This window comes from Salvelinus alpinus, chromosome 26 (assembly GCF_045679555.1).
Source record: "Salvelinus alpinus chromosome 26, SLU_Salpinus.1, whole genome shotgun sequence".
NCBI classification, from domain to species: domain Eukaryota; kingdom Metazoa; phylum Chordata; class Actinopteri; order Salmoniformes; family Salmonidae; genus Salvelinus; species Salvelinus alpinus.
Window position 1 is genome coordinate 18,545,895 of NC_092111.1, and position 59,833 is coordinate 18,605,727.

Here is a 59,833-nt window from a genome sequence, read left to right on the forward strand (position 1 = left end):
TCATCAGAGGCTAGGAGAGTATTGGGGGAACTAGAGCGGTGTATTAGTGAGATGGAGGTAGAGATGGTGGGGCAAGGCAATGTAGGCCTCCAGGCTAATTTAGCCGAATTACGTAGGGACCTGGGCAGTTTTTTCCAGGTTAAAGCAAAGGGAGCACTTGTAAGAGCTAGGTTCTCCATGCTCAAGGAGATGGATGCTCCCAGCTCCTTCTTCTTTGGTTTGGAAATACAGAGCAGTGAAGCCAAGGGTATGCATTGTCTACGGCTGTCTGATGGGCGGGTGACCTCTGTGGTGGGGGAGATGCGGGAGCGGACTGTGGAGTTTTATACTGAATTGTATAGGGCAGAAATGTGTGATCCTATGTGTGCTCAGGTCTTGTTCGCAGGACTCCCTAAGCTCTCTCGGGCACAGAGGGATGAAATGGACATTCCTCTGTTGTCACATGAACTGGCAGAGGCCGTAACCCAGATGTCCCCCGGTCGTGCACCGGGGGTCGATGGACTCCCAGTGGAGTTTTACAAAAAATTCTGGGGAATAATTGGACAGGACTTCTTTTGCGTCTTGCGTGAATGCATCGGGGTAGGAGAGTTGCCGATGAGCTGCCGTCGGGCGGCTCTGACTCTCCTGCCCAAAAAAGGGGACTTGTGTGAACTTAAGAACTGGAGGCCTGTGGCATTACTCTGTGCGGACTACAAGATTTTTGCCAAGGTCCTCTCTAACAGACTGAAGTCCCATCTGGACTCTATAATACACAAGGACCAGACATATTGTGTACCGGGACGCTCAATCACGGACAACTTGTTCTTGATTAGGGACATGTTGGACTTGTCGAGAGGTTCTAATGTGAACTTTGGACTGGTCTCTTTAGATCAAGAGAAGGCTTTTGATAGAGTGGATCATGAGTATCTGTTTAATGTGATGTCTGTGTTTGGGTTTGGGAAGAGTTTTGTGACCTGTGTGAAGCTGTTGTATGCTGGGGTGTCATGTATGGTTAAGGTGGGAGGGGGGCTCAGTAGGCCAGTCTGGGTGAGACGGGGCATTAGACAAGGATGCCCTCTATCTGGGCAGCTATACACACTAGCCATTGAGCCTTTTTTAGGACTGCTACGCAGGAGACTGCAGGGAGTGTGCTGGACAGGCATGGGTGTGGTGACAGGAATAGCAGTCTCAGCATACGCAGATGATGTTTCTGTGATGGTCAGGGATGGGCAAGATATGCAGGAACTAGAGACCAGTCTGAAGGTGTACGAGGGAGCTTCATCAGCTAAGGTAAACTGGGGAAAGAGCAAAGCTCTGTTATGTGGGGCATGGGGGGATAGGGCTCCTCCTCTGCTTCCAGGGGGTTTGCAGTGGGGTTGTGAAGGGCTTAAAGTGTTGGGGGTGTACCTGGGCTCGGAGAGGTGGGTCAGGAAGAACTGGGAGGGGCTGTCACAGGCAGTGGTGTCAAGACTGGCCAGGTGGAGGTGGCTCCTATCCCAAGTGTCATATAGAGGGAGGGTGCTGATAACTAACAACCTGGTGGCATCTTCCTTGTGGCATAAACTGGCTGTCCTCAACCCCCCCGCCGGTCTGCTTGCAGACCTGCAACGCAAGCTGGTGGATTTCTTTTGGTCGGGACATCACTGGCTGAAGGCAGCAGTGTTGTACATGACCGTCCACGAAGGAGGACAGGGCCTGGTGGAACTGGAGAGCAGGATGGCTGCTTTCCGGCTAAAGGCGGTGCAGAGACTGCTGTATCATACCGATGTTGGCTGGAGGGAACCAGCATGCGCACTGCTGAGGAGAGCTGGTGGATTAGGGTTGGACCGGCAGCTGTTCCTCATGAAGCTGGAGAGGCTGAGTACAGCAGGTCTCTCAGAGTTTTACTCTGCGGTGCTGAGGGCCTGGCAGCTGCTAAGGCCCATACGAGAAGGGGGTGTGGAGCCTGGGCAGTGGGTGTGGGAGGAGCCTATTTTCCACAACCCAGCCATCCCTTTGAGATCGGTTCAGTCTGCCACCCTGCAGAGGCAACTGATGGCAGGGGGTTTACGAAGGCTAGGTGACCTGAGACTGCTGGGAGAGGAGGGGTGGAAAACCCCGGAGGTCTTGGCGCAACAAACAGGAATAACGTCTCTTAGACTGTTGGAGAGATTCCTGGAGGAGGTCCAGGAGGCACTGTCTGAGCAGGTAAGGGGGGTGTTTGAGAGGCCAAAGGGAGAGGGGCCACCAATGTTTCCGCCACTGCAGGTGACGGCAGAGACTGGAGACTGGCAAGGGGGTCTGGAGGACTTGTTAGATTTTAACACTCCGAGCCTGGGGGAATTTGAGGGGGTGGGAGGTAAAGCTCTCTACAACCTCTGCGTTAAGGTTAGGAACATTAGAAGTCTAACAGGAGTGAAGGCACATCAGTGGCAGGGGGTATGTGGGGCGGAGAGTATGGTGGGTTTTAGATGGAGGGCGCTCTACAAACCCCAAGTACCAAAGAGGTCAAGGGACCTCCAGTGGAGGGTTCTTCATGGAGCCCTGGCCACTAACAGCTGGTTGGCACGTGTTGATCCGGGAATTGGGCAGGGGTGTCCTTTTCTGTCAAATGAATGAAACTGTGATTCATGTGTTTTCTGTGTGCACCAGGTTAATGCCATTAATGTCTCTGTTGGAATGTCTGTGTGAGAGGTTGGGGGTGGTTTTTGCTGTTGGGATGTTTATAATGGGATACAGGTATTCGAGTAAGGAGAAAGAAAAATGTGTTTTGTTGAATTTTCTGTTTGCTCAGGCAAAATTAGCTATTTGGCTAACAAGGAGAAACAGGGTCAAAGGTGGGGGGCTAACAGACCCTTTACTATTGTTTAATGGGATGGTCTCTGCGCGCCTTAGGGTTGAGTTTGAGTTCTATAAACTGATCAAATGTGTGGAGATGTTTGAGGAGATATGGAGATATTTTTTTTATTTTTAGGGGGGGTGAGTGTTAAATTAAATGAGAATGTTTCAATAAAGAAAGACAAAAAGTCAAAAAAGTCTCTCTCTCTCTCTCTCTCTCTCTCTCTCTCTCTCTCTCTCTCTCTCTCTCTCTCTCTCTCTCTCTCTCTCTCATTTATATATATATGTCTAGCTCCAGCCTTCTCCACTGCTAGGAGAAAAAAGTGAGAGACAGAAAAATAAAAGATAAAGCGAGTAAACACAGTGTGCAGACTCAAGGTCATAGGTCTCCCCTTCCCCTCGTTGCCACTGCTCCTTTCCTCCCTTCCTCCTGCCTCTACCGTTCCTCTCCGCTTCCTCTGCTCCAGACACCAACTAGACATGACCTAGACACCTCTTTGTGGGAGAAACACAAGAAGAAACAGAGAGAAATCAATGCTTCTTTCAGCGTTCCTCTGTGTAAGGCTAAACTAAAACATGAATGACAGTATGTTCACCGAAGGATTGGGGATGCGTTTCAAAAGCACACCATATGCATTTATCACAGAGTGGATAATCCCCAGATATCCTCCTATATGGATCAAGGTTAATCTGTTGTTAAAAAGGAAATGGATTTAGAACACATCAAACTATGTCTCTTCAGTAAATGGTACACTCTTAGGAAAAAAGCCTCAAAGGGTTCCTGTCCCCATAGGAGAACCCTTTTTGGTTCCAGGTAGAACTATTTTGGGTTCCTTGTAGAACACTCCATGGAAAGGGTTCTACATGGAACCAAAATGATTCTACCTTGAACCAAAAACGGTTCTTCAAAGGGTTCTATGGGGACTGCGGAGGAACCATTTTAGGTTCTAGATAGCACCTTTTTTTCTAAGAGAGTAGCTATACAGTATTTCCCTCAACTGTTACAACATATCTGGTCCACAGAAAGAGCCACTGAATGGCTTGCCACTCTCTTCAAAGTTCACACGGACACACTCGACGCACCCACGCGCACAGTGTGTTCTCTCTACCGTCTGTATTTCTCCTGACAGAGTGGACCTTTGTGATGCACAGCCATCATTATGTGGGATTAGCATTTCTTTGCATGCTGTGATCTCCCAGAACTAAAGCAGATTACTTCATGTTTAAAACCACTGGGTTGACAGATTTATAGTTTCATCTTTTTACATCCACCAACTATGTTTCAGAAATTAAATCCTGCTGCTGTTCAGTGTTCCTATGGGACCTACGATACACTGTTGTTTGAATGTCTGAAATGTTCCAAAAGCATAGCTGTAAACCTTGGAGGTCCCACATTCAAGTTGCTGTCCTTGGAGAGGGTCTCGGATTGGTTTTGTTGATAGTCGTTGTCCATTCTTCCTCTCTCCGAAGCCGCAAGCTACAGTATATAGCCAATCCCAATGTGACTGATAGTGGAGTAAATTGGTCTTATTGTTGTGGATGCTTGAGTGAACAGAAAGAGGACGAGCTGGAGAGACATTTGTTGACAAAGTGAACCTGAGTCACATTCAAAACAATACCTGAACTCTCAGTGCACTATTCTGTGACATATTTACTTTATGTTCACTTCATAGTGGCCTACTTTTGACCAGGGCCAATGGGGCTCTTGTCAAATGTCATGCACTATACAGGGATTAGAGGGCCATTTGGGACACAGACATATTGTGACTATGGCTGAGCTCATACTGGATAGTAGGCAGGACATCATTAACAATGCAGAGAGCAGTAAAAACTGACTGTGGCATCATTGTGGTGACTGTCACTGTGGTGACTGGTCATGTTGTTCTACTGTCCCTGTCATTACAGTATTGGCATTTACAGCAATGATAATGTCATGTGGTTACTGTGATGCGTAGGCATATGACTTTTACTGAGCCATTCACAGTAATAGACAATGCTTTACTTGACTCACACAGCAATGACTGACTACTTATCAGTAAGAAAAGTGGAAGAGCCAGATGCAGGTATGTGGAGTAGGGACGTCTTCGGCCAGGCTGTCAGTTTTAGGATGGAACTTTTTTGGTGTGCGATATTAAGGTCACTTTTGGAGGTCTTATTCCAGTCTCCTTTTGCCCCCACACCACTCCCCACCCATCTGTCTCCTACTATCTTTGTCTACAGGTGTAGGATCTTCATTTTATCCCTATTTTGTTCATGAGAATTTTCAGATTATCTTTGTAATTGACATAAATTCAGTGAAAACCCATACTAACACACGGTTATATTAACAGTATTGACCTTTTCATGCAGCCTACTTTTGACCAGCAAAGAGCCTAACCATCGCTCAAGCAACATTATGGACTAAACGTTCAAATCCTGTTGCTGCAGGATTATTTTGCTGTGGCAATATAGGTCCAATTAAAATCCTACATATGTACAATACATCTCTCTCTCTGTCTCTCTCTCTGTGTGTCTTTCTGTCTCTCCATCGTGTTCTCTCGCTATCTCTCTTGCTCTCTCCTCGCAATCACCACCTTCCGGAGACACCTGAAACCCCACCTCTTTAAGGAATACCTAGGATAGGATAAAGTAATCCTTCTAACCCCCCCCCCCCCCTTAAAAGAGTTAGATGCACTATTGTAAAGTGGTTGTTCCACTGGATATCATAAGGTGAATGCACCAATTTGTAAGTCGCTCTGGATAAGAGCGTCTGCTAAATGACTTAAATGTAAATGTATACATCTCTCTATAGATGTTAGTGAGAACATGTTGACCTCTGCAGCAACAGTAACAGGCAGAATGATCTAGATGTGTCCAAGTGCATTCTCCACCAATTGGTGGGTGTTGCCAGAATTGTGCACGAAGCCAGGATAATACTTATCTACATTACAGGGTCTTGGAGAAGCTGATAACCTTTCAAATGAAGGAGGACGGGAGCTGCTATTGTTGTGGTCAAAACAAGCGTTCACTATTTGTCTGTAACATGCTTTGCGTGGCTCATAACTTATAGATCTCTTTTGAGGATCACGTTTGTTCTCCGTTGTTTCGACAGGAAGGATGGACGCACCCTGACAATGAACCACCAGTGAGGGTTCTACATGAAATGTCAAATACTTCTGGATCAATACTTTGGCCTGTACCTCTGTCTGTGAGTCTCCTCGCCTCTCGTTAAGTATGTCTCTGACCTATAGATCCCTTCACAGCCTACAGACAAACATGCCCAGACTCCAAGAGATATCCGTTTGAATTCCACCAGAATCCATGTGCACGATGACTGAAGATGACAAAGAAAAATAGTCTGTTTTATCAGCAAAAGATTATCATCCGTCTATGAATAAGGTGTGTGACTTGATATTCAATTCAATCACAACATGAAGTTCCACAATAAACTGAACCCTAAGTCATTTCATGCTGCCTTTCATGCTGCCTCACAACCTTCTTAACAACAAGAGTAGAGGAGGGTAATGCCATCTTCTGGAGAGTCTGATTATAACAGATATTTCCGTGACGGAAAATTTGATTGGTAAATGGAATGAGGTGGCTGTGTGTAGCCCACAGGAGGCTGCTGAGGGGAGGACAGCTAATAAAAATGGCTTGAATGGAGAGAATGGAATGGTATCAACCACATGGAAACCATGTCGTTGATTAATTTGTTACCGTTGCATTTATTCTGTTCCAGCCATTACTATGAGCCCTTCCTCCCCAATTAAGGTGCCACCAGCCTCCTGTGGTGTAGGGCTACACAGTAGGCCTATGTCGTTGTGTCAGTAAGTGTATGTGTTTGTGTTTAACCCATATTGCTAACAGAGTTAAGGATGTTGGTGGGACTGAGAGAGCAGATTCTGGAAACGAAAGCTGTAGAGAACAGAGACAGCATAAACTGTTCAAACACCTATGAAGACGCTCGTTAACTGGCATCTGTCCTGCGACAGCTTTATTTGGTGAAATGATCATGGCTTTGATTTGAGGGGGTCTGACCAAGCCATGCTTAACTCTACAACAGTGTTGGCGAGTAGTTCCATTACATGTAAGTCAACTAGTAATAGAACTACATTTTTGAAGTAGCGTCGTAGTGTTTTCAGTACATAATTCGTTTTTTTGCCATGTACTGGTGTAGCTAACTACTGGAACTGCCCATAACATTTTTGCACACAAAAAAACGTACTAAATTATTAGCACAATCACTACAACCTTGTTTTTTTCTCTCCCTGACGGCTGGGCTAACCCGACACACTCTGGATGTCACAAAGAGCTCACTACACTGTTAACATTTGATGTGATCCTGTAGGCATGTTTCTTAACTTGACATTTCAGATTCTGGCGAGGTAGTTTAGATCAGTGTACTACTTTTTCAAAGTAACTTTAGTTAAACAAGCGGTAGCTTTACTGTGGTTTAACATCTTCCAGTGTGAGTAATTGGTAGCTTCGTAAACTATATTTTCAGATTAGCTTCCCCAACAACAGATACAGTATATCTGTTAATTTTGTGGTGGGGCGTAGGCCACACAAGGTCAGGTCACGCCTGATCCATCTAGCCACAGTTTATTCTCATATGGTGGTGAACTGAACTCCACATGCTCATAGTGAACCCTCGACTACCCCTGCAGGACATAACTTCAGCAGAGACCATACTATAGGTTCACAGTAGAGACCCGCACCATGTCACAACACGCCACCTCTGTAACCGGGTAGAAACCATTAGGTCCACCAGCTCTGTAACTGGGTAGAAACAAGTAGATCCACCAGCTCTGTAACTGGGTAGAAACTAGTAGACCCACCAGCTCTGTAACTGGGTAGAAACTAGTAGACCCACCAGCTCTGTAACTGGGTAGAAACAAGTAGACCCACCAGCTCTGTAACCAGTAGACCCACCAGCTCTGTAACTGGGTAGAAACTAGTAGACCCACCAGCTCTGTAACTGGGTAGAAACTAGTAGACCCACCAGCTCTGTAACTGGGTAGAAACTAGTAGACCCACCAGCTCTGTAACTGGGTAGAAACAAGTAGACCCACCAGCTCTGTAACCAGTAGACCCACCAGCTCTGTAACTGGGTAGAAACTAGTAGACCCACCAGCTCTGTAACTGGGTAGAAACCAGTAGACCCACCAGCTCTGTAACTGGGTAGAAACCAGTAGACCCACCAGCTCTGTAACTGGGTAGAAACAAGTAGACCCACCAGCTCTGTAACCAGTAGACCCACCAGCTCTGTAAACGGGTAGAAACAAGTAGACCCACCAGCTCTGTAACCAGTAGACCCACCAGCTCTGTAAATGGGTAGAAACCAGTAGACCCACCAGCTCTGTAAACAGGTAGAAACTAGTAGACCCACCAGCTCTGTAACCAGTAGACCCACCAGCTCTGTAACTGGGTTGAAACCAGTAGACCCACCAGCTCTGTAACCAGTAGACCCACCAGCTCTGTAACCGGGTAGAAACTAGTAGACCCACCAGCTCTTTAGCCGGGTAGAAACCAGTAGACCCAACAGCTCTGTAACTGGGCAGAAACTAGTAGACCCACCAGTTCTGTAATCGGGTAGATACCAGTAGACCCACCAGCTCTGTAACTGGGTAGAAACCAGTAGATCCACCATCTCTGTAACCAGTAGAACCACCATCTCTGTAACTGGGTTGAAACTAGTAGACCCACCAGCTCTGTAACTGGGTAGAAACCAGTAGACCCACCAGCTCTGTAACTGGGTTGAAACCAGTAGACCCACCAGCTCTGTAACCGGGTAGAAACCAGTAGAACCACCAGCTCTGTAACAAGTAGATGCAGAGATTATTATGCATCCACAGAAATATATTGTACTGTAGCCTAGAAAATACCTAGCCTGGTCCCAGATCTGTTTGTGCTTTTGACCATTGTCAATGTCATTGTCAAGCTAAACATTTGGCAAGACAATTCCATAAGGAGAGCAGAAACAGACTGGCCAGACACCCAGGCTAGAAAATACCACCTAGGTTCTCCATAACAATGTCAATGGTTTGATAGATTTATATAATATTTAGAAAATAAACATTATATTCATACATAAACATTGAAAGTAGTGGTGTGCTGGCTGGCACTACAACCCATCATTTTTTAATTCAATAAATCTCATTAAAAAGTATGTAATACGACAGATACTCATTACCTTCTGCTTGTTTCTAGTGGATTTGACACATCTATCTATAGTACAGCCAATGTTTCTTGATATGATATTTTTCATTATTCATATTCTGACACATACCACCTATAACCTCTGAACAGAGAGACCAATCTTTAATACAATGGGATGAAACTGAGAAATTGATTCCATTGTGTGTGGTCAGTAATTAAGAAAGGGATAGAGATAGAGGGGGAGAGAGATAGGAAGAGAGAGAGATTTTCTCTGTGCAGTGGTGTAGAACATTGTCCCCCTGTACGGTGGTGACCTGTAGAGGCCTGCCCAGGTGGACGTTACAGGACCAATCAGCAGCAGCCTCACTGAGCAGGTGGAATGACTTTCATGCCCTTTGAGTCAAATCAATTAGACATGTTCAGCTCTCTGTAAGGCTACCTGCACTTACCGACTTAGCAAACAGATGTTTGCCCACGAAGGAAGCATGGTGGAATGTGTTACACACTATCCCTAGCTTTCTGCAGTTGAAGTCGGAAGTTTACATACATCTTAACCAAATACATTTAAACTCAGTTTTTCACAATTCCTGACATTCAATCCTAGTAAAAAAAACTATTTTAGGTCAGTTAGGATCACCACTTTATTTTATGAAGGTGAAATGTCAGAATAAAAGTAGAGAGAATTATTTATTTCAGCTTTTATTTATTTCATCACATTTCCAGTAGGTCAGAAGTTTACATACACTCTATTAGTATTTGGTAGCATTGCCTTTAAATTGTTTAACTTGGGTCAAACGTTTCGGGTAGCCTTCCACAAGCTTCCCACAATAAGTTGGGTGAATTTTGGCCCATTCCTCCTGACAGAGCTGGTGTAACTGAGTCAGGTTCGTAGGCCTCCTTGCTCACACATGCTTTTTCAGTTCTGCCCACACATTTTCTATAGGATTGAGGTCAAGGCTTTGTGATGGCCACTCCAATACCTTGACTTTGTTGTCCTTAAGCCATTTTGCCACAACTTTGGAAGTATGCTTTCATTTGGAAGACTAATTTGCGAGCAAGCTTTATCTTCCCGATTGATGTCTTGAGATGTTGCTTCTATATCCATCTAATTTTCCGTCCTCATGATGCCATCTATTTTGTGAATTGCACAAGTCCCTCCTGCAGCAAAGCACCCCCACAACATGATGCTGCCACCCCCGTGCTTCACGGTTGGGATGGTGTTCTTCTGCTTGCAAGCATCCCCCTTTTTCCTCCAAACATAACAATGGTCATTATGGCCAAACAGTTCAATTTTTGTTTCATCAGACCAGAGGACATTTCTCCAAAAAGTACGATCTTTGTCCCCATTTGCAGTTGCAAACCGTAGTCTGGCTTTTTTTTATGGCGGTTTTGGAGCAGTGGCTTCTTCCTTGCTGAGCGGCCTTTCAGGTTATGTCGATATTGGACTCGTTTTACTGTGGATATAGATACTTTGTACCTGTTTCCTCCAGCATCTTCACAAGGTCCTTTGCTGCTGTTCTGGGATTGATTTGCACTTTTCTCACCAAAGTACGTTCATCTCTAGGAGACAAAGGCACTGAGTTTGAAGGTAGGCATTGAAATACATCCACAGGTACACCTCCAATTGACTAAAATTATGTAAATTAGCCTATCAGAAGCTTCTAAAGGCATGACATCATTTTCTGGAGTTTTCCAAGCTGTTTAAAGGCACAGTCAACTTAGTGTATGTAAACTTCTGACCCACTGGAATTGTGATACAGTGAATTATAAGTGAAATAATCTGTCTGTAAACAATTTGTTGCACAAAGTAGATGTCCTTACCAACTTGCCAAAACTATAATCTGTTAACAAGAAATTTGTGGTGTGGTTGAAAAATTTGTTTTAATGACTCCAACCTAAGTGTATGTGAACTTCCAACTTCAACTGTATGTTATAGTATTGTAACTTGTGTTATAGTGTACTGTTTTTCCTAGCACAACATAATTTTAGAAAGATGAGTGAGATCATATTTTTTTTATGTATTGGTAAGGGTAGTAAATATCATACAGAAAATGCATAGTTTTCAGAGGGTTTAGTTAAGGAGTATTTTGTGGGATACAGTCCTATTAAACTGCACAACCATATGGTATTAGCCTTTTTTTAGGGGTTAGATCAGCTATAATTTTGCAGATAGCTTGTGGCTTCCATCAATGTAATTGTCTGCATCATTTCCAATCCCCCATGTTTTTTTTGTAAATATATATCAAATATATAGATTTTCCTTTATTATTTTCCCCTAACCCTCCAACCCTCCCCTAATTGGAGTAAACTAATGGACAACAACACTTAGGCTTCTACTTCCAACTTATACAGTACCATATATGTTTTACAGACACAGTATATTTTACATTAGTTATCTTTTGTTTGTTTTTAGTCCCATCCTTCATCCTTTATGCTATAAGCCTTTGTTCTCTGATGGTTATAGTCACCTGTACTAAGCTTAGTACAGAAATATTGCATTACAATGAGTTTCTTTAGCTGAGAACAAAGAAGGCAAGCTCCACAATTGCGTAAAGAAACATACTTTTTTATTATAATATAATGTTGATATTGTTTATCATAATGTTCTGAAATATATGTATGTATATTTTTACATGGGCACAAGCTACTAAGGAACACATACAGTAAGCAAACTTAGAAAAATATTAGATTAGTATTATTGGCACAGATTAAGTTCTATTATATTGTTAGCAAAAAGAAAATACTTGATTAAATAAATACAATGTCACTCACAAGTCAAACTCTTTTTTTTATGGAACATTCACACCAAACAGCTGGAAATGGGTCATATTCCAGCACAATCCTCAGCAGACAGACGATGATAATAAATAAAACCACTACACAAACATGTCACAAAGCTGCCTTGGAGCATTTTATACAAAAGCACACATAGAGGACACACGCGCGTACACGTACACACACGTACACACACGTACACACACGTACACACACGTACACACACGTACACACACGTACACACACACACACACACACACACACACACACACACACACACACACACACACACACACAGTGTAACAAAGGCGATTCACTCTCCCAATGATAAATAATAATAAAATAAAATAGAAAAAGTTCAATCAACATATCAGGGGTTGCTTTGCTGACAGAGGTAAGTCATGTCTTCTATAGGAGAGAACAAGAAGAAAGAAAAATAATAATGTTTTAAATAATTTGAAATGGGAAGCGTTTTTCTTCATAACAGCACCAGAACAGCAGCCCTCTCTGACTGCGTGAAGCAGGCAAGTTTTTTCCCCATCAGAATGTTTTGCTTAACCAAAGAAACATAAAGAATCAAATCGATGTAGGCCTACAGCTACTGTATTATGTACCTCACAAAAAACTATTATGACATGTCTATGAATTAAACCACACAACCTGTAAAGCATGAATATTAAAATCCCAATCCACACCTACCCTTAGAGAGCATGAAAACTCAAATCTTTACTTCACGAAATATGTGACCCTTTGGACAAACAGATCATGGCCCTTTGGGGGTAAAAGCAAACCGGCAAGAGGGATGTCAGAAGGAAATTATGCATGAAGCCTGCTAGCTCTACCAGACTGCTGACACAGCTTCCGTAGAGGTTTCACAACCAGCCATTCCCTCATTGTCCTAACGGGAACAACCTAGCCCCCTTTCTATTGCTATGTGTGCGTACGTCCTAACGGAAGCCATTTAATTCAAGTCAATCCCAGTGACACTCTGCTTACCAGTCAGCGCTGCAGCAAACAGAGCAGCCGCAGGAGACGACTTGGAGATGTCACCGTTTGTACTGCAAGGACACTAGGACAGGGCTTAATGACAGTGACAGCAGAACACTAGAAGATGGGACATTACAATAGGAGACGAGTAAGGTCAAGCTTTGTCGCTTGCCGCTAGCTGCATGGACACATCTTTGAAAGCTAACCCGTGAGCGGAGAATGGAGTATGTACAATATCAATTTAAACATCCATATATGAAGGATAATGTTGGAGTGCAAGGACTTCGTCAAGCAAGTGTATCTATAGGTCTACTTGCTGTAAACATCCACCATAAAGTGTACTTGTAATAACTACAGGTCTGTGTCAATACATGACCTCCATAGACGCACCTTCAGTCACCTCCATGTGATACCATGACAACATCTCTGTAAATCTAAAAAGGTAAACATTCATTTAATCTCGATGGACAGAAGCATAGTACCTACTAGTAAGGGCCCATAGTTGAGACACTGTTCTCAGATGCAGGAAGGTGACACCCTCCTTATTATACTGTTCCTGGCACAGACAAGGTAGCGACATTAAAGGTTCAATGCATACAAAATCTAACTCTAAAAGCAGCGCACATACAGTATGAGAAATCAGAAAAAAATCTATAGGTCATTTCCAAGGGATATGAGCCATAGCGATTCATACTTCATGATTCTATATTTCAAATCTATTTCAAATATTAATCAACCAAGATAAATTACACAATGGACTCAGTAGCAGTAATACTCATATCTCAGTATAGCAATACTCATATCTCGGTATAATAATACTCATATCTCAGTATAGTAATACTCATATCTCGGTATAGTAATACTCATATCTCGGTATAGTAATACTCATATCTCAGTATAGTAATACTCATATCTCGGTATAGTAATACTCATATCTCAGTATAGTATTACTCATATCTCAGTATAGTATTACTCATATCCCAGTATTACCCATATCTCAGTATAGTAATACTCATATCTCGGTATAGTAATACTCATATCTCGGTATAGTAATACTCATATCTCGGTATAGTAATACTCATATCTCAGTATAGTAATGCTCATATCTCGGTATAGTAGTACTCATATCTCGGGATAGGAATACTCATATCTCGGTATAGTAATACTCATATCTCGGTATAGTAATACTCATATCTCGGTATAGTAATACTCATATCTCGGTATAGTATTACTCATATCTCAGTATAGTATTACTCATATCCCAGTATTACCCATATCTCAGTATAGTAATACTCATATCTCAGTATAGTGATATTCATATCTCAGTATAGTGATACTCATATCTTAGTAGTAGTAGAAATACTCATATCTCAATAGGATCACTACAGTCGGTAGAAGGTACACAATACCTTATGGAGGAGGTTGGGATATACATTATTTTAAAGAACACAAAGGCATTACATGGTTGATAAGCATTCAACTCAACTCAGCAGTTTGATGGACACACATAAATACTTTCAACAAACATACACTTTTTGATATGTAATATACTGTATATAAACGTATACAAGAAATATATAGAACACCTTTTTCTTGCATTGTATATATTACAGTGTATACTGCAGAGAAGGTTCACCTCTTGATTTGGCCTTCATGTTATGTGTTGAAATTGTATGATATAAAATCCACATCACAATGGTCATAGTCTGACAAACGTATGGATATGGTATAATTTAAAATACATAATTTAAAATTATATATAAATCATTTTCGTAAAAAGAAACATTTGTACAATATAATATCACCACAGTTCTATGTGGAGTTTGACACGTGTATTATAACATTTACAATTACAGAGTTAAATTCCAAACAACTATCTCCTTCGTTTTTTAAACAAATGCATACATGTACTCCTTCAAGTAGATCCTTCATCCAGTGATTCATTCAGACTAGCCACTTCAGGTCAGGATACATACCAAAATGAAATGGTAGCGTTTTGAGGTGAACATTACATGTACATCATATTGACTATACTTTGAGGTGAAGGCGTGTTCATAAGGCCTATACTACACCAATATGAGCCACACGATGCGCCACGTCAGTTGTTTCACTTGACATACTGTATACAGCTGTTAATATGGATGGGATGTATAGAGCTTATGACCACCTCTTTGACAACAGGGGTAACATAGGTATACATACTTTAAATATACACTGTACATAGTCATGATGTAACCAAATCCTCCTATCCAGTCAACCACAACAAGGAGATCTTCATATAGACCTAGAGCCTCTCTGAGCCAGTTTCTCTACAGCTACAGCTCAATTTGAAGTAGTGGTTCTACTTTTTTAAATATTTGAGCCTCTATTTAAAGGGATACTTCAGGATTCTGTCAATTAAGCATTGTATTTACTTCCCCAGAGTCAGATGAACTAGTGGATACCATTTGTATGTCAATGCATCCAGTATAAAGGAAGTTAGAGGTAGTTTCGCGAGCCAATGCTAACTAGTGTCAGCCCAATGACTGGAAGTCTGCGGTTTCTACTAGCAGGCTAGCAGTTTCCATATACTTCCTGTCATTGCCCTAATGCTAGTTTGCAATTGTGCTCCTGCTAGTTAGCAACTTCCTTCAAACTGCACACAGAGACATAAAAATGGAATCCACAAGTTCATCTGACTCTGGGGAAATAGCTAAAAGGCTTCATTGTCAAAATCCTGACGTATCCCTTTAAAGTAGTTTGAAGTACTATTTGAAGTAGTTTTAAGTTCTATTTGAAGTAGTTGAGCCCTGCGACCAGGAAGAACTTCTCCAAGAAGAGTTCAGAGTCGAGCACGGCGATGTGAGCGGCTCGGCCAATCAGAGTGTTGGCGGTGTTGGGCAGGGCGTGGAACACATTCTGGCGAATCAGACGACAGTCCTTAGCCCCCACCAATGGCTGGAGCAGGTTGTTGATCATCTCTGTGTACACTGGACCTTGAATATGGAGACAGAAACACATGTTAGTTAGTGTACACAGAGAACTACAGAGTGAAAACAGACAGACACATGTTAGGGTTCAGTCTCTGTTGGAACGTTAAAAGCTTTCTGAATTTATGCAATCATATTGGCACGTCAACAGAGAGAAACGTACAGTAGGTGATGACAATTGTTTATTATGCAAACCATGATTCTTAGATGTATTTGGTGGAGAATGCAGGAATCTGGTCTTTTTAATAGGAACATAGAAGCTGCAGTGAGTGGTGCTAACCTGTGGTCCTGTCTTTGAGTGCAGTCCTGCACATCTCTATCCTTGCAGAGTGGAAGGGAACATATCGGTCCTGAGGCGATGCCACCAACACCACATTCTTGAAGAACTGGAGCCCTGAGAAACAGAGGGCGTAGACAGAGAGACAGAAATAGAGAGACAGAAAGTGTTTGTGGGTTATATTTATATATTACTTGGTGCCATCATCATTGTTTGACAGCCCTCGACTGATAAAGCTGTGTCTCCTGTCACTGTGCTCTTAAAAGAGTGCACTGCTGGGTTTCAAATGACAGGGTTTGGATCATTTTGTCAGCCCGGCACAGCTCGAAGAAAAAAGTGTTTTTCTGGCTTATGTACTTGGAGTCTTTGACAAACGGATGCTTTGTTCATCTCACACAGTGGGGGTGCTTCCCAGAACAGAGCTAGCTAGCTAGTGGAGTCTGTGTGTTAGCCAAATGACATATGGAGAGGAAAAGAGAAAAAAACAAAGAAAAAAAGACAAGATGAACAACATTTTAATGAATATTTGAGCTCATTGTGCTCTTACAGTATAGTTCCTCCTACATTATAGCAGTACCTACCTGGTTTCTGACTGAGAAGATAGAGGAAGGTTTTCCGAGGATCGGTGTGATCTCTGCATGTGAGCTGCAGCAACGATCCAGATTTCTTCAGCTTCTGCATCAGCCACAGACCTAAAACAACCACAGACGTCAGCCACAGACCTGTAACCACCACAGACATCGGCCACATACCTTCATCAACCACAGACATCAGCCACAGACCTGTAACAACCACAGACATCACCTACAGATCTAAAACAACCACAGACATCACCTACAGATCTAAAACAACCACAGACATCACCTACAGATCTAAAACAACCACAGACATCACCTACAGATCTAAAACAACCACAGACATCACCTACAGATCTAAAACAACCACAGACAGCCAGAGACCTGATACAACCATCTGAATAAAAGACACACACATCCCCCTTTGAAGACAACACTGGGATGATCTCAGGGCAGAGCTAAATACAGTACAATTAATACAGACTGGTAGGAAGCTGCTGAGGAGACAAACCCAGAATCAGAAACACTCTTTGGGGTGATACAGTATATACAGTCTCTGCACTGTTTCTATTCTCCATGCTAAGTCAACGATGCCCTATGTTTTGCAAGGATTACAAAGGCCTAGGTAAGTAGGTAAGTATGCTGACCCTCCCTCCCCACCTCACCTGTGCTGACCAGCGTGCTGTTGTTGTACAGCGTTCCCAGGTGTGGTCCAGACAGAGACAGGAAGGTGTGCAGTTTGACCAGGTAGCAGCGGAACCGAGGCCTTGTCAGCACCGACCGGATAATCACGTTCCCCAAAGAGTGACCGATGAAACTGAGGGTCGGAAAAAGGAGACAAACAGAACCGACAAACAGAACCGACAAACAGAACCGACAAACAGAACCGACAAACAGAACAGCAACAACACAGACAAACAGAACAGACAAACAGAACAGATAAATACATTACTCTGCTGCTACCCAGGTCTCGTTAGACTAAAGAATGATAAAATGAAAAGACTGCCAAGACTGACTGCACAGTTTCTTATTATAGAATAGAAACTATGCACAGCAAGAAGTGCCTCCAATTCCTTGGCCCCTGGTATTTACTCTACCAGTATAAAGTGTTCAGGACGAGGGTAGCTCATCCAATCTAGCCCTTGAGTTTTGTCAAGAAAATAGATCTTTATGTTTTTAAGTGATGATTAATGTCCAAATAAGCGTCCTCCAAAGCAAGGTGACATCTTGACGTCTTAATGGCTAAGATAGTGGTCGCTACAATAATTAGCTGCTTTGCCCCAGTAGTCAATGAGACGTTAGTTTTCCTTAGATGTTAAGTTCTCATCTGCTAATTACAGTAGTATCACCATCATCACAGTACTGGGCAGCATCCCTTAACACCAGCTACAAACAACCTCCTCATCTGTTTCCTCTAACACTAAATATAGTAGAGGTGATGAGGAGAGAGACAGCTGCTACTGTGGCGCTCCATGTCTTTAGTCACATTTCTCCAGAGTATAAACAATGTTGAAAAGAATGCATACTTAAATAGCACACACAGAAACTCAGATAGGAAAATTGGCATATTTAGGGCAATTATTGTACATGATGAATCACTGTACTTGATTTGGACCCATTAGTGTTCTGCTGCGGAGAGAAATATGTTTAAGTTCTTCATATCAAAGACAATGCTAAGTGATTGAAAGTGCATGGGAATATCCTCCATTACTGGGTTATTAAAACTTTCTCTAACTCAGAGGAGGCTGGTGCGAGGAGCTATAGGAGGATGGGTCTTTGTAATGGCTGGAATGGAATAAATGGAACGATATGAAATACATTAAACATATGGAAACCACGTTTGACTCCGTTCCATTTCTTCCATTGCAACCATTACAATGAGCCCGTACTCCTATTGCTCCTCCCACCAGCCTCCTCTGCTCTAACTGGCCATCAGTTTGATAGGGTTGAGGATTGAACTGAGATAGGGGGGTTTTCTCATTTGGGCAAAAGTCCGTCCTCTGTCCTCTCTCCTCCGTGACCCGGAAACCGAAAAGTGGTCGAGGAGTTTGTCGATTCATTAGTAGGCAAACTAAAGTGTCCTCCACTCCTCGATAGCCACCTTTCATCAAGGATACTCATGTGTATCCTAAGGCGGAAGAGCTTTTAAATCGGCCACATCCCCTTTGAATCAGCTTTCGTGTCAGAGGACAAAAAAACATGCACACGTTTAAAAACGACACATTTTTCATCTATAACATGTCTTGCACAACTAGCTTCATTTGTTTGATCACTTTACACATTTATTTGGGGATCCAGCCCTGTAAACGTCATTTGCCTAATGACGACCGTCTCATTTCATCCACGTTCACTTTCCTCGCAGACTCTCCTTTGACCTTTTTCAAAAGGAGGCGAGAGAAGACGGAGAAGAGAGGACGCATACTCCTAGTGTCCTTTCTCCTCGTCTCCTTCTCAAAACTCATTGGAGGAGTAGGAACCTCGGTCTTTCTCATACAATGGGTTTTAAGAAGGTGACGAGGATAGAGGACATGAGGAGGATGCAATTGAGATCTTCCCAGTGAATATAATAATGTATTCATATCCTGCCATCTAGTGGCTATTTGGCTGTTTTGTTTCTCCATTGCCTCCTATTACTGTACCTGTGTCTTTATGTTATGTGGTAGTTAGAACTGACCTTAATGTTGTGTTGTGGTTAGGACACTGACATTAATGTTGTGTGGTAGTTAGAAATTACCTTAATGTTGTGTGAGGGTTAGGACACAGACCTTAATGTTGTGTGGTAGTTGGAACTGCATTTATTGTTGTGTGGTAGTTAAGGCAATGGGCCCAGTTGCATAAAACACCTTAAGTTAATTTCCCCCTCATATTTTTCCTTAGTTTCCTCAGTTGCACAAAACATTTTAATGTGAATTCCCCCTTTAAATTAAGTGAAAAAGTTAAGGGTGCCCGGGAGGTCCCTTAACTGCTTCATTCAGTATGGTTATCAATGTAAACAGGATTTGTGGAGGTGGGTGTTGCTTTCATCTGCCCTTGTTACAAAAGGAAAACATCAATCAGCTAGTGACTTAGCTAAACAACAGAAGATGCACAATCCATGGCTACAAGGGGAGACCTAGTCAGTTGAACAACTGAATGCATTCAACTGAAGTGTGTCTTCTGCATTTAACCCAACCCCTCTGGATCAGAGAGGTGCAGGGGGCTGCCATAACAGACATCCACGGCACAGTGGGTTAACTGCCTTGCTCAGGGGCAGAACGACAGATTTTTACCTATTCAGCTCAGGGATTCGATCCAGCAACCTTTCAGTTACTGGCCCAACACTCTAACCACTAGGCTACCTGCCACTGGCAGTTAGCTGGCAGTTAGCTGGCTACTCTGTAATCTAGCTTGAAGTGCTAGAAAGTAATAAAAAAACAAGTTGAGAAAAAAGTAACGTGTTTTATTATCTTCTGAAGCAATATGGTGATCCTGTCTTGATTGTAGAAGTTCTATTTTACTATCTCACAAAATAAATGTGTGGTAGTGAGAACTGACCTTAAGGTTGTGTGGTGGTTAGGAGACTGGACCTTAATGTTGTATAGTGGTTAGGATACTGACCTTATCCGTCCGACGGTGAGGTTGTACAGCTGAATGTGCTGGATGATCTCGTCTATTAGCCTGTCCGTCATGGTGTCAAAATCTGCAAACGTGTCAGTCTGCAGCCAAGTGAGAGGAAAACAACCAACATACATTTATTTAACCAGGAAATCCTATAGAGATTCAAATACCTCTTTAACAAGGGTGCTCTGGTATAAGTAGCTCAAATTTAAAGCATATACACAGGATTCGCTCACACATATTATCGATTTACAAAAATCTATGTTTATTGTATTAATGTGCAGACAGAATATACTGTATTTTACCTGGTTCCTCTCAGACATGAGGAAGTCCAGTCTGGACCCTGGTAAACCCAGCTCTATGAAGGTCTTCACCAGGCGAAGGTCTGCACTGTTCCCTAGGAGGACACAATAAAACAATACACCTTTAAACTCCTGGCCCCTGATCTGTATGTAAGCATAGAGGAGGGACCCAAATGATATTCTGGACTGTTCAGTTCTTTTTAGTAAAGTTGTATTGTCCTAGCATTGGACAACATTGTATGCTTTTTTATCATCCAGGCCATGGACATATACAATCAGGTGGATCAGGTGATTGGTTGATTTGTACGATTTAATTGATTGTTTGATTGATTCATTGATTGATTGTCTCACCATCAAGGCCGTGGACACAGACGACCAGGTGTATGCCATCCTCAAACTCCTCCTCCTCCTCCTCAGGGGGGAAATAGGGCAGGTCGGAGGCCAGGTGAGGGAGGCCACTGTACAGGGTTGCCTGGAACACCAGGTCTTTCACCAGATCCTCTTTGGACCTGTAGAAACTAGAACACAGTGTGGGCAGAGGGGACAGGTGATGGTCAGAGGTGGAATCATTGTTGGAAATAACAACAGCATCATTATGGGAAATCACACACGCACAAGAACTCATCATCAAAGAGGTCAAAGAGCAAACGTCTGACTTCCGTCTCATTCAAAAACTAGAAAGAAAAAAACACTCACTGCAGCATCCTCTCGTTTGTGTCGTCGTCTGGCCCCAGGGAGTTGGACGAGGACGAGGAGATGATGCCGAAGGACCCCAGGGGCTGATGGGTAATGGGGGATGCGGCTTGTCGAGTGGAGATGCCGCTAATGGACGGTGAGTCCCGGAGTACGGAGGAGAAGGGAAGACAGGTCGGAGCACAGGACACAGACATATTCACCACCTCCACCACCTTCCTGTTCATAAAGGACAGGCCTGACCCTGAGTTTGACCCCGAGCCTGACCCTGACTCCGAGCTACTGGGGATCTTAGCCGGCTTGGTCTGACCGTTGAGATCCAGCTGCTCTCGCTCATTGGCCGGGAGCCCTATGAGGTCATCAGCCCTGGCCGTATCATTGCCAGTAAGGCCAATGAGGTGGATGGGTCTCTCTGTGTGGTTGGGAATAGAGGGGATAGGCCTGGGGTCATGGAGGCTCTTCCTCTGTGAGACCACCACCAGGTCACGCAGCCCGACCCGATGGAGGCTCTGGCAGGGAGTATGATGATGATCCAGTAGGTCCTGGTCAACAAGGTCATTCAACCCAATCTGATGGAGACTCTGACAGTCATCCCTGACTGGATTATCCTCCACATCATCCACCAGCACACTGCTGTCATGTTCACAGGGTTTTGTCTCACAGCTACAGGGGGCGATGTCTACTTCACAGGGACCTGGGTCCACTGAGTTTGAGACACCACGGCTATCTTCTCTGTGATGGTTCTTACCCTCCATCTGACTGACTACAGCTGGATCCTTCACGTCATCATGGCCTTCAACATACTGTTGGAACAGCAAGACTTCCGGTACTCGACTAATGCCACCTAATACTGCTTTCATGTCCTGAGAGTCTGACAGGGCCACTGGCAAAGCAGATTCATTAGATCTAAGAGTTTCTTTAAGAACATGACAACTCTCCATATGAGCTCTGGTCACATGCTGGGGTGGTGAGGGCGCTGCTACCCAGTCAAACAGACCAACCTCAGGCAGCTCTCCCTCTTGGATGTCCTCTAGAGAGGAGTAGTTTCCCCCGGATAAGGACTCCTGGTGTCTAATCAAGTCCCCAGTCATTCCATTGGTGGGAGCAGTGGAGATGGAGGAGCATCCCTCCTCCTGGTCCTGGTACCCGCTGGTCCCCTCGCTCTCCGTGTCTACCTCCTCCGCTCCTCCCTGGTCCTCTTCTGTGTCCTCAGGGCTGGAGATCTGAGGAGCTGAGACAGACTTGGTCAGTTTACTGAGCTGTTGCTGGTACCTCTGTTCCTCGTCGTCCTCGTAGGGCAGGGACGAGATAGAGGTGAGGGAGGCCTGGATACCCATGCTGCCACCCCCTCCGCTGGGCAAGCTGCCCCCGCTGGCTCCACTCTCTGTCTGCAGGCCCTCCAGGGAACTGCGGTGGGCCGGGTGTCTCCTCTCCAGGCGCTGCAGTACCATTATCTCCTCGAGAGGGCGCCCTCCTCCAGTCCGGTGAGCATCCAGGAGCCAGGCCATCGAGCTGGGCTCACTCTCAATGCCCGAGTCGGAGATGACGGAGGGGGAGCGGTTCATTATCTTGGAGCCCCCCACCCCCACCACCCCTCGGTGGGCCAGCTCTCTCCTCAGGTCCGTAGGTAGAGGGTGCGTGAGGGGATGATCTTTGAATGGAGCCTGGGGGTAAGTGGTTAGACGGCTCAGAGGAACATCCTTGCTGTCGTCGTCCATAGCAATGTCATTCTCTTCTACATCCAAGTCAATTCCTGTACTGATAATGTTCTGGTATCTCTGCGTGATGATGTCCTGGTGGTTCTCCAAGTCTTTCCAAGTCGTGTCTTCACGGTTAGAGGTATGTTGTGGGTCCGTACACTGTTTGTGGTTGGAGGAGATCATTAGCACTGCCTCTCCTCTGAATGGATCCACATCAGTGGGCCTGACTCTGATTATCCTCAGGCCTAAACCAGGGCTCTCCTCTGAGATCTCCTCTGCCTTGGCCTGCTCCTCTGGATCCCCTGGCTGGACTGGGTCTCCCTGGTCTGGGTCTCCCTGGTCTGGTTCTGCCTGGACTGGGTCTGCCTGGACTGGGTCTGCCTGGACTGGGTCTGCCTTGTCTGGGTCTCCCTGGACTGGGTCTGCCTGGACTGGGTCTCCCTGGTCTGGGTCTGCCTGGACTGGGTCTGCCTGGACTGGGTCGGCCTGGACTGGGTCTGCCTGGTCTGGGTCTGATGTCTCTCCTATTTTGTCAGTAATAATGCTGGTGCTCTGCTCTCCTATGAGAGACCCGTATGTAGACAGGTCCATGCAGTCCTCACGGTCTTTAAGTTCCTGGGCTGGTATTGCTGGTGAGCTGGTGAGCTGGTCCAGGGGAGGAGGGCTATTGTTGGCATCAGTGACAGGAGCCTCGGGGATGGCCTGCTCACTGGTGGACAGAGGTGTTGGCATGTATGATCCCCAATCTAGAAAGAAAGATGGATAAAAATGTTAGGTCTCACGCTAATACTAGATGTTTGAATTATGCTTATCTACACTACTTGAAAAGTAGAAATCTGAAACAGATAAAACAGTAATGTTAGCACAAATAAAAGCAGACTCAGGCCAGGATTCAAACTAAACAGATTTACAACCTATGCACTACTTAAAGTTTAATTCTTGTTGAGCCATCAGCGATTATGATCTCTACGAATGTAGAGGAAATTGCCTTTAAATGTACATCGCTGTTGAATGAAATCCCGGACTTAGTCAACTCACCTGTCCGTGGAGACTCTACATATCTGTCTTCGAAGATGATAGGCAGGCTGTTCCAGTCTCCGTCAATGTCCAGGCACTCTACAGGTAACGGTGGCATCCTGGTCAGGTAGTTGGAGCTACGCACCTCCACAGCTATCTGACCGTGTCTGTTGATCCTTTAACCAGGAGAAAGAGGAAGAAGACGATGTTAGAGGAGAAAGAAGAAGATGATTACTTTTTGCTATCTATCATAACTACTCGAACACATTGGACTTACATTTTCTCCATTCATAGAATGAAATCTTAGGTAAAGCATTAACATAACATTTCGTGTAAAACAGAGTGACAGAACTACATCATGCCAATACTCACAGGTCCTCTTGAAATGTCAGGGATGTCTCTTTGGGGTGTTCTGTGAAGAAGTATGCCTCTGAAAACCGCCTGACCTGACATCAGCACAAAATACAAACGAGAACCACCTTAATTTCCTCACTGAGAAACCTACAGAGTTGGTACTGTATGCATGAAAGGCAATGATTTGATCTTCAAAATGGTGTAAAAGTTAATAGTGTAAAATTCTTAAAATATAGGTAACTGCCAAAATAAAGGAAACACTTGAGTAAATGAGGTGCTTCTACGCAGGTGGGGTTCCTGAGTTAGTTAAGAATTAACGTTCCATCATACTAAGGGTCATGTAGAAAATGCCCAGTTGCCCATTATTTTGGCTAGACGAGATCTCAGTGACTATAAGAGGGGTCTCAACGGAGCATAGGAGGTTTAACGGATATGTGTGTGTGTGTGTGTGTGTGTGTGTGTGTGTGTGTGTGTGTGTGTGTGTGTGTGTGTGTGTGTGTGTGTGTGTGTGTGTGTGTGTGTGTGTGTGTGTGTGTGTGTGTGTGTGTGTGTGTGTGTGTGTGTGTGTGAATCTGTATCTCAGTCACAAGGGGACTCATTTATAAACCGTGCGTACTTAGAAAATATGTCCCAAAGTGTGCGTGTGCCGGTTTTCCAGCAAAAGTTAACATGAAAATGTCCTTTCCTCCACGCAAACTTCAGACCATGCGTATGCACATCTTATAGTGGTTGAAGTATTTTATTGCAAGCAGGTAAGCAGGCCTAAGTATTTTGTGGGGGATTAGATGACAGGCTTATTGATAAAATAATCATAATAACACGATGTAGACAATTTCCTTTAGTTGGAATGTAAATTAATTAAACATAGGAATCCATTTCCTATTTCTGTAATTTTTTTAACCATTGCAGAATAAATTCCTCACCTTTCAAAGCTGTGATGGGTTCACATTACTGATGGTGCCATACGACAAATGACCATTTGCATCTCTAATTTAACTGGGCCTATTTAAATAGATAGGCTATGCATTTCAAGTTTGGCTGTATGTGATCCCATGCGCAGTGCGGTTTATAGCCTACAGATCAATGTATTATTCTGACCCTTGGCTATGAGACTTGAAATTGAGCTCAGGAGCATCCTGTTTCTATTGTTCATCCTTCAGATGTTTCTACAAATTGATTGGAGTCCACCTGTGGTAAATTAAGTTGATTGGACATAACTTGGAAAGGCACACACCTGTCTAGATTAGGTCCCACAGTTGCCAGTGCATGTCAGAGCAAAAACCAAGCCATGAGGTCGAAGGAATTGTGCGTAGAGCTTCGAGACAGGATTGTGTCGAGGCACAGATCTGGCAAAGGGTACCAAAAAAAATCTGTAGCATTGAAGGTCCCCAAGAACACAGTGGCCTCCATTATTCTTAAATGGAAAAAGTTTGGAAGCACCAAGACACTTCCTAGAGCTGGCGGCCCGCATTTGGGGGAGAAGGCCCTTAGTCAGGGAGGTGACCAAGAAACCGATGGTCACTCTGACAGAGCTCTAGAGTTCCTATGTGGAGATGGGAGAACCTTCCAGAAGGACAGTTGTCCCCAAGAAGAATCGAGGCTGTAATTGCTGCCAAAGGTGTTTCAGCAAAGTACTGAGTAAAGGGTCTGAATACTTAATGTAAATGTGATATTTCAGTTGTTTTTTTTTACACATTTGCAAACATTTCTAAAAACGTGTTTTGATTCGTCATTATGGGGTGTTGTGTGTAGATTATTGAGGGGGAAAAAACAATTTAATACATTTTAGAATAAAGCTGTAATGTAATTTGTGGAAAAAATTGTGGAAAAGGTCAAGGGGTCTGAATACTTTCCGAATGCACTGTATGCTACTACTGCATGTAGCCCACTGTAATTTCAATTTGTTTTGAGTAGCGTAGATAGCATGTTTAGGTTGGGGGAAAAGTTAATGCAAAACATTGTTGAATTCAAATGTTCTCTCTTTCAGAAACTGTCACAGTCCTTTGCCAAACACAGTATAAATTACTGCCAAAAAAAATTACATTCTTCCAACACATAAATAGACCAGTAATTAATGTATTTGACAGTATGTATAGGCTACAGTATTGCTGTGCGATAGGTGCGTGACATCATAAGCCTATTTAATCTCAGAGCCAATACCAAGGCAGGACATAGAAACACAATACTCTATTGATAAACAAAATATTGAACAACAATTCATCCTTTGCATAGAAGTGTGGGCTGTTATCTACTTTTAAATTGTTTCCAATATAATATCAATCTTGCAGAATGCAGGCACAGTTTTGCGTCAGGTCTGATTTATAATGGGAAACATGCTATGTATGGCATATGTCAAGTTTATAAATCAAAATATTTTTAGACATTTTTTGAAATGGCGCACACAGATATTTAGTGTGAAATTTACTGAACGGTTATAAATGAGGCCCCAGATCTCAACCCAGTTGAAAGGTTGAATGGTGTCGCATCCCTCCAATAGAGTTCCAGACACTTGTAGAATCTAAGCCAAGGCGCATTGAAGCTGTTCTGTGAGTTTATGGTGGCTCAACACCCTATTAAGACACTTTATGTTGGTGTGTTCTTTACTTTGGCAGTTACCTGTATATGTATGAAAGATAAATATGTTAAATCATTCGTGTTAAATAAAGTGTTCAATTATGTTTGACTTCTGGCATTTTGCGAATGTAATTTATTTGAACAGTTTCAATAACATTTTGACTTTGATACCATGCATTATCAGAAAAAAAATAATCCCCACTGAACTGTCACTAAACCTGTCTTCTGTTATAAAGTCACAGAGCGTGACAGAGACAGAGAGTCAGAAACATTAGGATAATTACAGAATACATGTTTATTGAAATCACACCCATCCTGTGGGTGGAAGCATGAAACTAACCACTGAGGGTAAACTAACATGGAGACATACTGTGTTCATTATGATTCACAGACAGACAGACAGATAGACAGACAGGCAGGCAGGCAGGAGATATGAAACTAACACTGTGAGAGAAAAGAGCCTGGAGACCTGCTAGCAACACTGAGGAGAGGAGTGGGAATATTTTACATTAATATGAATCATTCCAATGATTAGATGGAAATTACATTTGGGATTCTCAGATATAATGTCTATTCAAGGCATAGAGGTCTATAGGGACTACGCTGGTGTATTTTACCTGGCAGTAATACTCTTACGCAATCTGACACACAAAACCTAATCAGAATAGTGGGCTTTGGAGAGTTCAAGACCTCGGCTTTAAAATAGATGAGATAGAATGTATCACACCCCCGTGTGATGTTCCTGAGGAGGTCAGGGGTTGGAGGTCAGGGGTTAGGGCTCACCCTGAGTGTGTGGTGTTCCTGGGCCAGGTGGGACAGGATATGTGTGTTGGGAACGGCAGCCTCCAGGAAGCGTGTCCACAGGGCCGACAGTTGGGAGCAGAGTTGGGTCAGGTCTCTACAGATCTGTTCTGCTACTTTCTCATGTCCCTCCTGCAGCTAGAGAAGGAGAGGAGAGAGGAGACAGATGAGGGTTAGGGTCAGCGTGTGGTGCTGGTTAGAGGGGTTAGAGGCTGGTTAGAGGTCAAAGAGCAGGTTAGGTAGAGCAGAGCTGTAGGTCTCTACTGATATGTTCTGCTGCCTTCTAATGGACCCCCTGAAGCTAGAGGAGGAGAGGAGAGAGTGGATACAGATAGTATCTCTTTATATGCCCAATTAATTTATGGTATCTTAGATACTGTATATAATAGATCCGTATATTCAAAGCAGGTGCTTCCATAACATTGTGGTTCCTGAGTTCATTAAACAATTAATATCCCATCATGTTTAAGGTCATGTCTAAAAATGCTGGGCAGGCCATTATTTTGGCTACCGTGGCTATGCCCTCATAGGATGACAATGCCCCCATTCACAGGGCACGAGTGGTCACTGAATGGTTTGATGAGAATGAAAACGATGCAAACCATATGCCATGGCCGTCTCAGTCACCAGATCTCAATTCAATTGAACACTTGTTGGAGATTCTAGAGTGGGGCCTGAGACAGTGTTTTCCACCACCATCAACAAAACACCATATTTTGGAATTTGTCATGGAAGAATGGTGTGGCATCCTTCCAATAGAGTTCCAGACACTTGTAGAATCTATACCAAGGCATGTGGCGGCCCAAAGCCCTATTAAGACGCTCTATTGTGTTGGTGTTCCCTTTATTTTGGCAGTTACCTGTATGTTGATCAAGTAAAACACTTTAATAATGGAATTATTTTATGGAAAATCTAGTAGAACATTGGAGAGGAAAGAGAACATAGCTAATATAAATGTTGATATTGATCTGGGTTTTTATCAGTACTGTATGTCTCGTACACCACCTACCTGTAATTTCATTTTGAGCTGATTTAGTGTTTCTTCCACAGGAATCTCATCTGTGGAATGAAAGACAAGAGAAAGAGATTATTACAGCAAAGTGCAGCTCTACTCAGTCTTACACGGTATGAAGTAAACCCACTGTAAAAAAATATATAAATATAATTGAACAATAAATGATTGACTTGATTGATTGCCACAATAGACATAGCTAAATATTGAGGAAATGCTATTGTAACATGTTGTTGCCTCACCTATGTTCACCTGGTCCAGCTGTGGTATCTCCTTCATCAAAGTGGTGTAGTAGGAACGTAGGCCTCTGTGTACAACCAGTAGGAGGCGACAGAGTCTACCATGCCATGTGTGAGCTTTCTGTAAACAGTTCTCACTGGGGACGTAGAAACTACCCTGGGGAGAGACAGGAGGGAGGAGAGGGGAGAGGAAGGGAGAAGAGGGGAGAGGGAAGAAGGAGAGGAAAAGAAAAGAGAGGATAAACACATGGGAGAGGGGAGACAGGAGAGACAGAGAAGAGAGGAGAGACAGAGAGGGTAGAGACAGGATGAGAGACCAGGAAGAAAAGAGACATGGAAAAGAAGAAAACGTTGGTTACTCCATCTAGGTCAAACAATAACGAGCTGCTTTAATGACGGCCAAGTCCACATACTGGGACTTTACGGCCTCCACAGTAGGAACCAATGGGCTGCCTCTGTGTAGCCTTGCCATTGATCTTGGTCTGGAACAGGACTTTATTTAGGACCTTGTCTAGTGAGTTAACACCAATGTGTAAAGTCTCAGTCACCACAGGAGGTTTGGGACACAAGCAGCTCCTAAACATATCTTGGTACCCGGTAGTAAAACAACATTGATGTGGACGTGATACTGGAAGATATAGAAGACGTGATCCTACAGTAGTTGTATGACCTTTAACATGTCCTGTGGACAGGAACTAACTAACCCTACACTACCCAGTAACCACACATACACCACTATTACATGCCTTTAAAACTCACACACATACACCAGTTAGTTTTAAAGACATGTAATAGTGGTGTATGTGTGTTAGTTTTAAAGGCATGTAATAGTGGTGTATGTGTGTTAGTTTTAAAGACATGTAATAGTGGTGTATGTGTGTTAGTTTTAAAGGCATGTAATAGTGGTGTATGTGTGTTAGTTTTAAAGACATGTAATAGTGGTGTATGTGTGTTAGTTTTAAAGACATGTAATAGTGGTGTATGTGTGTTAGTTTTAAAGACATGTAATAGTGGTGTATGTGTGTTAGTTTTAAAGGCATGTAATAGTGGTGTATGTGTGTTAGTTTTAAAGGCATGTAATAGTGGTGTATGTGTGTTAGTTTTAAAGGCATGTAATAGTGGTGTATGTGTGTTAGTTTTAAAGACATGTAATAGTGGTGTATGTGTGTTAGTTTTAAAGGCATGTAATAGTGGTGTATGTGTGTTAGTTTTAAAGGCATGTAATAGTGGTGTATGTGTGTTAGTTTTAAAGACATGTAATAGTGGTGTATGTGTGTTAGTTTTAAAGGCATGTAATAGTGGTGTATGTGTGTTAGTTTTAAAGGCATGTAATAGTGGTGTATGTGTGTTAGTTTTAAAGACATGTAATAGTGGTGTATGTGTGTTAGTTTTAAAGGCATGTAATAGTGGTGTATGTGTGTTAGTTTTAAAGGCATGTAATAGTGGTGTATGTGTGTTAGTTTTAAAGGCATGTAATAGTGGTGTATGTGTGTTAGTTTTAAAGACATGTAATAGTGGTGTATGTGTGTTAGTTTTAAAGGCATGTAATAGTGGTGTATGTGTGTTAGTTTTAAAGGCATGTAATAGTGGTGTATGTGTGTTAGTTTTAAAGACATGTAATAGTGGTGTATGTGTGTTAGTTTTAAAGGCATGTAATAGTGGTGTATGTGTGTTAGTTTTAAAGACATGTAATAGTGGTGTATGTGTGTTAGTTTTAAAGGCATGTAATAGTGGTGTATGTGTGTTAGTTTTAAAGGCATGTAATAGTGGTGTATGTGTGTTAGTTTTAAAGACATGTAATAGTGGTGTATGTGTGTTAGTTTTAAAGACATGTAATAGTGGTGTATGTGTGTTAGTTTTAAAGGCATGTAATAGTGGTGTATGTGTGTTAGTTTTAAAGGCATGTAATAGTGGTGTATGTGTGTTAGTTTTAAAGGCATGTAATAGTGGTGTATGTGTGTTAGTTTTAAAGGCATGTAATAGTGGTGTATGTGTGTTAGTTTTAAAGGCATGTAATAGTGGTGTATGTGTGTTAGTTTTAAAGGCATGTAATAGTGGTGTATGTGTGTTAGTTTTAAAGGCATGTAATAGTGGTGTATGTGTGTTAGTTTTAAAGGCATGTAATAGTGGTGTATGTGTGTTAGTTTTAAAGGCATGTAATAGTGGTGTATGTGTGTTAGTTTTAAAGGCATGTAATAGTGGTGTATGTGTGTTAGTTTTAAAGGCATGTAATAGTGGTGTATGTGTGTTAGTTTTAAAGGCATGTAATAGTGGTGTATGTGTGTTAGTTTTAAAGGCATGTAATAGTGGTGTATGTGTGTTAGTTTTAAAGGCATGTAATAGTGGTGTATGTGTGTTAGTTTTAAAGGCATGTAATAGTGGTGTATGTGTGTTAGTTTTAAAGGCATGTAATAGTGGTGTATGTGTGTTAGTTTTAAAGGCATGTAATAGTGGTGTATGTGTGTTAGTTTTAAAGGCATGTAATAGTGGTGTATGTGAGTGTGTACTATAATTTACCTTGGGGCAGTAAAGCGCAGTGCCCTATCATCATAGCTCCACTCTGCTCTCTAATAACAGATAATACTTCTGGATCCTCCACAACCAGGAAGGAACATCTGTATGTTCACTTTCATAATTCCTTTTACCTTCATAGTGGCATACTGGGATATGGGGGTTGTGACACGAAACACCTCCAGGGGTAAAAATGAAAAATAGCTATTTCTGTCACTATGAACGTAGTCATTATCCCCCTCCCCCACAAAGCAAAACTCTTTTTTTTCTTCACTGACAATGGATGAGTTGTGTTTTGTTCAAGCCTTACCCAACTTGAAGTCTACGAGTCTCTACACACTTCACTCCATCGATCGACATCTGAGCATGTGCATGGGCTGAGTCAGATTTTTGGGAGCAAGCTTTTGTCCACGTCGTCATTGCGTTCCACCCAGAGAGGAAGTCTGCCTTGTGTATTGTTTATCTACCAGGGGGCTTGGGGTGCCAGAGTAGCTTACCAAGCAAGAGGGGCCGAGGCAATCTTTGTGTCAATACAGTTGTCACGTTCCTGACCTTATTTCCTTTATTTTGTCTTTGTTTAGTATGGTCAGGATGTGAGCTGGGTGGGCATTCTATGTTATGTGTTTCTATGTTTAGGTTCAATGTTAATTAGCCTGATATGGTTCTCAATCAGGGGCAGGTGTTTTACGTTTCCTCTGATTGAGAACCATATTAAGGTAGGCTGTTCACACCGTTTGGTTGTGGGTGATTGTTCCTGTGTTAATGTTTATGCCACACGGGACTGTTTCGTTTGTGACTGTTCGTGCGTTCTTCGTTGTCTGTAAGTTCTCATGTTCAGGTCTGTTTACGTCGTTTATTGTTTTGTAGTTTGTTAAGAGTTTTTCGTGTTCGTCTTTCGTTAAATAAATCATTATGTCTTCATACCTCTCTGCATATTGGTCCGATCCTTGCTCCTCCTCAGACGAGGAGGAGAACGAACGTTACAACAGTATATTTCTTCTTATGCGAAATAACCTTCTTTGGATACTGTATTAGTCTTCTTAAGTCCTAATTGTCAGCAGCAGCCATGTGTGAAGCTGTCTGTTACAGGAACACAAGGCTGAGTACACAGGTTACATGCTGGATCTGATGGCTGCTGCAGTGCACCGTGGGATACGTAGTTACAGGGGGTCCATCTGCTCCGATAGAAATAGAGCTAAGAATTACAAAACATTGACATGAATGGGAATTCCTGATCTAGTAGTTATATTTCTATGGCTCACTCTACATCTACATACAACAGGAACAGGGGACAAGCCAGCAGCTTGTCAGACAGACAGGCTGGTAACAATATCAGGACAGGTCTGTCTCTCGAAAAGGCCTGAGACTGTGTGCTTTCAGTATCTGAAGGTATCCTGCATTCTCAACCACCCCCCGAGTGTCTCTCTCAGAATAGGAGCTCTCAGAAAATATTTTTCGCCTCTGATATTTCTGAGATACACATTTTTATACCAATGAGGAAATGTGAAAGGTGTAAATGGAAAAAGAAAGTCAACATCCATGTTCTGCCCACCACAAGAGGCAGCATCACTATAATTCAGCTGACATCAACAGAATTTTCCAACGACACGTGTCCAGATTGTGCAAAAACAACCCTCTTAATAATGAATAAAGAGTGTGGGAAAGCTGCAGCAGTATAAATAGGGTAGTGCTGAAAATGTGCTTATACCCTCCAGGTAGAAAGCCTTACATAAATAAGGGGTTTGAAGAGAGGAGAAAGGGAGAGAAGGATGGCACTCACGCACACGCATGCACACACACACTGTGCTCTGTACACATTTCTCCTGCAGGTAAGCTACGTGGCGGTTGGAGGAGAACTCATTACGGGGATCAAACACCGCCCCCCGCCCGGCTAAATGCAGTGCTTATTAAAGCTCCCTGTTGGAGGCGCTGTATAAAACCCAGGAACAGGGGGGCCGAGCCCGGTGTGTGTGTGTGTGTGTGTGTGTGTGTGTGTGTGTGTGTGTGTGTGTGTGTGTGTGTGTGTGTGTGTGTGTGTGTGTGTGTGTGTGTGTGTGTGTGTGTGTGTGTGTGTGTGTGTAACCCATGAACAAGGGGGCCAAACCGAGAGGAGGGGCTATGAGGGGGACAACCCAGCTCTCATTAAGATTTAGTGCTCAGTCTGTGACATCTGTCCACAGGGCCAAAGGGCTGGATCAGGGTGTGTGTATGAGGCACATGTTTGTGTGAGCAACAGCTTTTGAAATCACAGTAGCGACCTACGCTGGATAAGACGAATGAAAAATAGCTGCTCTGCTGGAGGTGGACAACCATATCGTTATCACTCAAACACACACCCTCACACACACACTTTACACAGACCTCATACAAACACATACACACCTCAAACACACACCCTCACACACACACACACACACACACACACACCTCTAGAAGAGAGAGACGTGAGTGGTGTCTATGGTTGATGCATCCAGCGAAGCACTTTCTCTGACTTCCCACAGATCTCAGACCACTAAATGAGCCCTTGTAGAAACCATCCCTAATGGCTACTATTATTCTTAGCCTTGTAGTCCACAGACAGATGAGAACCCTTACTACACCATAATTACTACTGAGAGCAGAGGAGGCTGCTGAGGGGAGGACGGCTCATAATAATGTCTGGAGCGGAGCAAATGGAATGGCATCAAACAGCAGGAAAACCATTCCACTGATTCCACTCCGGCCATTACCACGAGCTCATCCTCCCCAACTAAGGTGCCACCAACCTCCTGTGACTGAGAGCTGTAGTAGTTTCTCCTCCAGACGCCAGGCCACAGTAGCTCAGCCTGTCTCAGTGCCCTGCTAGCCTCGGGCCGCGTCCGAAATGGCACCCCCAAAATGCACTGCTTTTGAACAGCGTCTTGGGTTCCGGTTCAAAGTAGAGCACTATGTAAGGAATAAGGTGTTCTTTAAATGCAGCCTCAGTGTCCTGCAAGCCTGGTCTGGCCACGTGGGTTAATGAGACATTAATAGGGACGCAGCCTCAGTGTCCTGCAAGCCTGGTCTGGCCACGTGGGTTAATGAGACATTAATAGGGACGCAGCCTCAGTGTCCTGCGAGCCTGGTCTGGCCACGTGGGTTAATGAGACATTAATAGGGACGCAGCCTCAGTGTCCTGAGAGCCTGGTCTGGCCACGTGGGTTAATGAGACATTAATAGGGACGCAGCCTCAGTGTCCTGGGAGCCTGGTCTGGCCACGTGGGTTAATGAGACATTAATAGGGATGCAGCCTCAGTGTCCTGCGAGCCTGGTCTGGCCACGTGGGTTAATGAGACATTAATAGGGACGCAGCCTCAGTGTCCTGCGAGCCTGGTCTGGCCACGTGGGTTAATGAGACATTAATAGGGACGCAGCCTCAGTGTCCTAAGAGCCTGGTCTGGCCACGTGGGTTAATGAGACATTAATAGGGACGCAGCCTCAGTGTCCTGAGAGCCTGGTCTGGCCACGTGGGTTAATGAGACATTAATAGGGATGCAGCCTCAGTGTCCAGCCTCACTGTCTCTAATACTTCTAGAGGGACCTGACTGATGACCCGTCCTTACAATAGTGGAGGGAGGGACAGAGAACGATAGCTTTGATTCAGTTTTTCTGTCTCTTGGCTCTCTCATCTTCACTTTCCCAGATTCAGATTGCCATTTGAGTATTATTTAAAGTCAAGGACTAGGCTTGTTTGTGTTGATCAGTTACTGTCCTCTGTAAGGTTTATTGAGAGACCTTGTACTCATGCACTTACAATGCAGTTTGACTTGATTTGACTGTACCTCTGTGATGACAGGTTTGCAGTATCCAGCCCCGAACATCAGGTTCTCCATGGACACCCCCATGGCTGACGGGTCAGTACCGTTCTCTGGGGAGCCCTTTCCCAGCCAGGAACCCTTCCCTGTATGGGCAAAACTATGGAGAGAGAGAGAGAGAGAGAGAGAAGAGCAGTTAGTCATTATGTCATCGATAGAGTTCTGGTATAATCAGAGAAAAGAATGGCTGAACATTCAGGTTAAGATATTGGCAAGTGGATTCATCAAGTGTTTGAAAAACAACTTATTCAAGTAGCAGGCCAGTGGATGCACTCTCAGAGCAGGTTGCCAAACTAAACCCATTTTAACTGGAGAGGAAATATGTGGTGTGACGGCTAAGAAGTGATCATCAGTGTGACATGTACACACACACACGTGCGCACACACACACAAGCATGCATGTTTGCATAGACATGCACACACACGAAGACACACACGCAGTATTACCTGATGAGTGGTTGATGTAAGGCCACCAAGGATGCGTGTATGGAGACAGAGATGACGGACAGGTGGAAGTAGTCAAACATGACAGGTACATGGTGGTGGAGACCTCTCCTGGGGTGGAAGTGGAGACCCAGGGTTCTACTGCTGATGACTGGGACTGTCACGATGTCCCCTAACCTAAAGACAACACAGTCAGCATCTAACCCCGCCTGAGAACAACAGCAGAGAGAGGTCATGCCAGAACAGTATACAGTTACAACATCATGCCAAAGACAGTGAATGCCAGTTTAAAATACCTTGTGCAAACTATTACCCATTTAAAGGACATCATGTAATGGGTTATCATCCAGCTAGGACAAAAGACATTTCAAGAAAGCACACCGGTGTGGTGAATAAACGAATCTCCCTCTGGGGCAATAACGTTGAAACTTGAACATGGTAATACTCTTCACACACTAACACCGGGTGACTCCGAATGGTAGAAGTTCTGAGCAGCAAAGTCTGAGAAGTTGTAAGCGCTCCAAATGGGATGTTTAATGAGCCCTCCAGGACACATTACAAGTCATCTATCACCTGTCGATGGCCTACAGTAACTGTTGAGCTACTGAGCAGCCGCAGCACAAACACGCCAACGTTGGACGTTGGACGTTGGAGTGACAGGATCCAACAGTAACACACACACACACACACACACACACACACACACACACACACACACACACACACACACACACACACACACACACACACACACACACACACACACACACACAGACACAGACACAGACACAGACACACACACACACACACAGACAAACTCATACAAATGTGCACACGCATACACAACACATGCAAGTCTGCACAGAGACGTGGATAAAGTAGTGTTTTTTCCTGACAGTGCAGTCTGTCAGTCTGTTAGAGCCAGAGGCTTTTCACTGGCAGGACATCATTAAGACCTGGGCCTCAGCACTACTAACTGAGGGCCTCAGAACTGACAGGACAGATAGGGGAGGGGGAAAGGAGGAGAGATGGGGAGAAAGTGAAAAGAAAAGTGCCAGAGAAAAGGGAGTATGTAAGCGAGTGTTGAACGTACTGTTGCTCGTTGTCTGTGAAGTGAAGATCCAGCTTTAACTGAAAGTCCACTTCACTCAGAGCCTCTTCCACCTGTGAGAACAGAAACACAGGCACAGTCACAATATCAACAAGACTGTATCAACCAGAATTAGACAAATCAGCAATTAAATTCAATGGGTATAAAAAACAAATGTTGTAAATCCATACCAGTGTAACAATACTATGGTGAGACATTAAACCATGAGCAGCTGTTAATGTGTGTATAGTATTGGCATTAGTATCTCTACTGTGTCTTCTGTCTGGTTACACTGTAGACTGAACAGTATTGTTCGTATCATGATGAAGGTAAAAGGCAGGTAGTTGGATTTGGGATAGGGGAATCAATTTGACCCTATTTGAATAAAGCAGTGGAATACAAAAAAAAACATACACTACTAAAGAGTACGCCGTTGAGTGATATTAAGAGTAATTTGGAATAAATCTCTCCCTACTGTATCTATCCCTACTGTATCTCTCATTTATTTTCACAGACCCTACTACTCTCTCTCTCACTCTCTCTCCCCCTCACTCTCCTCTCACTCTCCTCCCTCTCAGTCTCTCCTCTCACCTCTCTCTGACTCTCTCTCTCTCCCCCTCTCTCTCTTCTCACACTCTCTATCTCCCCTTCTCTCTCCTCTCTCTATCTCCTCTCTCTCCCCCTCTCTCTCCCTCTCTCTCCTATGCCTCTCCTCTCTCACACTCTCTCTCCCCCTCTCTCTCCTCTCACTCACTCTCTCCTCTCCCTCTCCCACTCTCTCTCCTCTAGCTTACTCTATCTCTCCTCTCTCTCTCACTCTCTCCTCTCTCTCCTTCTTTTTCTCCTCTCTCTTGCTCTCTCTCTCCTCTATCTCTCCCCGTCTCTCTCCTCTCTCTCGTGCTCTCTCTCTTCTCTCTCTTTTCTCTCTCTCACTCCCCCTCTCTGTCCTCTCTCTCGCTCTCTCTCTCTCTCTCCCCTCTCTCTACCCCTCTCTCTAATCTATCGAGCTCTCTCTTCTCTCTCTCGCTCTCTCGCTCTCTCTCCCGCTCTCTCCTCTCTGCCTCTCTTCTCTCTCTCTCGTCTCACTCTCTTTGTTGTTATCTCTCTACAGCAAGCACACACACACACAAACATACACACACACACTTACATACACACACAAACACACATACACAACATGCTCTGTGTAGCAGAACAAACAGCATTGTCAAATCCTATTGATATTCTGATTGGATAAACACACACACTGGGGAAATCGAGTTCTATTTTGTCCTTCTTATCAGAGTCTGAGGGAAGAAGAGGGAAGGAGAGAGAGAGACTGAGAGATAAAGAATGAGTGAGAGAGAGAGATGGGTGGAGGAGAGGAGAGGGGGAGAGGGAGAGAAGGGGGGAAAGAGAGAGAGAGAAAGGGGAAAGAGAGGAATGAGAGGGAGGGAGAGAGAGAGCGGGGGTAGAAGGGGAGAGGGAAAGGGAGTAAGAGATAGACAGAGAGAGAAAAGGAGTTAACCTCTGGAAGGATAATGAGAAGAGGGGATGTCTGAAATCTGATCGACGTTCCAGCCCACAGCCTCTCTCTCACCACCTTTGCATAAATAATGTGTCATACATTTAATGAAAAAATCTAAATTTAGGAGACCTCAAAGGTAGGTAGCCGACATTAAGTAAATCAATTAGGAGAGTTGACCTGCCTTGTAGCCAATAAGCTGATGATTCTGACAGTCACATTCTGACTGAACCAGGGTTCCTGTTTAACTCTGTAGGTTAGATTGTAGGAAGATACCTGTACAGTGCATTCGGAAAGTATTCAGACCCCTTGACTTTTTCCAGATTTTGTTAAGTTACAGGCTTATATTAAAACAGATACCCCATAATGACAAAGAAAAAACAGGTTTTTAGAATCTTTTGCTAATTTATTACATATAAAAAACAAAAATACCTTATTTACATAAGTATTCAGACCCTTTGCTATGAGACTCGAAATTGCGCTCAGGTGCATCCTTTTTCCATGAATCATCCTTGAGTTGTGGTGAATTAAATTAATTGGACATTATTTGGAAAGGCACACACCTGGTCTATATAAGTTTACAGTGCACGTCAGAGCAAAAACCAAGCCATGAGGTCGACGGAACTGTCCGTAGACCACCGAAAGAGGATTGTGTCGAGGCACAGATCTGGGGAAGGGTACAAAAAACTTCTCAAGCATAGAAGTTCCCCAAGAACACAGTGGCCTCCATCATTCTTAAATGGAAAATGTTTGGAACCACTAAGACTCTTCCTAGAGCTGACCGCTCGGTCAAACTGAGCAATTGGGGGAGAAGGCCCTTGGTCACGGAGGTGACCAAGAACCCGATGGTCAATCTGACAGTGCTCTAGAGTTCCTCTGTGGAGATGGGAGAACCTTCCAGATGGACAGTTGTGCCCAAGAAGACTCAAGGATGTAATCGCTGCCAAAGGTGTTTCAACACAGTACTGAATAAAGTGTCTGAATACTTGTGTAAACGTGATATTTCAGTTAAAAACATTTTTTATTAGCAAACATTTCCAAAAACATGTTTTTGCTTTGTCATTACGGTGTGTAGACTGATGAGGAATTTTGTTTTTTTATAAATTTTTGAATAAGGCTGTAACGTAACAAAATGTGGAAAAAGTCAAGGGGTCTGAATACTTTCCAAAGGCGCTGTAGCACAGTCCAATATGCAAACATTCCATTCCAGCTAAACAATGGTTGTATAGCGTTTTGCAAAAAAAATTGCTGAATTAAAAATCTGCGAACGGTAATATTTTACACACACATATGAAGGTACCCATAAGGTATCCTTTCTGAGGAAACCCCCCCCCAAAAATGGGTGGATAAAGCATTTTGGAAATAAACTGGATAAAGTGGTTAAATTGAGCTGGTGTGTGTGATTGTGATTGTGTGTGTGTGTGTTTGTGTGTGTGTCTCACCCTCTCCCCATCCAGCAACAGGTGGACCTTGAAGAGCATGCGGTCATCAACGTTGACCTCTTCGTTCCGGTAGAGTATCTGGAAGATCCGACTGAACACCATAGTGTCCTCATGGACCCCATCATGGACCCCCGCAGAGCTAAAACTACAGTCACCTGTGGGGGAGGGAGGGCAGAGAGCATCAGCAGTACCCTCGTCGTCATCGTCTGCCTATACGCAGACGAGGCGCTACGTTTTTTGAGAGTCAGCTGGGGGTCTCAATTTACTGTTGGGAGTTAGAATAGTAGAATACAATTGCAATTTTGACATTTGGTTGTGCATCAGCACTTTTTATCTTATGTCAGTCACTGACAGTCACTCACTTAGTCCATGTCAGCTAACATTTTATAGATTGTTAGGTAAGTTAGTCTAGCCAGCTATCTAAACCTTGTAGTAATCAGGGCTGAAGGAGCTCTGAGCCCTGAGCTCCTGGGAGCCCACATTGATTGTGTTAGTCACTCTCACTCAGATACCACATGAACCTGGTTTAATTCATGGCAAAATTGCAGGGAACTGGCTTTTAAAACTGCAAAATGCTCTCTCTCTGCCCTTGGCAAAATTAGTAGAATTGCATGAAATTTGTTTTAATTAAAACTGCAAAATGCTCTCTCTGCCCCATGGCAAAATTGCAGGAAAATAATTTAAAATGTTTTGCCCGCAAGGTGGTGGGCTCCCCCAACCAGATCTCGCTTCGGGCCCCCAAAGCCTAGATCATCATCATACATGACAAACACATCAACTTTCCCATCACTGTTATTTGAGACTCAGAAGCAGTGACTATGCATAGCTGAATGGATAAATATACAATCTGACATTTCTCTGGGTATCAAAATAAATGGTTTTCCGTTAAATCTCTATATAGTCAGTGGTGTTTTCTGCTTGTATCTGAAATGTAGATGTGAGGAAGCAGCTGTCTGCATCCGGCTGCTGGATGTGCAGCTGTGATAGGCCTTTGAAGGAAGCATCCCACTGAGGTGCTCTCCTTTTATCTACCTCGACATGCACTCTACACCCCCTCCTCTCTTTCTCTCTCTCTCTCCCTCGGTTTCTCTGTTTCTTCTCTCTGTTCTCCCCTTCTCTCCCTCTCGGCAGCCCTCTCCAGAAAGAACAGTCGCTTCAACCAGCACGAGTGGCAGACTATTTTGTACAAAATTTAGATTTAGTGAAAGAATGTTGTGTTTTGGCAGCATGATGTGATACTGCAAGTGCAAATAGTCGTATTTAATTCCAAACCAATCATAGCCTGGCTATTACAGATGAACAGTCAGTGTGTCAACACAGTTGTAATGAGGGTGAATGCTCAGTGCTCCAGGCCAATCTGAAAAGATGGCATCTCTAGTTCTGCTCTACAGGGATAGAGGGGGAGAGGGAAGGAGGGAGCGGAACTAGCAAGGCATTAAAGAGGCTTCACTGAGACTCCTTGTGATACTGGGGTACTAATAAAGTTATCAATCAAAATACTGTGCATCATTTACACGGTCTGACACTACATGTGATTTAAAGGAATGCAATTACTCATGTCTGCAATCAAAGTGTTCATGTTCTAAAGCAATATACAGGAGTTACAGGCGTTAGGGAGTTTTCACAATGTTAGACCCTCCAACGTTAAGCCTTCAACCACTGTGCCTCTGCACCAGAAGTAACCTGCTAACTGCTGCACATACACTCACTAGCTCTTTCTTTTCTCTCGCTCTCAATTCAATTCAAATCAAGGGGCTTTATTGGCATGGGAAACATACGTTTACATTGCCAAAGCAAGTGAAATGGATAAACAAAAGTGAAATAAACACTCGCACAAGTTCCAAAATAATAAAATCATTTCAAATGTCATAATTATGTCTATATATAGTGTTGTAGCGATGTGCAAATAGTTAAAGTACAAAAGGGAAAATACATAAATATGGGTTGTATTTACAATGGTGTTTGTTCTTCACTGGTTGCCCTTGTGTCTCTCTCTCTCTCTCTCTCTCTCTCTCTCTCTCTCTCTCTCTCTCTCTCTCTCTCTCTCTCTCTCTCTCTCTCTCTCTCTCTCTCTCTCTCTCTCTCTCTCTCTCTCTCTCTCTCTCTCTCTCTCTCTCTCTCTTTCTTTCTCTCTCTCTCTCTCTCTCTCTCTCTCTCTCTCTCTCTCTCTCTCTCTCTCTCTCTCTCTCTCTCTCTCTCTCTCTCTCTCTCTCTCTCTCTCTCTCTCCTCCTCCTCTCTTTTTCTCTCAATCATTCTCTCTTCCTCATCACTCCCTTTCTCTCTCGCTCTCTCTCTTTCTCTCTTTCTCAATCTCTCTCTCCCTCCTCACTCTCTTTCGCTCTCTCTCTTTCACCCCTCCTACCCTCTTTTCTCTCTCTCTCTAGTCCCTATCCTCTCTCTCGCTCTCTCTCTCTCTCGCTCTTTCTCAGATATTCTCCTACTGTTTGTGTTACATAATACCTTTATTGTTAAGCTACTATAAGGATGCAGCAGAATGGTAAATGCTAAACTAATTTATATAACACCAATCCTGACTTAACACACCACAATGTTTGTCTGTATGAATCATAGTCACTAAATGGCTGGGCTTCAGAAGCGAGACAATCCGTCACACCTTTCATTTGTCTGCTTGAAATGTCAAGTATACAACACTTTCATTTCCCACAGTGCTCTGGGTGGATCAATTCCCAAGTCTCTGTGGTTGATAAATGTCTTTGTCCTGGCTGGCTGGAACGGAGCGTGTCATTGGCTGGGGAATTCATGTCTGGGAGCCCTGTCTGTCCTGTCTGTCTGCGAGGCTTTTGGCCGTAATACGTGACCTTGTAGAGGAGGAGCTGCAGGAGAGGGGAGGGAGATGGGGAAGGGGACTGCGGCTAAGCCCTCCAATTAGAATATGGATACATACTGTAATGTTACTGTACGTTCCATTGCTGCAATGTAGCTAGCGACACTCAATGTGTACAGATACTATGGCACTGCTGCACTGTGTGTGTGCAGGGAATCCTGATACTAGGCTAGGCTATATGAATATTCTGCACTACAGCAAATGATTTGCTGATTTAATCATCTGGCAGTGCAGAGATAATCACAACACCCTATTATTGCTGAAAGTGAACATATTATGGACAATAAACTAAACATTATCGACAACAGACTAGACATGTTATGGGCGCTAAATGCTGAAAAGTCGTTCAAGTTGATGCCCTCCACTCTACGCAGTTCTCCTATCCAATCATATAATGGATCTAATGCATACTGTAGTTAAATATGCAGCTAACCTCTCATTATATACTGCTCTGTACTTCACAAATTGATAGAGTAAAATACTATGCTGTTTTATACCGCATAGCACCATGTGAAGCTCCACCATACAACAGGTCACATTGGTCGGATCAATGCCTCCCTGACTTCCCCACAGAGGTCAGAGTGACATCCAGATTATTAGAGTCAGTACGAGGCTAGGAGCAGGTGGCTGGAGGGTCTGAAGAAATGCCTGAGTGTCACATCTCAACGTCAGGGTCAGACCAACACAACAAAGGGTTTTTACAGCCCGAACCATGAACACACTTACCCAAACACACACTGTTCCCTGCGTCCTGTTCCAATCATAATGAACTAATAATAGATGTTTTATTACAGCAAATCAGAGACGCCTGGGATATGGCTTCCTGCTTATCCAGGGGACCAGATCTGTCTGCTAATGCTGACGGGACTACAGTACAGTACAATGACAGTGTGTGTCAGCCCGGTCTACTGGAACAGTCTTGCGCACCGAGAAAATATATTCTCAACACTAACATTTAGTAACGGCCACTGAAGTCAACAAAAGTGTAGTTGTAATGCACCACAAAGGGAGAAACCGCATCACGCACTGAAGCCAGATTCATCAGCCTGATTTTCACATTTCCTCACAGAGAGAGAAGAAAACACTCTCCACCAATAACAACAAGGCTTATTACTACTAAACAGAGAACACGAGATGAAGCGGTCAGCTAGAAGTAACACACTGTTACTTCTCTTTTGGTGTGTCCAATGCCAGCTTTCCTCTGTTTTAACTCTTGTCATTTAACTCTGTCATGTTACAACAAAATCCTTTGATCTTCTTGTGAATACGTTCACACCCCTAAACCGATTGTTTGGGACAATGTAAAACAGGCAGGAGACTGTCACGACTTCCGCCGAAGTTGGTGCCCCTCCTTGTTCGGGCGGCATTCGGCGGTCGACGTCACCGGCTTTCTAGCCGCCACTGATCTACGTTTCATTGTCCATTTGTTTTGTCTTGATTATACACACCTGGTTTCCATTACGTTATTATTTATTCCCTATTTAACCCTCTGGTTCGCACATGGTTTTGTGCGTGTTTGTTCTTTGTTAAGTGGTCACATTGTTTGTGTGAGCTGGAGTATTTTCCCTGCGTGGAATTATCTTGTGATATTTCGAGTAAAGTACGTTTTTACTCAGTTCTGTGTCCTGCACCTGACTCCGTCCTACCCGCTGCACACTGACACCTTGACAGAGACACTTGGTGGCAATGGGAACTTTGTCCCTTCTCTTTCTGTGGGGCTGTATCTTCTCGAGAAGAGAGGGGCTACTTTCTCTGGTACAGAACATGCATTAACTCAATGCAGTACAAATTAATTTGCATGTATTAAAGCCAGCTGAGACACTTGCACTGTTTAAATCATTAGTCAAAACAATGATATGTTCAACAAACCTTTTAGTTTCACACCTCTAAGACAAAGAAGGCTGTTTTCATGGCTGTCTCAGATTCCTGCACATTATGCAACCCCGACGCACCCATAGTTAGGTGCTAATGGTGGCCTGTTAGTTGTATGAGGCCTAACCAGATGGTATAACACATCAGAAACATGAATAATATGGGCCATGCACACAGCTAGCATGTGGTACAGACTTAATTCCTCCAAAACGTTGAGCCCCCTGATAAAAAGTCAAGACCAAGGCTCCAACACAGCACCAACACACTACTGTTCCCCTACACTGTAGTTTCAGTGGCCAAATGCAATAAAAAGCAGGTGTTGTTTTCAGAAACATCAAAGGAAACTGTACTTCAGCATGTGTGTCATTGGGGCTAAGAATGTGGATCACAGAAGATGATCGTAATCATGTAGCAGGGTAACCAGAACATTCTCTCTGTCAGACAAGTCATCTCACACTCAACCCACAACAGTCCCTGGCCTAACAGACTGCATAGACACAGTGTCCCAACCACTGGCATGTTATGCATGAACTCAAACTACCTGTATAGAAGTCTCGGTATGCTACAAGCTGGTGTGGGTCTTGCCCTCCTGCCCATTGCTGGAATCAGTGAGATACATTTGTGTGAGAATTAGAATCTGTAAAACTAAGAAACTGTTCTATGGCATCTATGGTATCTTTCAGCATGACCTGACCAGAACCTGCTCAGGGAAAAACTCCTGGCCCAATCTACCGCAAATGGAAAACATACTGCTGCTTCAAAGTTCAAACTGTCCATTAAAAACAGCCAACGTTATTCAGATTTAACTCAATGTGAGAACATTACCTGTATTCCCTGGGGTTGTTGCTATCAACCTGTGTGGTACGCGAGGAGAGACCTTCAGCCCTGCTCGGACCTGGTAGAATCTGGAGGGAGAAAACGATACAATACATTCAGTTACTACACAGATGTAGGATAATCATTTGAGCCAGTTCGCTACTGCAGAGCAATATACCTGCAGCAACAGGAACTGTGAATTATTATGTGGATTATAATTCATGGAAATCTTTTGTAGGGGTCGATCCATTTTTTATTAGGGCAAATCAAGTCGGACATTTTAAAGTCGAGATTACAAACCTTAGAAGCCTTTTTAAACCGCAAATACATTACAAGTTTGCATTTCATGATGTGCAGGAAAAATCCTTTAACAACAACATGATCAAATTAAAATATGGCGTCTGCAAATAGCTAATACACACATACCGGTGCTATGCATCACTACACATACCACACACATACTATAGCATATGAAATCAATGTCCATAATGGAGTGGAAAGAACTGCTGCTCTCCATGACATCAGACCCGGGGCTAGCACTGTCATGTTAAACACAGCTGCTAAGGAATTGTACAAATTTACCTTAATTATTAACAAGGACAAGATAAAATGGCAAATAAATAAGAAATGACTCATCGTAATGCACATCCATTCAGTGGAGTCTGCTGCTGTCTGTACTGTAGGTCAACGGTAGTAGAGCTCTGAACAATAGCTGATAAAACTGATGCTACATCCCCAATACTATCATTTAGAATGACCTCATGCATACTATTATCATCCTGCAAATGCTGACATACAGCATTCCTTTGTAAAAAAAGATATGGGTATGAAAATTGCAGTGAAACAAGAATCTTTCAAAGATCACTTTCAGTATTGGAGTGTGAATGGATGTGGTTCTGTGTAAAAACACATTGTGTCCCCTGCAATTGCACTCAACACTGCCCTTTCCCACCTGGACAAAAAGAACACCTATGTGAGAATGCTATTCATTGACTACAGCTCAGTGTTCAATACTGTAGTGCCCTCCAAGCTCATCACTAAGCTAAGGACCCTGGGACTAAACACCTCCCTCTGCAACTGGATCCTGGACTTCCTGACGGGGCGCCGCCAGGTGGTAAGGGTAGGTAACAACACATGCACCACGCTGATCCTCAACACGGGGCCCCTCAGGGGTGCGTGCTCAGTCCCCTCCTGTACTCCCTGTTCACTCATGACTGCACGGCCAGGCAAGACTCCAACACCATCATTACGTTTGCCAATGACACAACACTGGTAGGCCTGATCACAAACAATGATGAGACAGCCTATAGGGAGGAGGTCAGAGACCTGCCCATGTGGTGCCAGGACAACAACCTCTCCCTCAACGTGATCAAGACAAAGGAGATGATTGTGGACTATAGGAAAAAGAGGGCTGAGCACGCCCCCATTCTCACCGACAGGACTGAAGTAGAGCAGGTTTCAGAGCTTCAAGTTCCTTGATGTCCACATCACCAACAAACTAACATGGTCCAAAGACACTTAGACAGTCGTGAAGAGGGAAAGACAAAGCCTATTCCCCCTCAGGAGACTGAAAAGATTTGGCATGGGTCCTCAGATCCTCAAAAGGTTCTACAGCTGCATCATCGAGAGCATCCTGACTGGTTGCATCACTGCCTGGTATGGCAACTGCTCGGCCTCTGACCGCAAGGCACTACAGAGGGTAGTGTGGACGACCCAGTACATCACTTGGGCCAAGCTTCCCGCCATCCAGGACCTCTATACCAGGCAGTGTCAGAGGAAGGCCCTAAAAATTGTCAGACTCCAGCCACCCTAGTCATAGACTGTTCTCTCTGCTACCACATGGCAAGCGGTATCGGAGCGCCAAGTCTAGGTCCAAAAGGCTTCTTAACAGCTTCTACCGCCAAGCCATAAGACTCCTGAACAGCTAATCAAAGGGCTACCCAGAGTCCTCTTTTACGCTGCTACTCTCGGTTTATTATCTTTGCATGGTCACTTTAACTCTACCTACATGTACATATTACCTCAATTACCTCGACTAACCGGTGCCCCCGCACATTGACTCTGTACTGGTACCCCCTGTATATAGCCTTGCTATTGCTATTTTTATTTTACCGCTGCTCTTTAATTATTTGTTACTTTTATTTTATTATAATTGTTTTACTTATCTATTTTGTACTTAACACATTTTTCTTCTTAACTTTTTAAAGCATTGTTGGTTAAGGGCTTGTAAGTAAACATTTCACTGTAAGGCCTACGCCTGTTGTATTCGGCGCATGTGACAAATACAATTTGATTTGATTTGAGACCCATCGGAAGGCGATGAAAGAGACCAGAGCCTAGCTGTGAACAGACATGGTATCATCAGGGTTTTAGCGAGCGGCCGCCTCTGGGAAACGGAGGCGTGACAGTGAAAAGCAGGGAAAAGGTTTTGGAGATTGATAAACAAGGGTATAGACTTAGTTCCCGAAAAAGGTTAAAGGCAGATCACAGCGCGACTGTGTGAAACCCATTGTAGAACATGTTATGGTTCGAGTCAGAGTGTATTGTGGGGAAAAGATAACAGAGAGAGAAGCAAGAGATGGATGATATACAGTATACCTGTAGTTAGTCTTGATATCATGCACTGCATCATTGACATATGAACACGTTTCCAATCAAAACTAAAGTGGAGACGTTCATTAATTGTACTAGTTAGAACGTCAGAAACAGATTCTTCATGGTTGAAGGAGTGCATTCTGGGTATCACACACTGGAGATGTATTGGCAATCGGCTCTTCAAATGGACTTCAAATGGACATGCTCCTAGAAACTACAGCCAGGATTATCAATCAAACCTGATTATAGCATCAAGAGCAACGTTAGACGTGACTAATTCGCCATCCGTTCAGCTCAACTAAAAGGCCTGCGCTGCTCTTATCACCCTCTCCTGGTTTAAAACATCAAACACAGACTTTCGTTTAATGCAATCACTCCTCTATAGGGTTTGTATAAAACGTACGTGGGAATAGCTTTTTCAGGGCTGTATATAAGATTTGTATAGATGTTTAACCTAATGGTCTTTCTTTGTACATTTCTCCTTATCTCACAATAGCCAATGACTGTGTTTTCTTTACACCAGCAGTCACTTGGACAGGAGTCTCTGACTCTCTCTCCCTCTGTTCTGTCCTCCGATCAGACCTACTTCCTCCTTGTTGCTGTTCGGGGCGGAAACATGCATAAGAATAAATATATTAGTGCACTCAGGCTCAGCTAAGCAGGATTATATTTTTCCAAAGCTTTAGCCCTCCCTGTCCTGTTTGGAGCCAGGAAAATCTAATCTGGGTAAAGCTGGCCATTCAGTCAGCCAGAGTCACATCCCACAGGCTAGCCAGATGCCCGGGTTTTATAATCTCTCAGCAGATACACTGTATCTGTACGGCATAAAGATGACCCTATTCTACCTCGTGTCTGTGTCCCAGAAGCACCCCATTCCCAATGTAGCGTACTATTAGGCCCATATCTGTCCTCAAACACCTCCTACTGTACGGCATAAAGATGACACTTTTCTAAATAATAACTGTCCGTTTTATCATTAATATGAACTATGAAGCAGCCAGAGATACAGGTGGAGACTGTCAGTGGGTATTAAGTAGGAACTATGAAGCAGCCAGAGATACAGGTGGAGACTGTTTCAACCCAAGTTTCCTACATGCCACAGGAGTGTGTTAGCCCTCTGAACTAAAGCCTAATGATTAGCTTGGGCAGTCTTCAGGTCTCAAGGCAAGTTTACTCATGACAGGAGTGGGGTTCACCGATCCACCTCCATTACACTCACCCTCTCTGGAAGAGATCCACATTGTGAAACTTGTTCAGCTCTATGGAAAACTCCAACGTCCCCTGTACTTCAGACATGATACGTTCCAGGTCATCCCCTGCAGAGAGGAAAGATAATATATCAATCAATATAAGATGGGTAAAAATGGGGTCACAATAGACACATCTGGATGCATACTGTATTGTAGTGTGAGGAACACACTGGGAAATGCTCTATTGCACTACCCCCATTGTTTTATGATTGAAGTGACAAAGCCATTAGCACCTTCATGATTCATCAGTGAATTCATGGCCAACGAAGTATCCTTTCATACAAAACAACTAAAAAAAGCATTCACAAGGAATCAAAATTGACATTTATCATCTAATCATTGAACACTGTCATTTTTCTTCTTCACTGTAGTGTTTCTGTGACTCTGTTGACCTTCGGAGGCCTCATAGTGAGAAGGACACTGGCATTTAGGGAGGAAACCCCAGACTGGATATAGAAGCTCCTCTACACACACACACACACCCACACACCCACCCCCACACCCACCCCCACACACACACACACACACACACACACACACACACACACACACACACACACACACACACACACACACACACACACACACACACACACACACACACACACACACACACACACACACACACACACACACACACACACACACACACACACACACACACTCATCCACCATGGTTTCTAATTAGACAAACAATGAGTCATTCAGGAAGCGTTTGCCTTGGTCCTTCCATCTCCCAGGAAGCTATTCACAGAGTCAACACTCAACAGACTGCACACAACCTCAGCATGAAACATTGAGATGAATGGCGAGAGAGACACCCGCCATGAAGTTTTAGAAAACGGTTATAAATTGATGGGACGGAAAGTGTTGACAAACAATCTAACCGTCTGCTCCATTCACTTCTTAATGTGTTTTCTAATCATAACGATATCATGTTGAAGTCTGTGTTCTTTAAGACATTTACGTGTACATGTTGGTCATTTAGCAGACGCTCTCATCCAGAGCGATTTACAGTCAGTGCGTTCAACTTACGTAGTTAAAACAACCACATATTTCACAGTCACGAATAAAGAATTCTAGCCTTCTTGTCATGAGTGCCTTTTATCATGATAGTAGTAGAAGTAGTTAGCAATAGCATGGGTAAGATTGTTACCGCACTGCATTCCTATAGTAACATAGTAGCCGTTGTGTTTATTGTCTGTTTTGATTCCGATTTAAAGCCCAGAGGCTGACATGCAAAACCTCTACTAACGAGTCACAGTTACTCAAAAGTTGATCATTGAGCTTGTTTGATCCCCATTTAATAACTATACCAAATTAAATAATATATGCCATTTAACAGATGATACATTTTAAATATAGACGACCACGGGACTGGAACCCACAACCCTGACAGTGAAAGCTCCATGCTCTACCAACTGAGCCAATGAAACAACAGCATAGCCATGCCTGTAGGACAGTAAACTAAGCATCACATTTGCTATGTGACATGATCTGCATTAACATCTACTTCCAAAAACCATGCAAAAAGCTGTTTGTCCCCATTTAGACTGTTCTAGCTTCACAGACACATCGAAACAAAGGGATAACAGATCATAACAATAATTTGACGCCGTAAAGCAACTACGCAGAAGTAAGCAAGAGAAACACAATAACAAAGCCTCGTTCTCCACTACTGTGTGGTCCATTATCCCATTGCTGTTGAAAACCAGCTAAAGGGAAGGAAGATATATGTCACACAGCATTGCTGCCTTCTGCTGACATGACTTCTTGTGTTACATGAACATGTGAGGGGGCAGGCACACACACACACTTGCGTGTGCAGACACACACACACACACACACACATGCACGCACACACCCCCCTGCCAAACTGGCTACTTTAATAAAGGTTATGATAGGGAACTGAGGTTTGTGCTGTGTCAGTCCGTGGGTCATATTAACAGTGACCTGTCCTGACACAGAGCCTTGACCCAGCAGCCTCGAACAGTTGGTGGAGAGAGAATATGTGGAGGATATTGTGCTGCTGTGTAAAGTATGCTGTATTCTACATCAATGTTGTATTCTATGTCAGTGTTGTATTCTACATCAGTGTTGTATTGTTCATCAGTGTTGTATTCTACATCAGTGTTGTATTGTTCATCAGTGTTGTATTCTACATCAGTGTTGTATTGTTCATCAGTGCTGTATTGTACATCAGTGTTGTATTGTTCATCAGTGTTGTATTGTACATCAGTGTTGTATTCTACATCAGTGTTGTATTGTACATCAGTGTTGTATTGTTCATCAGTGTTGTATTCTACATCAGTGTTGTATTGTTCATCAGTGTTGTATTCTACATCAGTGTTGTATTCTACATCAGTGTTGTATTGTACATTGTATTGTACATCAGTGTTGTATTGTACATTGTATTGTTCATCAGTGTTGTATTCTACATCCGTGTTGTATTGTTCATCAGTGTTGTATTGTACATTGTATTGTACATCAGTGTTGTATTGTACATTGTATTGTACAGCAGTGTTGTATTCTACATCAGTGTTGTATTCTACGTCAGTGTTGTATTCTATGTCAGTGTTGTATTCTATGTCAGTGTTGTATTCTATGTCAGTGTTGTATTCTATGTCAGTGTTGTATTCTATATTCTATGTCAGTGTTGTATTCTATGTCAGTGGTGTATTCTACATCAGTGTTGTATTGTTCATCAGTGTTGTATTGTATGTCAGTGTTGTATTCTATGTCAGTGTTGTATTCTATGTCAGTGTTGTATTCTATGTCAGTGTTGTATTCTACATCAGTGTTGTATTCTACGTCAGTGTTGTATTCTATGTCAGTGTTGTATTCTATGTCAGTGTTGTATTCTACGTCAGTGTTGTATTCTACGTCAGTGTTGTATTCTACGTCAGTGTTGTATTCTATGTCAGTGTTGTATTCTATGTCAGTGTTGTATTCTATGTCAGTGGTGTATTCTACATCAGTGTTGTATTGTTCATCAGTGTTGTATTGTACATCCGTGCTGTATTCTACATCAGTGTTGTATTGTACATCAGTGCTGTATTGTACATTGTATTGTACATCAGTGCTGTATTGTACATCAGTGCTGTATTGTACATTGTATTGTACATCAGTGCTGTATTGTACATCAGTGCTGTATTGTACATTGTATTGTACATCAGTGCTGTATTGTACATCAGTGCTGTATTGTACATCAGTGCTGTATTGTACATCAGTGTTGTATTGTACATCAGTGCTGTATTGTACATTGTATTGTACATCAGTGTTGTATTGTACATCAGTGCTGTATTGTACATCAGTGCTGTATTGTACATCAGTGCTGTATTGTACATCAGTGTTGTATTCTACATCAGTGCTGTATTGTACATCAGTGCTGTATTGTACATCAGTGTTGTATTCTACATCAGTGCTGTATTGTACATCAGTGCTGTATTGTACATCAGTGCTGTATTGTACATCAGTGCTGTATTGTACATCAGTGCTGTATTGTACATCAGTGCTGTATTGTACATCAGTGCTGTATTGTACATCAGTGTTGTATTCTACATTATTTTGTCTAAAGTCTATTACACAATGGAAAATGCGTAATTTATTTGGTTTAGTCAACATTTTCCCAAGTCTCACTTGAGCCCATTTCTAGTCAGCTATTGTCAGCTGTCTCACATTGAGTAAAAAGAAGGAGCTCTGCATTTTCATCTCTCTGTCTGGGACATATACAGGCTACAGCTGGGACTGAACACGGTGTGCCTTACAGAAACACAGGAGGTTGCATATCAGTCAATCTCTCTCTCTCTCACTCTCGTTCTCTCTGTCACACACACACACACACACACACAATCCCAGTGTAACCGCTAGATCATGCTAACTGTCAGCAGAAGTACTGTATATGGCGGAGGCTGCATTGTCTCCCCTGCTAATCAACCGAGGCAGAAATTGATCAATAATTGAATGTAAATAAGTCACAGGCACCGTATCTCCAGACCATAGAATTACATAGAACTTTGATAGGATCTCTGTGATCCAAAAACACAAACAGTTTCAAGGGTATTACATGTTTGCAATAAAATTCAAATAAATCAATTTTTTATCATCATCCTCCTCCTCATCGTCATCCTTCTCCTCATCTTCATCATCATCACCACAGGCAGACAAGCTCAGTAGAAATAAGGGAATTATTATTATTATTATCTTCCTTACCATCTCGTCTCTACTACTCTGTTGAGCCATCAGCTTCCATTTCAAAGTTGACTATTGACGTGAAAAAGCCTGCTGAATGTACAGTAGTGTGTTAGTCATAGCAATAGACGAGATGTGTGGGTCTGCTTGCACAGAGTGTACCAGCCTGGTAACAAAGAATCCACATGCTGAATGAATGGCATTGAACCATAGAATTTAATAGATGCTGCTAAATGTCCCTGACCTACAGTACACTGCTCCAGCTACACATTGTCCCTCACCTACACTGCTCCAGCTACACATTGTCCCTCACCTACACTGCTCCAGCTACACATTGTCTCTGACCTACACTGCTCCAGCTACACATTGTCCCTCACCTACACAGCTCCAGCTACACATTGTCCCTGACCTACACTCCTCCAGCTACACATTGTCCCTGACCTACACTGCTCCAGCTACACATTGTCCCTCACCTACACTGCTCCAGCTACACATTGTCCCTTACCTACACTGCTCCAGCTACACATTGTCCCTGACCTACACTGCTCCAGCTACACATTGTCTCTGACCTACACTGCTCCAGCTACACATTGTCCCTCACCTACACTGCTCCAGCTACACATTGTCCCTGACCTACACTACTCCAGCTACACATTGTCCCTGACCTACACTGCTCCAGCTACACATTGTCCCTCACCTACACTGCTCCAGCTACACATTGTCCCTTACCTACACTGCTCCAGCTACACATTGTCCCTGACCTACACTGCCCCAGCAACACATTGTCTCTGACCTACACTGCTCCAGCTACACATTGTCCCTGACCTACACTGCTCCAGCTACACATTGTCCCTGACCTACAATGCTCCAGCTACACATTGTCTCTGACCTACGCTGCTCCAGCTACACATTGTCCCTGACCTACACTGCTCCAGCTACACATTGTCTCTGACCTACACTGCTCCAGCTACACATTGTCCCTGACCTACACTGCTCCAGCTACACATTGTCCCTGACCTACACTGCTCCAGCTACACATTGTCTCTGACCTACACTGCTCCAGCTACACATTGTCCCTGACCTACACTGCTCCAGCAACACATTGTCTCTGACCTACACTGCTCCAGCTACACATTGTCCCTGACCTACACTGCTCCAGCTACACATTGTCCCTGACCTACACTGCTCCAGCTACACATTGTCTCTGACCTACACTGCTCAGGCTGGGTCAACTGCTGTGGCTTTGTCTCACCGGATCTCTCAGTTTAATCAAAATGTTCCCTATAGTCAGTTAAATGACGCTTACTGTATGTACAAGATAAGCCAGATAGGTTGTTGCTAAGTCTAAAACTCAGATCCTCTGTGATTCAAAAAGACCTTCACTTTGAATCCACTTAAGACAGATGAAGTCTAGACAGAATACTAAGACCTGGAGATTGTTGTCCACTATAATATGTTCTAAGTCTGTCCCCGACTAAAACAAATCTTGGTCGACCAAGAGTCTTCTGTTCTTTTGACAAATTGATTGGTCTGAATTTTTAAACGTGTATTTTTCCACACATAGATACATCCTATGTGTTTTAGTCAAATCAACTAATTTCACTAAGCTTATCTGATGTGTTAACTACACTGTTTGATTAAATAATTAAGACACACAGATGACTAGAGGGAGTCTGACCAGCAATTTATGTGATTGTGCCAGGCCGGGCTCAGACTTGCTGCGCCGTGTTAAAAAAAGACAGCAAGTGACTGTGACAAGCACCCATTGTCTCTCTCTTCTCCCTGCTGCAGCGACCACCACAGAACATCAAAGTGTTTATCGCACTGTCCATGATGCTTAAGCTGCAACATAATTACAGCCATTCTGTTACCAAACTCCCTCATTCGTTTAGGAAAAACATTCCCTATTCCCTCAACCCTTGCTCTCTTTATGTGACACATGTATGCATCGGATGCACGTGACCAATAGGGCCTGACCTATAGCATATCCTATGCTATGGGGTTTCATTATGTGGTTTCCTCTCTCCTCACTTTTCTTAGGCAATAAGGCAAACTTTGGTAAACTTTGCTATTATGCACATAGCAACATGGTCGAGGAAAAGGTGCCAATTCAACAGTGCACTGATGTGTTTCAGAACCGCGGACAGCGACCACTATCCAACGCAGGAGAAAGTGCATTTGTTTTGAAATAATATCATTTATTTTAGCGTTGCACCATTGTTCTCACATAATTTAACCATATACAATTTCAGTAGCACATGTCTTAGACTGATGGACTGTGCCATCCCCACAGCCTCCAACATGGACCAGTCCACTCAGACAGGCACCAATAAGACAGGTGTCTTGTATACCATGATTTTCATGTTTTTATTTGTTACTGCTCAAGCAAAGAAATCTCGGTCGACCTTGATCAAACAATCGACCAGTCGACTAAATGGGTTCAGCCCTAAAATGCTCTTCATCATTTACCATGCTAGTAGCTGATGGGGATGCTCTGAAGTCCAATTACAATAGACCCTTTAATGTGCTGCTGCTTGTGGCCATATTCTGCCGTTCTGATGAGCCTGCAGGTAAAAATCATTAAACCCTAATCATGACAAAGTGCCACCTGCTTGGGTTAAAGACACACTTTCAGATGACTATTTAATGCAGAGTACTATAACACTACTGAGGCTGGGGCTCTATGAGGCTATTACAGGTTACAGTACTGAGGCTGGGGCTCTATGAGGCTATTACAGGTTACAGTACTGAGGCTGGGGCTCTATGAGGCTATTACAAGTTACAGTACTGAGGCTGGGGCTCTATGAGGCTATTACAGGTTACAGTACTGAGGCTGGGGCTCTATGAGGCTATTACAAGTTACAGTACTGAGGCTGGGGCTCTATGAGGCTATTACAGGTTACAGTACTGAGGCTGGGGCTCTATGAGGCTATTACAGGTTACAGTACTGAGGCTGGGGCTCTATGAGGCTATTACAGGTTACAGTACTGGGGCTGGGGCTCTATGAGGCTATTAAAGGTTACAGTACTGAGGCTGGGGCTCTATGAGGCTATTAAAGGTTACAGTACTGAGGCTGGGGTTCTATGAGGCTATTAAAGGTTACAGTACTGAGGCTGGGGCTCTGTGAGGCTATTAAAGGTTACAGTACTGAGGCTGGTGCTCTATGAGGCTTTAAAGGTTACAGTACTGAGGCTGGGGCTCTATGAGGCTATTAAAGTTTATACGCTCGTGCTCTATGGGGGACTTGAGTTGGTCACCACTACTCTCTCAACCACAGCAAGGACAACAAGCTCCTGGCTTTTCTCTCACTGACCTGGCTTGTATGTTCAGCTGGCAAATAGACTGACATTTCAGTAACTGAAATAAGGACAAAACCCAGTACACTCGTAGTATTCGTACATTAGCCTACGAGTAGTTCGTAGACCTGAAATAGTCTAGAAAAATTAAGGTCAGCACAATAATATGGATTAAAATGTTATTTTTCACCACAGACTTTCCTACCTGCAGTCTGCAGGTAGGCTACCTTCTATTTTTCCCCTTCTGAGAGTATAACCAAATATCTCAGGATCAGAGGGGGACATTATTCAGAGTATAGCAGCCTACTATAGCTACTTGCCTATATTTGGAGTGAGTATTTGGAGAGGCATAACTGAGACAACTGGCCAAGCGTAGGCGTAATCCTAGGACAGTCACAGTGTCATGACAACCGGCTGAATGTTTACACAACATCGTCACATGACAGGAAATTAATCTCACACACTCACTTCATAATGAACCTCCATCTCATGAAACAGACTAGAATAAAAGGCAAACACACCGTCCCTACAAATAAATAGAACATACTGGAATACAACAACATCGTCCCACAGAATAGACACTCCAGCACACTGGTATCCTTATACTCTATGCCACACAATACATTAAATGGCTATTTTCTTGGTTTAAAGACAAATTTGCCTAAATGTATTGTTGAGTTACAAGAATAGCAGTAGGCCTATGCTGGACTTGTACACTGATCTGTATGAGATGTGTGAACTACCCGCTTCTTAAAAGTCCCAATCCCTAGGAAAAAGGACCCAGTAAGGAAGGGAGCCGCAGCAAAAACATGTGATACAGGGAGAGGCTAACTGACTGTGTAACGGAGAGAGAAGATTATGTAAATCATGTGATAGTGAACTCTGGGCCAAGTTCTTCTCAGATCATTAGCTACTTTAGAAATACTAGTTTAGATCACAGTCACACACACATTTCTGGAAGGGTGACGAGTGGGTGGGGGTTGCAGTGACTTACTGAACTTGCAGTTCTGTTCTGTGCTGATAACAATGTGTAACATTTCTCCAAAGGCTCTAATATAATATATCATAGTAATTCACCTCATCAAGTCATCCAACTAGCCAAGGAACATAATATTGCTGTGACCTGTGTGCTGTTAGTACCATGGTTGGGTCTGTTGGTACAGTGGTTGGAGGGTTGATGGAGGTGGAATAAGATCTGTCTAACAGCAGATTGTGTGAAACATCAATGCTGTCTTCACACGAAAGTCCCATGTGGTCTGACTACATTTTGCCCGGAGCGGATGGACCTGGGTGGGTTGAAGTCAGCTGGAAAATCCTTGTTTTACCACTTCAGGAATCTGCTGTAGGGGCCTGCTGAGGTGCTAGGAAAGTAGACTGTTCACCAAGCGGACAGCTGCATGCAGTGTGCAGCAGACAAAGCACCTGCCCTCCACTAAGCAGCTATGGGGGTTTGCCAAATGCTTTCCATAAAATGATTTGCTCTGTGTGTGTGTGTGTGTGTGTGTGTGTGTGTGTGTGTGTGTGTGTGTGTGTGTGTGTGTGTGTGTGTGTGTGTGTGTGTGTGTGAGTGTGTGAGTGTGTGAGTGTGTGAGTGAGTGAGTGAGTGAGTGAGTGAGTGAGTGAGTGAGTGAGTGAGTGAGTGAGTGAGAGCGGTGGGTGCGTGTGTGGCAGACACAACGTTCTACTGTTAGTATTTTAGTGATGCTGTTATAGCCAACGCTGCTATTATAGACTCATCAACCTTTTAATCACAACTAAATTATGAGCTGGCGCGTTGGCAACAATGTAGCGGACAGGTCTGTTACAACCTTGTCAAAACATTCTCAGTTTCACAATACAGCAGCAAGAAACAGCCGGCCCGTAATATTCTCTGTCTGTCCCACTGCACTGTGATGGACAATGAGGATGCTAGCTACAATGTAACAAACCTTACCTTCCTCACTGATGCGCTGCGAATCCCCACGCAATAACCAGTGTCCACCACGGTCTAATATCCACAAGGCTTTGGCTTCACAACCTACAGCGACCCTTGCCTTTCAGATCTACGGAGGTATGATGCCTTGTCTGTATTCAGTCGTTATATCGCTGTTGTAAGCTGCTGCTCACCGCTTCTCCTGCTGCTGCTGCTGTTGCCATGGTTATCCATTCAGCCCCTGTATCCTCTTCTTCTGCAGTGCAAAACACTAGAAGTCAGCCTCCTAGCTTAGCTTACGTTTCCCCCATCATGGCAGTAATGTTCAATTTGTCTAAGTGGTGCGCCTGGCCTGTCTCGTGGTTTAGCTTCGTGTTTATCCTCTGTCGAGGTTGACACATCGTTTCGGGAGAATGGTAACAGTCAGCATGCACAGGGTGGGCCAGTGTCCTGCCGTGGCTGCTGCATGCTTGTGCACTGTGCTTACAATTGACGGGCTGACGTCAACGCAGGCTGTGAAATTAAACACTGAAAGAGTCCACCTGACACCTTTCACCATCACTATCAACACAAATACAATAGGCTATGTTTACAGTCATTAGATTGTTAGCATTTCTTAGTTCAGTGTATTCTACAACAACTAGACTATTATGGGATTGAGAAGCAAAATATGGAGTCATGGAGTTATGAGTTCAGGAAACACAAGAAGTAAGAGGGGTGTTCCAAAACAATGACAGTAATCTAGTGAAAACTTTTTTTTTTAAATACAAATTCCTGGTTTTAACAGGTTGGAGCACTCATAAACAGACAGAGATATAAATCTTATCACGCTCAGGGTTTGTTCCATGATCTGATGCCTACACAGGTATAGCCTATTGACGTTTTGACGTCACATGACAGGTTCCTCGGAGTCAAGGAGTTATGTCCGGTACCAGTAATAACATTCCCCAGCGGCTCAACATCTGTAGGTCAGCAGGCTATTGTGCAACTCATTTCCACTTTCATGGTTACTCTTCTCCATCCTCTCTCTCTCTCACAAACACCCCCCCCATCCCTCCCCCTCCCCTCTCTGTAGTATAAAGCCTTAGCTTAGAGCCCAGCGTTAATTTCTAACAGGTTCTACCCATCATTATCCCCATGCGTCTGATAGAAGAGGGATTGCAGGTGTGTAGACAGAGTCATGTGACCAGAAGCATCTAGAACCATCTGGTAAAGGTATAAACACTTCCTGTAGTTATCTATATAGTTATCTGTATGTGCTGTTAGAACCTGCGGAGTGAAATATGTGTTTCTCTCTCAAACAGAAGTCCTGCATTTAGCAAGATCATCATCAGAGCTGACATTGAGACTGACTGGCTGCATATAGTTAATTTACTATGTAGGGCCAGGCAACTCATAGCTCACAGTTCCTACACTAGGCTATAA

The 59,833-nt window shown here is 43.5% G+C and overlaps 1 protein-coding gene across 1 annotated transcript; it reads right to left on the bottom strand.

Moving 5' to 3' along the window:
* Positions 1-11,484: 11,484 nt before the first annotated feature.
* Positions 11,485-58,875, bottom strand: LOC139554864 (protein FAM135B-like). Its single transcript, XM_071368083.1, has 20 exons — positions 58,430-58,875; positions 48,979-49,075; positions 45,174-45,253; positions 39,631-39,785; positions 36,688-36,758; positions 35,598-35,771; positions 35,118-35,250; positions 28,810-28,963; positions 28,565-28,614; positions 27,538-27,693; positions 24,199-24,272; positions 23,848-24,002; positions 21,113-23,555; positions 20,768-20,934; positions 20,420-20,511; positions 20,115-20,212; positions 17,183-17,334; positions 16,524-16,634; positions 15,946-16,059; positions 11,485-15,671 (listed from the first exon to the last, which is right to left on the bottom strand). The coding sequence occupies exons 2-20, from the start codon at positions 49,053-49,055 to the stop codon at positions 15,466-15,468; spliced, it is 4,662 nt and encodes a 1,553-aa protein (XP_071224184.1). The 5' UTR covers positions 49,056-49,075; positions 58,430-58,875; the 3' UTR covers positions 11,485-15,465.
* Between the last annotated feature and the right edge of the window lie 958 nt (positions 58,876-59,833).

Bases quoted from the DNA above. Each gene is read 5' to 3' on its own strand.
- LOC139554864 (XM_071368083.1), bottom strand. From the start codon at position 49,055: ATGTCTGAAGTACAGGGGACGTTGGAGTTTTCCATAGAGCTGAACAAG. The intron at 27,694-28,564 runs GTAGGTGGTGTA...CTCCTTCTCTAG, and splicing joins AGCTCAAAATGAAATTACAG to CTGCAGGAGGGACATGAGAA. The intron at 23,556-23,847 runs GTGAGTTGACTA...CTTTCTTTCTAG, and splicing joins TGTAGAGTCTCCACGGACAG to ATTGGGGATCATACATGCCA.